Source organism: Eubalaena glacialis, chromosome 15 (assembly GCF_028564815.1).
Source record: "Eubalaena glacialis isolate mEubGla1 chromosome 15, mEubGla1.1.hap2.+ XY, whole genome shotgun sequence".
NCBI classification, from domain to species: domain Eukaryota; kingdom Metazoa; phylum Chordata; class Mammalia; order Artiodactyla; family Balaenidae; genus Eubalaena; species Eubalaena glacialis.
The window spans coordinates 46,124,720-46,185,453 of NC_083730.1; the positions used below are offsets into that span (position 1 = coordinate 46,124,720).

Here is a 60,734-nt window from a genome sequence, read left to right on the forward strand (position 1 = left end):
ACAATGTGAGAGTGGCATGGACATATATACACTACCAAATGTAAAATAGATAGCTAGTGGGAAGCAGCCACATAGCACGGGGAGATCAGCTCGGTGCTTTGTGACCACCTAGAGCGGTGGGATAGGGATGGTGGGAGGGAGGGAGATGCAAGAGAGAAGAGACATGGAGATATATGTATATGTATAACTGATTCACTTTGTTATACAGCAGAAACTAACACACCGTTGTAAAGCAATTATACTCCAATGAAGATGTTTAAAAAAAAAAAAAAAACAGGCAGAGGATCTGAATATATATTTTTTCAAAGAAGACATCCAGACGGCCAAGGGGCACATTAAAAGATGCTCAACATCACTATCAGGGAAATGAAAATAAAAAGACATATGAATTATCACCTCAAAACTGTTAGAATGGCTATGATTAAAAAGACAAGAAATAACAAGTGTTGGAGAGGATGTGGAGAAAAGGAAATACTTGTTCACTGTTGGTGGGAATGTTAAATTGGTGCAGCCAATCTGGAAGACATTATGGAGGTTCCTCAAAAAAGTAAGAATAACACTGCCAGACTTCCCTGGTGGCGCAATGGTTAAGAATCCGCATGCCAATGCAGGGGACATGGGTTCGAGCCCTGGTCCGGGAAGATTTCACATGCCGCGGAGCAACTAAGCCCGTGCACCACAACTACTGAACCTGCGCTTCTAGAGCCCGTGAGCCACAACTACTGAGCCCGCGTGCCACAAGTACTGAAGCCCACGTGCCTGGAACCCGTGCTCTGCAACAAGAGAACCCACCGCAATGAGAAGCCCATGCACCGCAATGAAGAGTAGCCCCCAGTCGCTGCAACTAGAGAAAGCTCCCACGCAGTAACGAAGACCCAATGCAGCCAAAAAGAAAGAGAGAGAGAGGGGGATGAGGGAGAGGGAGAGGGAGAGGGAGAGGGAGGGAGAGGGAGAGGGGGCGAGAGAGAGAGAGAGAGGAAAGAAAGAGAGAGAGAGAAGGAAAGAAAGAAAGAAAAAGAAAGAAAGAAAGGAAGGAAGGAAGAAAGAAAGACACTGCCGTATGATCCAGCTATTCAACTTCTGGGTATTTATCTGAAGAATATGAAAACAAATTTAAAAGATATATGCAATCCTAGCTGCAAATTCTCTTTCTCGGAATTATATTAGCAGTTTGTTTCACCATCATGATATTCATTTGTGTTATAGCTATTTAAATACATATTTTATTTTCCTTAAGAGGTTCTAGTTCCTTAAATAAAGTGACATGCCTTATTCAAAAAAAAAAGATATATGCACCTCTATGTTCATTTCAGTAAATAATATTCAGCATTATTTACTATAGCCAAGATATCGAAACAACCTAAGTGTCCATCAATAAGTGAACGGATAAAGAAGATGTGTTACATATATGCAATGGAATACTGGCCATAAAAGACATGGCATCTAAGACATGGATGGACCTTGATGGTATTTTGTTAAGTGAAAGACAAATACCATGTGTTTTCACTTATACGTGGAATCTAAAAAAAAACAAGCAAAACAAAACAAAAACTCATGGATACAGAGAACAGATTGGTGCTTACCAGAAGACAACGGGATTGGTGGGGGAGGGCAAAATGGGTGAAGGGGATCAACTGTATGGTGATGAATGGTAATTAGACTTATGGTGGTGATTACTTTTGTAGCATATACAAATATCAGTTTACAACGTTGTACACCTGAGATTTATATGGTGTTATATACCAATCTTACCTCAATAAATAAAAAAGTACCATACTTTTTGCAGAACCTGATGAGTAGATCCTAAAATCTACATGGAAATGCAAAAGACCTATAACAACCAAAACAGTTTTCACAAAGAACAAAGTTGAAGGACTTTCTTATGGACTCCAATACTCACCATAAAGTTACAATTATCAAGACAGTGTAGTACTGGCATAAGGACAGATATAGATGAATAGAACAGAATTCAGAGTCCTAAAATAAATCCTTTTACTATGGTCAACAGATTGTTATCAAAGGTGCCAATGCAATTCTTTGGGGAAAGGCAAGCCAGGTGCTGGATATCTACATGCAAGCACTATACTTCATACCATACACAAATTAACCTTAAACAGATCATAGACTTAAATGGAAGAGAAAAAATGATAAAACTTAAAATATAGAAAATATGACACCTTTGGTTAGGCAAAGATTTCTTAGATAAGACACCAAAAGCACAGTCCCATGAAAGGAAAAAAAAAAAAAGATAAAATGGACCTCATCAAAATTCAAAACTTTCGTACTTTACACGACACCATTAAGAAAATGCAAAGAATGTGCTAAAACAAAACATATTCTCTACCAAAAGGGTGGTATATGAACCCTGGGGAAGGGGAAATGGTTTCTGAACATGAACACCTCCAAGGGTCTGTGAGGTCAACAATATTTTCATAAAAATACTAAGACATTTTTACTTACCTTACCATGTTATTTGCAGTGTTGGTGTCTTAGCATGAATCAAGGCAGTGGCACCAAACATACCAGTATTTATATCATGCACCCAACTGCCAGAGGGGAGAAAACAGCTTTACCCGTTGATCAGTGAAATCTTTAATTGTACTAAAATTTAATCCTTAAGTACAAGTCTTTTTGATATTCTGTATAATGATACGGAAATAACGCACAAAGCACTTATAAGGTGCAATGATTGTCTCAAGGAAATGTACTTGTGCAACTGTAAGTTTTGAGCTCAATCGGCTGTTTGCTTTTTATCGCACTGCCATTTTTGCTTGAAAGAACAACTGATGAACCATGTTTATTCAGACTTACTTCAAGGAAACAACCAACTACTTGTTGCAATGATAAAATCTGAGGTCTTAAGCAAAAATAAGAATTTTGAAAAAGCTGTGATCTTCTCAATGGTCATATTAACAGATATGATTGATATATTTTTAAAATGTGTCAACATCTGGAACATCTACATAACTCATGCTACCATTTTCCAACTGACCATTAAACAATGTTACAAAATCATGCAAGGGTAAAAGATCCATTCAAAGTGGAAGATAGACAAATGGGATTTTACTGTGACAGTGCACAAAAAGTCTGACATGGTTTCAGATTGCAGATTACCATTTGCCGAGTTTGGTGTATTATCAAAGAATATCCACAAATATTTTTTTTTTGAGGTTACTAATATTCCCTTTTCCAACTACACTATCTATGTGAAACTAGATTGCCTTCATATCCTTTAACCAAAACAACCTATCACAACAGATTGAATGCAGATGCAGGTATAAGAACCCAGCTATCATCCATTAAGCCAGATATTAAAGAGATCTGTAAAGATGCCAAACAGTGCCACTAACCTCGCTGAAACATTTATTTTCCACTAAAAATATTATTAATGTAATGAGTTTAATATTCTATCTGGAAACATAAAAAGTTGGTATAGAGTAATACTAAACAAACATTCATGAACTTTTCAAAAAGGTCAGAAAAACGATTTAAAACCTTAAAGGTCTTAAAGACTACCGAATAACCTAGGTAATCATATACAAGTTATTCAAGCGATTTGCTAATATTACAAATATTGTAAGTTTTCTTCTAAACAGAAGGATGATCATCAGCTGATTATTCTTTATAAGGATTATTTTTAAAGGTATTTTTTATTTAGAATTTCTCATTGTCTGTAGTATTTGTACTTCTTGGAGACAGTGTCTCAGATGTTCCTACAAAAGTTGAGGCTAGCGAACACTTAATAACCCTTTAGGTTCTATATTCTAAAAGGAGGGGAAAAAATTATTCCAGATTTTCCCGACAAAATTTTATAGAGACTGAAGAGACCTGCCAGATGTAAACATAATTGGTAAGTTTGTACTGAATACACAGTAATAGTAAAGGTAACAGGCTCTGTCCCAAGCACTTTGTGTATTAACGCTTAATCTTCACAATCCATAGATGAGAGGCTACATAATTTGTCTAAAACCATGTATCAACCTGCAGAATCATCAAAACTAGGCTATCTAGCCCAAGAAACTAGGCTTGGTTGTTTTAAATGCTTTTAGTATCCTAGGAAAGATGCATTTACCCCTTCTTCTGTATCTACTGCAGCAGCCCTTTAAGTTTCTACTGGTAGCATTACACAATATTGCCAGAAAATATAGTCCTTACATACTTATTAAAATCTTGTTCCTACAAAATGCCCTGAAAACAGAACATCCTATACCTAGTTTATTAGAAAGGTCAGGTTCTTACCTGGTTTCAGTGGAAAACCATTTGGTTACACTCTTCACCTGTTTTTCCTCAGTTATTACGAGGGGAAGACCAGTCAGTTTTCAGGTTTTATCTAGACATGGAACCACTAGGTGTCAACACACATGGAGAAAGAACCACTTGCAATACACTTAACTTCCACACACAAATATTTAAAAGTAGCTTTAGAAGCTACTTTTTAGCTTTTCTGTTCTGGACAGAAAAGACAATTTACTGTAGGTAGCTATAGACTAAAAACTGACCTAGATATTTCAAAACAATACTGAGCAAAAGTAGCCAGATATAATTTTTACTGAGTGCTTCCATTTTTAAGAGTATAAAAAGACAAAACAATCTGTGGTATTAGAAGTTGGTGGTGGGACTTCCCTGGTGGTCCAGTGGTTAAGACTTTGTACTTCCAACGCAGGCGGCACGGGTTCAATCCCTGGTAGGGGAACTAAGATCCCATATGCTGTGTGGCAGGGCCAGGAAAAAAAAAAAAGTTGGTAGTAGTGGCAAGTAGGAACAAGGGGACTTATGGGATTCTAGCAACTTTTCTTGATCTGTGCTCTGATTACTTAGGCTATTGTTCACAATTTGTGTCATATACCATTATTTTGCCCATTTAGACAGACATGCAATTTCCTCCCTCACATCTTGCGTATTTTCTTCCTCTCCATAACCTCCTTAGAATGGCTATAATTCATTAATGTCTCCTCCGTATTCACTCCCCTGCCCGTTCATCTTATATTCTGCAATGGTATACCCTTCACCAATCTATTAAGAATTCTTATTACACAGGAAATTGCATGGTATAGTGTAATGCAAGTTTGCCAGTCAAGTACCTAATAAAATACACACATTTATCTTCCTCATTTCGGGGTGAGCGACAGTGCAGTCACTCCCATTTCTCAGCCTCAGGATTGGACAATCGCTGTTGGGGTGATGCAGGCTGTAACACACATTTTCAGGTCTCTGTATCTTCTTTTAACCTCTTGATATAACTCACTTCCATTCCCCATCTTTTTTCAGAACTGTACTGCCTAATTAGAAAATTATATTGCATATTAAGTGGTATCGTGGAATGAGTACTTTATTCATATTTCTATTACGTTTTATAGTACATGTATTTACATGTATTCTGGGCCACACCTTTTCTACAAATATCACAACCTCCAGAGAGGGTTTATTCTTTGAGTAGCAGCCCTAAAGGGTTCCTATAAAGTTATAATTCACTGAAGATTGTAATTAATACTTGCTAAGCATGCAACAGGTATGTGACGTTATTTGGCAACATATTCTTAGAACCCTGATACCTTATTTAATTAAGGGTAACTTTTCCATTTAAAAATGTCTGTTAACCAGTTAACTAGCTTTTTGTCTGGTTGCTAGCACGGTGTGAAAATCCTGCTGTGTGAATACTTGATAAAATAGCTTTATAAGTTGATTAACATTTGAAATAAAGATAAAACAGGTTTGTAAAGTTAAATCCAACATATAGCATCACCATGTGGTATCTTTCTCCTATCCACTTTTTTAAGTGCAAAATAATGGGTTATCTCCTACATGTCTTCCAGGGTGTTATGAGAGTTAAATGTTATCATGTTTGCCTCTCGACAAAATTTTAATTAGACACACAAGTAGGAGAAAACCACGTTTAATTGAAAAATAAAGCAATACATCTCAAATAAGACTGTTTAACAACATAAACTGTAATTTGTTGACGCCTGTACGTGGTATTCTGAAATTTAGGTAGAGCATCAATACAGTTTCCTCCCTTATCCTGACTCAACTATATGCATATTAAAAACAAGGACTGTCTCATGAATTTAAACTGTGTATTTGTAAAGCCAATCCCTATTCCTAATCCACTGACAAAAGGATGGGAGGTTTTAAACAAACATTTCCATACTGAGGAGCTCCCAGATAAAAGCAAATAAAGTCAATATTTTCCTTATGAAAAAAACTTATATGAAAGACACACCAGACTATAAATGATATTTAACTAACCCACAAACTTCAAAACACAATTTCAAGATGATCTCTACAATTTTCCTTTAAAGAAGTTCTCAAATCTCAGAATGGTTTAACTTGACATACTGGAAGTACTAAATTTTGAAAGAAAGTACTAAAGTTATTGCTTAAACTGGAAAAACCTATGGTCAAAAGTCTTTTTAAAAGAGTTCGTTAAACAGCTATTCTTACAATTACACTCATGTAACCGCAGAGAAATGTTCAAGCACATAGTAAACATCACTCTTTCAAATGACACAACCAAGGCATATGTTAAGATGTATGGCTTTTTTGGTGATTGTTATTACTACCCATAAATTACTGCTTGACTGAAAAAGGTTTTTACAAAACTCCACTTCCAAAATTAACATTTTTATTAAATCAAGTTAAAAAAATGTTCACTGTAGAAAAGTCAACAAGGATTTTAACAAAACCAAAATATACCTTTTTATACAATATATGTATATATTAGCAGCAAACTACTTCTGAGATTTTCTTTTATGTTCTTTTAAGTTATTTATTTTAAAGAAAGCATCAAAAATGTATTAGTATGGAATGTCAGCTAATCCACTCTTCATCTTTTATTCTGTGATTTGGGCCTTCTAGTACAAGTTATTTTATGATTCTCATTAATGAATACTAAGAACAAACCCAGTTTTTGACTAAAATGTAATGAAACAGAGTGGCTGGTAGAATCCATCTCACTACCATAGTCCCACATTACCTTTAAGATAACAAATGAGCACCATATAAACAGGTAATTGTGTAGGTGTGTAAACTCATTTTTAAGGTGTAATAGTAGCCAAGTAGATGACTTAGCATTTGACTGTTACTTTAAAAATTTGGTGACATACAAAATTTTAATCAAATCAGATAAATACTTCGATCCCATATTGCTTGTGCATTTTTAAAATCTTAATAGAAATTCTGTATATAACCTGACAAACTGCATGCATATATGTGTATATACACATACAAAAGTGTATGTATATATGCATATACATTTTTAGATTTGAACAAATTTCTAAATTGAGATGAAGTCAAACCTCTCATTTAAATATATATATAGAATGTAATATCACCAACTGAAAGTTTCTAATAAAAGTTTCGTCTTAGCTAATCATCAATTCTGCTATTGAAAATTCTGAGGCCAAAGAGCTGTAATTCAGCTTACTGTACTTTAGGCTTACAAATTAGTCAGCCAAACAAACAAGATTTGAAATTATCAACTGCCCACCAAAGAAATAAATTTTTCTCTTGATATTTCCTTCTAACAGCAAAAAGGAAGTATCTATAAATGAGCTTTCACTTTTTAAAGAGTCAAAATTAGTAAAGAAATCTCACTAGTCTTCAAAAATACTAAACGTCATATAAATACAATTTTCTTATAATAGTTGAATTCTTCTGCTAGAATCTGTATTTAAAAAAGTTTCCTTTGGATTGTTTCATTTAGCACTTCAAGTCTCCATTCTGCAACTCAAATAACTGGCTCAGATTTGTTAGGTTTATATCAATCATATCTTTCACAATTTGGTACTGTGTTACCTGTGTACAATAATGTCAATGGGAGGAACTGCACCAAATTTCAAAAGCAAGGAAAAACTCAATATGTAATATAAAAAGATAAGTACAACAGGGATTCCCTTTTCACCATTACATTAATGAAATAATCCTTTTAATGCTTTTAAAGATAATGTCCTAACTTTTATCTTTTAACTTATCAAGAGAATGAAGTTTTTAGATGGCCCACCTTTATTTTTCAATTAAAAACTAAAACAATAGACTGTATTACTTTTATTAATATACACATCAAGTTACTGAAACGGCGAGTTCATGTAGTTTTCTCCTTAAAGATGGCACTTGCAGGTACAAAGATGCAGAGACGTCTACAGCCTTCAGATGTTTACCTGAAAAGATTCTTCAACAGCAGTTTGATACTGGGTTTCCTCATCTAGCTGAAGATTCTAAAAACAGTAACATTAACATGTCAATAGGAAAAACAGACTCAATTACTCAATACTTAGTCCAATACATTACACATCTTGATACACATACTTGAAACAGTTTATGTTACACCATATACTTCGTTAAAATATAAGCACTAAATACCTGAACTTTTAATTTAAAAAATTCAGTTATAATTATTTAGGAATAACTGACAAACAACAGAGGATCAGCAGAGAATGAAATTTGAGAGTTACAGTGCTTTATGATAAGTTATTAATTGAAAGTAGTATAGTTAAGGGTAACCCACAATCATAAATTTTCTGTCATCTCTAGAAAAGAATGCCAATGTCGGAAGGTATATTCATTTTAAAGAAAATAAGCACTTATTACATTAAGAGAGTTGAATTAACATCATCTTAATCATAACATAAAGGTAAAAACTACAGTTCACTCAATCTGATTATACTACTACTCCTTAACTTGAAAAATTCTATTTCCTTTCAATTATGGTCCATGGATTTGCTTTAAAATAGGCCTCCATTTGACAATCTCAAATTATTCAAATTACATGTTCTTCTTCTGTGGTAAGGTAAAACAATCTGACAATTAGATCAAAAGCGGTTCACAAAATAAATTTTTGTTTTTCCAAACACATAGTTCTCCAGATGCAGTAACCTTTCTTACATTGAGAATTTAATAACCTATAATTACTCCATAAAACTGCTAAAATTATCAGAGTACACTTGAATTTTACATATATTTGAAATACTATTACATATATTTTTATACAGCATGACTAAAAAATGCAAATTACACAAAGTAAAAAAATATATATATCAAGAATGACATAATTTCAGCACTGGAGGGCAGAAGAAATGGAAATTCTGTTCATGCCATTCTCAGAATTGCACATGTCTGTGTTTATTACATAAACTGGAAAACAAGTATGAACCATTCTTTGTCAGGCTGAATCTTGAATTAGATAAGGTTTTAATTCACTGAAGATGAATAAAATGCACTTTCACAATTAATAAAACGAAAGTCATATAATTTTTTTTTTGTAACTATCAAGACACATTTGGGAAGTAGAAATTAACCTCATGCTTTGCTCTAGGGATCCATTTTTATATTATATAACTTCCCTCATGCACTCTGTTAAAGCAGTGAACTAAAGCAGGCCAGAATCTACCATTCAACCTGGCTTTACATAAATAAGCTCCCTCATTTTTAAAAAGAATGTGTCTCACGTGCAGATATAAGAAATCTATTATGAGTTTAACAAGCTACTTACACTACACGAGAAATACACCCTCCACCTGTCATACCAATTTTACTTTTCTAGCAGGTATAATTTTCCTTAAATCTAGACAGTTTACATATATATCATCCTATTGTTAATCTGGGGGTTTGCTCTTCCTCTATTAATTATCTCTCTAATATAGAAGGTGGACAGTAAATTCAACTTTCACCACTTCTACAAACCAAAGTTCACCTATATTATCATAAAAACAACAGAACTTGCTCTATAACCGTCCAGTATGATACATCTTGCCTCAAAACTCAAGTCTAGATTGAAAAAGTTAATTTAACTTCAATATTTAAATGGTGTTTTCTTAATCTTGAAAAACTCACTTACCACAAATTCTCCATAATCAAACTGATGTCTTTGATTTAGATGACTAACGAAATTTCTAGTAATCTGGCTAGGATCTCCCCAAGGAAGAGACACACAAATAGGACATGTCTATAAGAAACACAGTATTTCAAATAAAAAATAATGAAAATAACCAAACATCATTATTGAAAGTATTAAAACATGTTACAAAAAAATCTACATGAAAAGCATTTCTAAGGGCCAAATTTCATGAATAGATTATTTCTAGACCAAATTACCTTAGATAAATTACATTAATCTAACACAACACAATAAAAAGAGAGATCTTACATATTCTATTACTTAAATCTGATTATTCTACTGTTTTAACAGAAACACCATATCCAGCCTTAACCAACTGTAATAATAATTACCAGTAACCAGTATGTAATCTCATTAGAGCCACACAATAACTGTGATATAATTATTATTATTAGCTTAATTTCATTTATAAGTAAGATGAAAGTAAAGGAAGCTTTAAATTGTATCCTTAAGGTTTCAAATGAAGTAAGTACATCTTAAAAAGTGAATGGATTACAGACTGAAATGAAACAAAACAGAACTTTAGTAACTGGACTATAGCCAAAGTTTGTGCTATATTGAATATAATGCAGAAACAAAAATTCACTAATGCAATATAAAACAAATGAAATCTCTTAAATATGAGATTCTTCCCTGGAGATGTCTTTGGCACTGTATCTGTTGACTTAACAGTAACAGACCCTCTCCTAATGAGCAAAGTAGGTAGGGTATCTCCCTTGGCGCTACACGAGACTTTAAGGGCATACTGGGGCATACTCTACCACAACTTTTTGTAAAATTGCTAAGATGTACCCACAATCCTTATTTTATCTACTGATACATTTTCCTTCTAATTTCTGAAGAAAATATTTACATATCAAAATGGGAAGTATCTCTTCCAGCTCAGTTTCTCCTGTTCGGCATACAGTTGAAATTGAAACTCATGTTCCAAATGTGGAGTTGTAGAACCATTAACACTATGTTGGAATCCTGCACTCTGCTCTATCTCCTTCAGTCATCAAAAAAAGTCTCACCACTTTCATACACACCCTCAAAATGGCATCAAAAAGATATGTATGCATCAAAAAGAAAGTATGATTCTTTTCCTTCCTTGCTTTATGCACTCATATACTACATTCTGCAAGGATACAATTTACAATGCTACTCCTTGGTAGTGAGTCCTCAGTTCACCTTTCCTTACTCCGCTCTTTTCCAGGCTATTCTCGTACTTTACGCTCACAATTAAGCATACACCTTTTTATAAGTTAGTTACTGGGATTTTAAATATCTCATTTCGCTTCACAGTCATCAATCCTTTGTTGACAAAATATACCTTACTGATAATGCCCCACCAAATTTAAAGTAACCACTTTCTCTTGTACACATGAAGTGAAATAAATGGGACAGCATACCTTAAACAGAAGATTGTCTTAAACATACATACTTACCACAGGAACTATCTGAAATAGGTGATTACTATTACAGTGATCCAGTAAACGCTGTCTGGTAAAATTTGATTCTTGACACAAGGGACATTTAAAGGTGGGATGCCCAGAAGAACTATAAAACAATTTTAAATGCAGCATACTGAATTTGAAATCATAACGTAAAATTGATGAGCTATTTTTTGACCAATAATTATTTCTTTCTTTAAAAGTTATAGACTAATCAAAGGTTCTCTCATTTTTAAAAAACTATGTTTTCAAAAAATAATCTACAATAGATATTCCTAAACAATCTCAGTTTACAGTACCCTTAGTGTCTAGGAAATTTTTTCATGGTGCCTCTACAAGAGGCCTAAACAAAAATAACAACAAACTTAGCTGTCCCATTTATGAAGTAGTTAGATTCAAACAACTTAATTTAGTCATTCCTGTAACCAGTAGATGTCACTGTATGTCCCTTGTAAATTCTAAATATCCCATGGTGTCCCAGCATGGAAACACCATATCTAGGAAATTAAAACTTTTAAAAGACTTACATCCATATGGTGTATCTTTAATTTATCCTAGTTCTAAGACTCTAACATACAAAATTCATAGGAAAAGTGAAAAACAAAAGCATCAGCCATCAGAATGATCAACATTTCAAAATATTTTGAGGATCATGCATCACTGGGTTTTAATATCTCAGTTTCAGCAAGGGACAGTTCAATATTGACAACTCTGACTAAATTATGCATGGAAGAAACCTGACCACAGTGAAAGAGGAGAGCTACACGCTTCTAATTTAACGTGACCTGTAAAAGCAACTGCATCATTTATTTCTAAACTGCTAACTTATGCATTATGTCTGATGATTTAACTGAATTTAAATTTTTTAATTTAAAAATCCACTATTACAAAGTGATAGGTATGATTTACTAAAATAATAGAAATTCAAAAGCTTACCTTGTATTCTCTTGATAAGTTTCTGTGTTATCAGATGTGGATGTTTCACTCCTATTACTTAAGAGGCATGGGGGGAGGGGGAAAAGTTAATACTTCAAGTAATAAAGCACAACACAGATTCATTAACTGCTAATGAAGACAACCAGTCTGAATTTGTTTGAAAAGCCTGAACTTCACATAGTTCTGAACTATGATATAATTATGGCATTAATTACTTTTCAAATAAATTCTGATAAGAAGACTGCCTATGAGGTCCTTTAAAAATTAATTTAGGCATAGTTACAAAAGTATAGAGAATATAGTATTTTGCAGAATTGTCTTAAATCCATAGCATGAACATTTCCCCAGGTCCTTTAGACTTTCAAATTAAGAGACTCCTCTACCTCTACCTGGACTAGTAAGTTTCTGAATGCTGGGGTAGAATCAAGAATTTGTGAACTTCTTGACTTGTAACTAGGATATAGTTTAAGGTTGTAGCATCCAAAATGGAGTAGGTTAAGAAAAAATATTTGAATGTTCATTATGTTTATATTTTCCAAAAAGGAACTAGGCTTTCTAACATTTAATATACAGAATAACTTGATGTCCTCACTGGGACCCCATGCCAGAGTCATGTGTCATATGCAGCATCAGAGAAATCCTGAGAGAAAAGTGGGCATTCCATATGAGGATTGTCAGTCATGCATTATAGAATTTCATCAATGTAGTCAATTTTATAAAAACAAGGCCTTTCAATAGCAGAAACATTAAAATAAAAATGAGATAGGCAGTGGACAAAAAAACTGTTGTGAAACTTAGAAAACTGACTTTTCATTTTTCTTTTACAAAAGGACAAGCAATACTATATCATCTACCTAACAGATGTTCTCCAAAGACAATCATTTCCCTTCTGTGAAAATACTGTTGTGTCTCCACACATATTCTCTGCAAGAAAGCTTCCCTGCCCAAATAGGAGACTATTAAACCACTATTTTGCATCTTTTTAGCAGTTACTAATCTGTCTCTGCAGGTAAAGGTGGTATTTTAACAATGTGGAGACTAAAAACTGCTTTTCAAAATAAATTCAAACTACGGAGAATGCATTTGTTAAAGGGACGTTATGACTTTACCAAAAACAGTATGTCACCTATTTTTTTAAAAATCTCATATCTATATATTTAAACTTGGTAACAGATTTTTTCTAAACTGTTTTAAAATCTTCCAAATAAATATAATCATTGGGTTTTGAACATGCCCTAATAAAATATAAAAACTTCCGATTAGTTTGTAAGACCAACTATAACATCATCAGAGACTATGGAAAATTTCAACAAAAGCCCTTTTAATATTTACCAAATGCGACTGAAAAATATAGGAATCTCAACCTATGACATACTCTTCCATTTGGATCTGTATTGCGTGTTGTAGGTATCTTTTCAGCCATGATAGTCATCAAGACCAAGTATCAAAGTAAAGTGAATTTAGATTCAAATCTTTAAATTACTGTCACTGTATTAAACCAAGATTTTAAGAAATTTTAGAAATCATAGTCAACCATACTGTTTTCAATAAAAACAGTAATAAAATTTTAAGAATGAAAATATTTTATACCATTAAATAAAGCAAACTTATTTTTAAAGTAACTTTTTCATCTTTATCTCACTTAAATTTTGCATGTGTTATGCGTAAAGTATCAGTACTATAAAACACATGCATAGTTTTAAAATAAACACACACATACTGGGAGTACATGCTCAATTATTTTCACTGGTGGGGTATGCAATCACAAAACTCCTGATTTAAAGCATTTTAATATCAAAGTTAATGCCCTTTTTAAATGCTTTCTCCCTTCCACCTATTTTTACAATTCTCTATTTTCCATTATTATTATCGTTATCATCATTCTAGTCCTTCCTGATCAACCTGTATCATGCCCTGGGCTATTACTGGGAGCCTACTCATTTATTCTAGAAATACATGAATGAGTTCAACAATAGAAAATCTATTACTGACAACCATACTATCAATTTAAAAAACATATGATCATTTATTTCATCTGATGTAGAAACCATTCAATAAAATTCAACCTCCATGATGGAAACAAAAACAAAAAAGCCTCTGACCACCCACAATGCTTTCAAAAGTACAAATCCCTAAACTCTAGATAGCAGCGTATCTGGGAATGAAGCCAGATGTATACTTTTTTTTAATTGCATACAAGATTCTGATTTGAGTAAGAACCATTCAATGGAGAAATCTTAACTTCAGGATGATAGCATCATAGAACAGATAAAGAATATGTTAAAAAAACTGTAGTGAACACCATCCGTAACAATAAAATTTTAGATGCATTCCCACTAAAATCAAGAAAACAAACGTGCCTTCTATTTAATACTGGATAGAGGCCCTAGTTAATGCAATAAATCAAGTACAAAATGAAGCAGTAAGAGACAAAACTGCACTGACAAACCAAATGATTTTCTATGTAATAAATCCAAAAGAATCTACAGGTAAATTATTTAGAACTATTAGAACTAATAAATTAGCAAAGTTGTTAAATGAAAGATTAACATAAAAATCCTTAATATTCCTACTCACTAGTAATAACCACTCAGATTATAAAACAGGAAAAAAGATCCATTTGTACAGCAACAGAAACTATAAGGTTTACTGGGAAAAGATATACTAGAACATATTTATGTGTGCTCTAAATGGACTTCTTTTACTGCATTTTTTTTTTTAATGGAAGAGATAAACAGGTGGGAAACTGGGTGGGAAAAATGAGTATCATATGATGTCAATTCTCTCCAAATTAATCTATGATTTCAATAAATTCAACCTTTATAATGCTTCCGATCAAAATCTCTACAGGAATTTTTGGGAAACTCAAAAGTCTGATCCTAAAATTAATATGGAATAGCAAAGGGCCAAGAATAACAGAAACAATTTTCTAGGTAAAACAAGAGGGAGTACTTTCCCTACATGATATTAAGACGTATTGTTAAAGCCACAGTAATTAAGATAACATGGTATTAGAGGAATAAACGAAGCAACAGAACAGAATAGAGATGTGTAGGACCAAAATGGCGTTATAAATCAGTGGGGAAAGAATGGACTCCTCAATGAATGGTACTGGGACAAATGGTTATCACTTGGGGAAAATATTTCCTACCTCATGTTATACATCCAAAATAAATGTGAAAAGCACAGCTTTAAAATGTTAAAGAAGAAAATACCTTCTATAATTTTATGATGTGGGAAAGATTTCTCAAGCATGACACAAAAAGCAAAAAACATAAAGAAAATAAATATATATAAAAATATAAATATAATACTTATGTATGTCAAAAGACACGATAAGACTAGCCAAAGACTGATCAAAAATATTTGCAATCAGGCAACGAAAGCCAAAACAGACAAGTGGGACTGCATTAAACTGAAAAGCTTCTGCATAGCAAAGGAAACAATAGAGTGAAAGGCAACATATGTAATGGGAGAAAGTATCTGGAAACCATGTTTCTGACAAAGGGTTAATCTCCAAAATACATAAGGAACTCCTACAACTCAACAGCAAAGAAACTAATGACCCAATTACAGAATGGGCTAAAAATATGAATAGACATTTCTCCAAAGATGACATACAAATGGCCAACAGGTATATGAAAAGATTCTCAACGCCACTAATCATCAGGGAAATACAAATCAAAACCACAATGAAATATCACCTCATAGCCGTTATGATAGCTATTATCAAAAAACAAAAGACAACAAGTGTTGGTGAGGATGTGGAGAAACTGGAACCTTTGTACACTGTTAGTGAGAATGCAAAATGGTGCAGCTGCTATGGAAAACAGTTATAGTGAAGTTCCTCAAAAAAATAAAAAGTAGAACTACCATATGATCCAGCAATCCCACTTCTGGGTATTTATCAAAAAGAACTGAAATCAGAATCTTGAAGAAACAGCACTCCCAAGTTCACTGCAGCGCTATTCACAATAGCCAAGATATAGAAACAATCTTGTGAATTGATAAAGAAAAAAAAGATATGAATGGATAAAGAAAATGCGGCATATACATGCAACGGAATATTATTCAATTTTAAAAGAAAAGAAAGTCCTGCAACTGTGACAACATAAATAAACCTTGAGGCCATTATGCTAAGTTAAACAAGCCAGTCACAGGACAAATACTGCATGATTCCACTTATATGAGGTATCTAAAATAGTCAAACTCGAAGAAGCCAAGAATAGAATGGTGGCTAACAGGAGCTACAGGATGGGGAAATGAGAGTTTCTAATCAACATGCACAAATTTCAGTTATGCAAGGTAAGTTCTAGAGATCTGCTGTACAACACTGTGCCTATACTGTATATAACAATACTATACTGTACACTTAAAAATCTGTTAAGAGAGTAGACATCATGATAAATATTCTTACCACAATAAAAAAAGGGGTGAGAAAAAAACCCAAAAAACTTATGCATGACTATGCCATTTTATGCTAAATTAAATTATGATATTACCTAAGGCAGTTTTCAAAATACTAGAGTACCTCATTTCCAGTCTTTAAAATGCGAAGAAAAATCTCAAGTTCTATGTTTACACGTTTCAGAAAACAGCAAAAAAAAATTTTTTAATTCTTTGGAAAAACTGTAAATATATTTCTATTGCATGTAATAAAGAATTATTATCCAGAATATATCATGAATGCCTATAAATAAGGAAAAGGACATTTTATCTAATACTTGTACCAGATTCCTTAATAGTTACTTAGCCACTGAAAATGTTCAACACCTTGGAGAGAAATCTGTTAGAAACATAAGATTGTTTGCAAATTTCATTCTTTCAGTCTTTGTTAAGAGTTGTATTTGGACTAAACTGTTATAGGTTTACTGACATCCAGTTATTAATGTTTACAAAGAGTTAAGATGAGTTGGAAAAGCCTGCAAGCAGACCAAATAATTTCCAAGGAAAATAAAACAGAAATGTGTGCTGGTATCTAATGATTTCATGCATCCTCCCTCTCTCCTTTCTAGTAGCTAAAGAAAACAGAAAGATACAGTCCTACATGTTAAAATCAGAATTTTATGTTATGAACTAGAAATGGCGTTAGTAAAATAACTAGCACTGCTACATAATTATTATAAGAAACTACCCCATACGAATGCAATAATTTTGTTAAACATTCACCAACATTTGTTTATGGTAAATAGTTTTACCCTGACTGATCTGACTGAAACTACTGTTGGTTTATTTTGGATGACTCGACTGAAGTTACACTGCTTACACAGATGGAAAGGGGGATTATGTCTGTTTTACCCATCCCTGCATATTCAATAACATGTAGTGTGCCCAGTAGTTCAGAAGGTACAATAAATGTATGCTGAATTGATTAAATGATCTAAGGGTTTATTTTGAAATTTTTTTTTAACTATGTTAGTTTCTTCTTTTGAGGACCTATGGGCAAAGCACTTCAGTATAATCTCTTTTATTATCAGGAAAAGCTGTCTTTCTCATTAAGAACTATTTGGTTTACAATATCATAGACTCATTTTTTTTTTAATAAAACCTTAATTTTTTTATTTATTTCTTATACAGCAGGTTCTTATTAGTCATCCATTTTATACACATCAGTGTATGCATGTCAATCCCAATCTCCCAATTCATCACACCACCACCACCACCCCCCCCAGCTTTCCCCCCTTGGTGTCCAAACTTTTGTTCTCTACATCTCTGTCTCAATTTCTGTGATATCAGTGATGTTGGTCTGTAATTTTCTTTTGTTGTAGTATCATTGTCTGGTTTTGATATCAGGGTGATGGTGGCCTCATACAATGAGTTTGCGAGTGTTCCTTCCTTTGCAATTTTTTAGAAGAGTTTGAGAAGGATGGGTGTCAGCTCTTCTCTATATGTTTGATAGAATTCAGCTGTGAAACCATCTGGTCCTGGACTTTTGTTTGTTGGAAGATTTTTAATCACAGTTTCAATTTCGTTACTTGTGATTGGTCTGTTCATATTTTCTATTTCTTCCTGGTTCAGTCTTGGAAGGTTATACCTTTCTAAGAATTTATCCATTTCTTCCAGGTTGTCCATTTTATTGGCATAGAGTTGCTTGTTGTAGTCTCTTAGGATGTTTTGTATTTCTGTGGTGTCTGTTGAACTTCTCCTTTTCCATTTCTAATTTTATTGATTTGAGTCCTCTCCCTCTTTTTCTTGGAGTCTGGCTAATGGCTTATCAATTTCGTTTATCTTCTCAAAGAACCAGCTTTTAGTTTTATTGATCTTTGCTATTGTTTTCTTTGTTTCTATTTCATTTATTTCTGCTCTGATCTTTATGATTTCTTTCCTTCTGCTAACTTTGGGTTCTGTTTGTTCTTCTCTAGTTCCTTTAGGTGTAAGGTTAGATTGTTTATTTGAGATTTTTCTTGTTTCTTGAGGTAGGCTTGTATAGCTATAAACTTCCCTCTTAGAACTGCTTTTGCTGCATCCCATAGGATTTGGATGGTCATTTCTAAGTATTTTTTGATTTCCTCTTTGATTTCTTCAGGGATCTCTTGGTTATTTAGTAACGTATTGTTTAACCTCCACGTGTTTGTGTTTTTTACATTTTTTTCCCTGTAACTGATTTCTAATCTCATAGCGCTGTTGTCAGAAAAGATGCTTCATATGATTTCAATTTTCTTAAATTTACTGAGGCTTGATTTGTGACCCAAGATGTGATCTATCCTGGAGAATGTTCTGTGCGCACTTGAGAAGAAAGTGTAATCTTGCTGTTTTTGGATGGAATGTCCTATCAATATCAATTAAATCTATCTGGTCTATTGTGTCCTTTAAAGCTTGTGTTTCCTTATTAATTTTCTGTTTGGATGATCTGTCCATTGGTGTAAGTGAGGTGTTAAAGTCCCCCACTATTATTGTCTTACTGTCGATTTCCTCTTTTAGAGCTGTTAGCAGTTGCCTTATGTATTGAGGTGCTCCTATGTTGGGTGCACATATATTTATTATTGTTATACCTTCTTCATGGATTGATCCCTTGATCATTATGTAGTGTCCTTCCTTGTCTCTTGTAACATTCTTTATTTTAAAGTCTATTTTATCTGATATGAGTATTGCTACTCCAGCTTTCTTTTGATTTCCCTTTGCATGGAATATCTTTTTCCATCCCCTCACTCTCAGTCTGTATGTGTCCCTAGGTCTGAAGTGGGTCTCTTGTAGACAGCATATATATATATATGGGTCTTGTTTTTGTATCCATTCAGCAAGCCTGTGTCTTTTGGTTGGAGCATTTAATCCATTCACGTTTAAGGTAATTATCGATATGCATGTTCCTATGACCATTTTCTTAATTGTTTTGGGTTTGTTTTTGTAGGTCCTTTTCTTCTCTTGTGTTTCCCACTTAGAGAAGTTCCTTTAGCATTTGTTGTAGAGCTGCTTTGGTGGTGCTGAATTCTCTTAGCTTTTGCTTGTCTGTAAAGCTTTTAATTTCTCCATCGAATCTGAATGAGATCCTTGCCGGGTAATCTTGGTTGTAGGTTCTTCCCTTTCATCACTTTAAGTATATCATGCCACTCCCTTCTGGCTTGTAGAGTTTCTGCTGAGAAATCAGCTGTTAACCTTATGGGAGTTCCCTTGTATGTTGTCGTTTTTCCCTTGCTGCTTTCAATAATTTTTCTTTGTCTTTAATTTTTGGCAACTTGATTACTATGTGTCTCGGCGTGTTTCTCCTTGGGTTTATCCTGTATGGGACTCTCTGCGCTTCCTGGACTTGGGTGGCTATTTCCTTTCCTATGTTAGGGAATTTTTTGACTATAGTCTCTTCAAATATTTTCTCTGGTCCTTTCTCTCTGTCTTCTCCTTCTGGGACCCCTATAATGCAAATGTTGTTGCGTTTAATGTTGTCCCAGAGGTCTCTTAGGCTGTCTTCATTTCTTTTCATTCTTTTTTCTTTATTCTGTTCTGCAGAAGTGAATTCCACCATTCTGTCTTCCAGGTCACTTATCCGTTCTTCTGCCTGTTATTCGGCTGTTGATTCCTTCTAGTGTAGTTTTCATTTCAGTTATTGTACTGTTCATCTCTGTTTGTTCTTTAATTCTTCTAGATCTTTGTTAAACGTTTCTTGCATCTTCTCGATCTTTGCCTCCATTCTTTTTCCGAGGTCCTGGATCATCTTCACTATCATTATTCTGAATTCTTTTTCTGGAAGGTTGCCTATCTCCACTTCATTTAGTTGTTTTTCTGGGGTTTTATCTTGTTCCTTCATCTGGTACATAGCCCTCTGCCTTTTCATCTTGTCGATCTTTCTGTGAATGTCTACAGTATCAAAGATACTATTAATAACATAGTGGATGTTTTCTTCTTTGTACTACTTGGAAGCTGTGAAGCACAGTGTACACAGTATTACAATATATTCGGCTACTAACTGAAATCCTATGTGCTGGGTATATTTTTTGCCCCTCTAGATCTTCTCTCCTCTATTTTTCACCATGCTCTTTGTATTGAGAAACTAACCTGCATTAACAGGTTCCCTTCTCTGCTTCCCAAATGGGTTCAGCCCAGCAGGAGATTTGGAGGAAGAAACAAGAGGAAGGTTAGGATACCTATTTCTCAGACTCCTTCCCAGCAAAACTGCCTTGACTGGCTGCATCCCTCTCCAACTGCCCTCTCCACATAGCTTTCTTTCTCCAATTCTGTCCACTTTCTCCCCTCCCCTGCTTTCAGTAGACCCAGAGTACATGACTATTCCTTGTGACTTCCTATACCCTGCTTACATAGTGCACCCAATACTCTACTCCTTAAAAATAGTCCCTTCACACAAAAAAATAAAAAAATAAAAAATAAAAAAATAGTCCTTCACTAAATTCCCCTCAAATTGTCTGATTTGAGTATAATTATCTGTTTCCTCCCAGGACCCTGACTATACACTCCGGCTTCTTATATTTCCTACCATTTTTTAAAAAATCTTTTCCTTCCTTCAACAATTTCCTTACTAGAAATTCATATACAAACTGAATTTTTCCATTGCAACTAGAATTTTGCATAGGATATAAACATGAATAAGACTAGGAAGCCCATTCTACTAGATAAAAAAAAACAGACAAGTAAACAGGAAAGACTTCAGAGTATCTAACACTTGGTCTAAGTCTTCAAAGAGAAGAAAAAGTCCACTGGCTGGCAAAGTGTGGGTTAGAATGGTGGGGAAAGTATGGAGGTGAGGGAGTGATGGTGATGATGATGATAATTAAAAACATTTAGGAAATTCCCTGGCGGTCCAGCGGTTAGGACTCCGTGCTTCCACTGCCGAGGGCACGGGCTCAGTCCCTGGTCAGGCAACTAAGATTCCATTCCGCAAGCTGCGCTGCACAGCCGAAAAAATAAAAACCAAAAAAACAAACAAAAAACCCCCGAACATTCACCAAGTAAGGTACTATTCAATATGTTTTACTTGTATTAACCTACTTATTGACTCCCACCAATGAGGTGTTTAATAGTATCATCACTACCTTTTTAAACAGATGAGAAAACTGAGGTACAGTTTCTTGCCAAAGTCATACAATTAGTAAATGACAGAGTCTGGTACCCAGGCAGTCTGGCTCCAAGCCTTCATGTTTAATGACTAAGTTATATTGCTTCTCAAGGATGGCAAGGATACAGTGGGAATAATTCTACATGGCTAAGGCATATTATGCAATATGGGTAGCCAAGAAAGACAAAGGCTAAACGGAAAGGTAAGTGCCAGATCAGAAACGGCTTTAGAATAAGGGATTTTGTCTTATTAAGCTAGTTGTTGAATTAGATCATGGAACCCCTTGAGAATCTTGACATTCTCTCTCCAGAAAAATGCACACATAGTACACAAAAAAAACTGGAAGTTTAAGCAGTTCACAGAGCCCTTTCTGGCCCGTGGAACCCAGGAGGAGAAACACAGCTATGGGGCCACAGGAAGTCACTGACAAGGACAGAAGGGAAGGTACAAGGACAAGGAGAAAGAGGTCAGAGTTGCACTTCTGAAATATCACTTTGGCAATCGTATACAGGACAGATTAAAGGAGGATCACCAACTAAAAGAATACTGCAACAGTTCAAGTGAGAGATAATGGGGACTTGAGCTAGGGAAGTGACAACAGGGGCAGAAGAAAAGCACAGATGAGGAATACTGCTATTAGAAATCAATAGTACCTATGACCAATTAGATATGGGGGGTAAGAGGGAAGAAGGCATGTCTCATGAGAAAAAAACTGAGTCATTTAACAAGCAGTGACTGCCCAAATCATATATACTAGGAACTCTCCTAAGAACTAGAGACATTGTTGAACAAGATAAACACCATCCCTGCACTTAAGAATAATCTACTGGGTTAATAACAAATTGTTGAGTAATTTCAAAACAGCAGAAGTACAGAAATAAAAAACCGAAAGGGATGAACCTAAGGGGATTTTTTAAAAATCACAAAATAAGAGTGACCAATTTCGGGGCTTCCCTGGTGGCGCAGTGGTTGAGAGTCTGCCTGCCAATGCAGGGGACACGGGTTCGAGCCCTGGTCTGGGAAGATCCCACATGCCACGGAGCAACTAGACCCGTGAGCCACAATTACTGAGCCTGCGCGTCTGGAGCTTGTGCTCCGCAACAAGAGAGGCCGCCATAGTGAGAGGCCGGCGCACCGCGATGAAGAGTGGCCCCCACTTGCCGTAACTAGAGAAAGCCCTCGCACAGAAACGAAGACCCAACACAGCCATAAATAAATAAATACATACATACATAAATAAATAAATAAATAAATGGATCATCACATTTAAAAAAAAAAAAAAAAAGAGTGACCAATTTCATCCAATGACACTGAGTCAAGTAAAACGAGAACCTAAAAAAGCAGGCAATCAGAAAATCACTAAAGACCTTTACCACAACAGTTTCAACTAAGGAGTTGAGAAGAAGCCTTACTACAGTATGAGTGCTTCTAAGAGTGGTTAAATTACTGCAAATTAGCAACCTGTGAAATGAAATGCTACTAAAATAAAATCTTAAAGACTCTGCTTAACATATCGCCTCCTGGGAGCCTTTCTATAATGTCAATACTGCCTTTCTTTACACAATTGTGTGTGTTTGCTACTGAGTTTTTAAAAATTAAGCACTTCATTGTTTAGAGATACATACGTGGGTGGTAATACTATAAAGAAAAGCAAAAGAATGAACAACCCAAAAAAGAGGATAGTGGTTACCTCTGGGAGTATGGGATTCAAATGGGCCTGGGCTCACAAGGAGATCTAAGGTCCTGAAAGGGGCTTCCCTGGTGGCACAGTGGTTGAGAATCCGCTTGACAATGCAGGGGACATGGGTTTGATCCCTGGTCTGGGAAGATCCCACAGGCCGCAGAGCAACTAAGCCTGTGCGCCACAACTACTGAGCCTGCGCTCTAGAGCCTGTGAGCCACAACTACTGAGCCCGCGTGCCACAACTACTGAAGCCCACGCACCTAGAGCCCATGCTCCACAATGAGAGAAGCCACCGCAATGAGAACCCTGCGCACTGCAACGAAGAGTAGCCCCTGCTCACCGCAACTAGAGAAAGCCCGCATGCAGCAACGAAGACCCAACACAGCCAAAAATAAATAAATAAATAAAATAAATTTATTAAAAAAAAATAAGGTGCTAAAAAATGTTATAATTTTTGATCCGGCTTAGTGGGCAACTGGGTATTTGTTTTGTCACTATTTTTTAAGCCACACATGTGCATTCTGGCCATTATTATGCATAAAATACATTTCATAAAAATGTTTAATGTACATAAACCTGAGACAATAAGATACAAATCAAGCCAAAACCTAGCTTTAAAAGAATTGAGACTAAAATAGAACTACAAATTTAATCGTACCAAATCTCACTTTTGCATGACATTTTATCAAAATAAAAATTTCAAACAATTCTATTCTTAGAGAGTAAAAGGATTCTAGTTTGCAAATACATTACTGAAAGGGATTTTCTCTAGCTTTCAAGTAATTTCAGTTGCAAAAGAAAATACGTTCAATTCACAGATCTACTTTTTATTCAGACATGTAAAGTTTCTTAGAATGATTTTCACATAAGCTTAAGTCTAGCATAAAGTCAATCTCCCAGATGTCATTTTACATGCATCAAACAAACTTATGAGGACAAAGGCAATTTACTTTAAAAACACAAACACCCACACACAAACAAAACAGAAAACACTTTAGTCTCTGAAAAATTTCCATTTTAACTATAAAAATAAAAACTATAAGAATAAATATTGCTTACCTGTTCCCTACTGAATCTTGAGAGATCTGAAAGTTTGGAATGACAGAAGAAACACCATATTCATCTTGGTACTTCTTACAAGATTTGTAATGATGTCTCATGCGATAGAATTTAATCTGTAAATTATTGATTAAATGTAATGTGACTTTCAAAAGAACAAATATAACATGATTCCATTTACATGAGGTAGAACAGAATTCAGAGATAAAGTAGAATACAGGTTACTAGAGGGGTCGGGCCGGTGTTGGGGGGGGAACGGCAAGTTACAATTTAACAGGTACAGGGTTTCTGTTTGGGATGATGAAAATATTCTGGAAATAGACAGTGGTGATTGTTATACAATGATATGAATGTACTTAATACCACTGTATTGTACACTTAAAAATGGTACGTTTTCTACCTTACCATTCATAATACTGCACTCTAATTGTTCATTTGATGCCTCATACAGATTGTGTGTGTGTATATATATTATATATATGATATATATATCATATACATGTTTTCTTACCAAATGGACATTTATTGTATAAAAAAAGTTTACCACAATCTTTCACTTATAAAAAAAAATAAAATAAAACTAAAAAAAAAGGTACGTTTTATGTTATATTTTACCATAATAAAAAATAAATTTAAAAAAAATTTTAATGTAATGTGACTTTTAATATAAAAATGAACTCATAAGACTTGAGATATTGCCAACAAGAAGGAAAAAAACAAGGCAGAAATAGATAACTAAATATTCCATTTAAACAAGAGGCCTTTGGTTTTTTTTTTAAGTAAATGATTTAATTCTAAAGTAGGAGTTGAAAATAAGCAGTAAGTTTCTGTCCATTAGATGCAGGACAATGGAGATGAGTCCAACTGTCCGTAAACTCACCATAAAAATTAACAAATAATTTTACACCTGAAAAAAAAATACCACTAATAGACAAAAAATAATTTCAAAAGTATTAAGAGGTTGCATCATAGCACTGGGCATCTTTTTATTTCTTTAACTACTGCAACTTGGCAGAGTTAGAAAGTGCTTTAAAAAACTAAGTTCCCAAGTTAACACTTGGAACATTTTTCAGTTTCTCTCTGGGGAGCAGAGCCAGAAATCTCTCAAGTGTATTTTCCAGCTTCACTTCATTGCCCTGTCAGTTAACACCTCCCTCAAAGAGATGGAAAAGCAGATATGTCTTGTGTGAATGCATGAAACAGCAACGGGTTTTTTTGCTCACTGACTTTATTAGCTGTTTGAAAAAGTGGCTGTGATAAATCCATAATAAACGAATATACTCAAAGCCTAACCACCTCTCACAATTTCATTCCCTCTCCAAACGGTAGAATACAATCCAGATTGGAGAATTAATGCCAGTTATTTGCCAATATCTCATTTTTCCCACCTGTTCCTTAAAAAGCAAAGTCTTCTGCCAAGTATTTTGTGATTTCTTAGATAAATACATAAACATACAAGTACAGCGGGCAGCTAGAGAGCTCCCCCTTGACTACATAAATCCACTTGGCCCATTTCTACCTGCAAAATTGCAATAATGATACTACCACCAGAAAAACTATTCAAGGGCTGAGTCTGTACCAGAATGGGGCTTCAATGAGTTAAATGCCAGTTTGTTCATTCAGTTCATTTAGCAGGTAATCGACGAGTGATTATTTTGAAAAAAATGCCACGCTAAAAATTATGGCAAATTCAGACTGTATCTATCTTTTGGTCTCTGTTCTCAGTAAGTTTATAATCTAGTAAGATCTATAGCCACAGCTTTTCTGGCCTTTTCTACCCAATTCCCAACCTAAATAATTTCTCTTCAAAACAGTTCCCACCAAGACAAGTCAAACAGAAGTTTCAGAGTAGAAACGTGACTTTCAAAGAACTATGTCACATTTACTCTACCTGTTTTGCACAGCATCTGCAGCTACCAGAAAACCTCCTCATGATATTTTCAAGGTCTAAGGCCCGTTCAGGACATGCTCTCTCTCTTCTAGTCACATTTCCACGACACAGGGGACAATGTGTTCCGCTTTCTCTCATTGCAGTCAGGAAACATTTTCTACAGAAACTAAACCAAACATTTGTGACACGTTAACTACAGAAAAAAGTACTCTTTTCATTTCGATGATTAAACACAGCAGTTATGGGTATGTAATCATGCTAGGCTATTTGTATGTACATAAATCTAGAATTTTAAAAAACTGTACATGAATTTCTCAGAGTAAGATTAATGTCTGGACTAGATGGGAATACAAAAGAAACTACTTTTAACATAATACAGGAAAAATAAATATTATATAACATTATCAGGGGAAGCATGGTACAAAGGAATGACTGGATCCTATCCTGTGTTGTTTAGCAGCTGTGTGATTTTCAGGCAACACACTTAACCACAATGGATCTCCATTTCCTCCCCTTACAAAATGAGAGAATGGACCACACATCAGCTTTGTCTCAAACTGATGTACTTCAAGATGTTGTTCTACAAGATATGAATAGGCCTCCTACAGAAACTGATTTCGGAAATTCAAGGATTATTCAAAGTTATTAAGGTTTCTCTGCTAAGGAAACCAAGTGTTGCCCAAACTTCTGTGGTCGGGATATATGCAAATTCCCACAACAGTGTGCAATGGAACATAATTTGAGAAATACTTAAGAATCCTTCCAGCTCTAAATATCTATCATCGACATTCTTATTGCAACCAAACTCACCAAAATCTTCTCCCCTAACCCAAACAAGTGTGAAACTTGATCATCTTGCTTTTAGAAAAACCAGATTAAAAATCACAGCCATCCGTACCTGGGCTCTAGAATAATTATACATTTAATTCAACCCACTATAAATACAAATATACTAATCTTACACATCTATACTAACAAAAAGTTGCGAGGCAATAGTGTGATAAAGGATCACACTGAATTTACTAACCATGTAGCACTGAACAAGTCACTCTTCTTTAAAATCAGTTTCCTCACACATACAAAAAGCATCTACACTTGATAGGGTTGTTCAGAGGATTAAGATAGGTAATGTAATAAAATGCTCATTACAGTTATTTTTCAGTCAGGAAAGTGTTTGATAAATAGTAGCTAATATCACTAAGGTAGCATTAGAAGTGATCACCAATACTTTAAAACATGGAAAATATTCATCATAACCAGGAGTCAAAGAAATGCAAAGTAAACAAGACAGAAATACTTTTTTTCAGTTGTCAAAAAACTAGTTTTAAAAAATAATAATAATATCCAGTGTTAAAGGAGACATAAAGAAATAAGTGCTCTACATTTCTGCATAACAATTTGTCAATACTTAACAAAATCCTTAGCGAGGGTATCCCAAAACTCTGAATGCCATTTTGAGCTTTAATAACCTCACAAGTATAAATACTACAAAGTTACAAAAACCATCATTTTTAAGTTTAATTGTTTAAATTAAAAACTGAAATTCTGTTTATACGTTTTGTAAATTTTGAGTAATACATTTTTAATTTAAATTCTTTGTTTCTTTACTCAGAGGGACTGTGAAAAGGAAAAAAAAAAAGACAGGGAGAGTCAGACAAAAAACCCCACAAGACTAACTGGAACAACAGTCTAGATCATGATACGGTCTACATTAAGGCAGGAGTAGGAAGGAGGGACAGAGGATCTCTATTTTAGAGACATAGTTCTCAATGTCTATGATTGTGTATGAAGGGGGCATCCTAGGTTAAAAAATAAAATATAATTTTTTGACAATTACTTGTGAGAGAATGAGAAAGAAAAGCATTTCTAATTTAGAAGACTGAGTAAAAGGTGACTGTATTAACCAAATTGAGAAATATTGGAAGAGTTGGTTTGACAGAAAAACGCAAGTTTTAAGTACCTACAGGGCTTCCCTGGTGGCACAGTGGTTAAGGATCCGCCTGCCAATGCAGGGGACACAGGTTCGAGCCCTGGTCCGGGAGGATCCCACATGCCGAGGAGCAGCTAGGCCCATGTGCCACAACTACTGAAGCCCGCGCACCTAGAGCCTGTGCTCCGCAACGGGGCCACAATGAGAAGCCCGCGCACCGCAACAAGGAGTGGCCCCCACTCGCCGCAACTAGGGAAAGCCCAAGCGCAGCAACGAAGACCCAACACAGCCATCAGTCAATCAATCAATAAATGTATTAAAAAAATAAAGTACCTATAAACAGCTCAATGCGTGTTATCCAGTAAACAAGTGGAAAAATGGATCTGAAAATTGGGGGGAAGAATATGGAGAGCAGATAAAGTAAGAAGAACACTAAGGGGCTTCCCTGGTGGCACAGTGGTTAAGAATCCGCCTGACAGTGTAGGGGACACGGGTTTGAGCCCTGGTCCGGGAAGATCTCACAGCCACAGAGCAACTAAGCCCATGTGCCACAACTACTGAGCCTGTGCTCTAGAGCCCTCGAGCCACAACTACTGAGCCCACGTGCCACAAATACTGAAGTCCGCAAGCCTAGAGCCCGTGCTCCGCAACAAGAGAAGCCACTGCAATGAGAAGCCTGCGCACCGCAATGAAGAGTAGCCCCCGCTCACCGCAACTCAAGGAAAGCCCACGCGCAGCAATGAAGACCCAACACAGCCAAAAATAAATAAAACAAATTTTTAAAAAATTAAAAAAAAAAAAACACTAAAGAAACAATCTAGAGAGATATAAACATTAAAGGAAGGTTCAAAGAAACAGAAGAACCAAGAGTAAGTAATGTTATAGAAGCCAGGTCTAATAAACTACCAAAGAGAAAACAGTAATTAAAGAGATAAAGGTAAAACTATCACCAAACCATTAAGCTAAACCTTCCTCTTTAAATAAAAATTGAAACTGTCAACAAAGTGCACACCAACAAAATTCATTATACAGAGATAACCATGCATAAAATTGATGGAGCTTGAGTGAACGAAATGAAGCAGGTTAGTAACTATTAGCAAGTAAATTAGTCAATATGCTGGCTAATTTAACAATTACAAGTAAAATATAAACAGAGAATATTAAAAGATTTTTTGAAACCTGGGTGTACAAACATAAGCTGTATTTAGGGGGAGTGGATAAACCAAAATTTCAAAGCCCACTTATTCAATACCTAAAATAGTATATGATAACACTACATACCTATCAGAATGACCAAAATGAACAAGGTGGAAAATACCAAGTGTTGAGGAGGATGTGAGACCAACCTAAACTTGCATTCAATGCTATAAAAGTGTAAACTGATACAACCATTTTGAAAATTAATACAACCATTTGGCAGTAGCTAATACAGCCCAGTAATTCCACTCCAAAGTATACCCAACTGACTTGCATACCTCATCAGAAGAAATTTCCCAGAAAGTTCATTGCCACACTATTTGTAATAGCCAAAAGCTGAAAACCATACAAATGTCCATCAACAGAAAAATGCATAAACAATTACAGCATATCCACAAAATTAAAACTATAGTATACCGTAGTAAGAATGAATTTGGATGTATAATGTTGAGCTTTGGAAGCCAAATGCAAAAGACTACAAGCTGCATGATTCTATTTTTATAAAGATCAAAGAGCAAGTAAAACTATACTGTTAAAAGTCAAAATAGTGGTGTCCTGGAAGAAGTGGGATACACTCCTCGGAGAAGTGAGGAGTTTCTGAAATGCTGGTAATGGAGTTCTGGAGTTCTGTTGCTTGATATGGGTGTTGAACACACAGGTGTGCTCAGTTTGAAAAAAATTCACTGAGCTGACTTTTATGATGGGGCACTTTTCTTTTATGAATACTACACTTAAATTTTTTCAATTAGGAGTAAAAACAAGGGTAAATATGTTTAAACTGTTATAAAAATAGCTAAATTAATCTTCTAACTGGGCTTAAAAACAAACCAAAAAAAAAAAAAAAATCGCTAGAAAATTTCCAGAGCTAAAAAAATACATCTGCAAAATAAGAGACAACCAAATGACAGGTACAATGAATTTCTGAAAGATCTTCATCCGGATCACTAGAAAATCTTAAATAATTATTTTTTTCAACTTCTAATAGTTTCCAGAGAGGGAATAAAAAACAGATCGTGTACTAAGGAAAGAGAATCAGATTAGCATCCAACTCATCAGCAATAACAAACAGATGACAAAACAACAGAATGATGTGTTCAAAGTTCTGAGGGAAAGTGACTTATAACCTAGAATTTCATCTTCTGGATACTAAACTATTTGCTTTTTGAACCCTAGGCATTTCTTTTTTTTTTTTTTTTTTTTTATGGCTGTGTTGGTCTTCGTTTCTGTGCAAGGGCTTTCCGCAGTTGCGGCAAGTGGGGGCCACCCTTCATCGCGGTGCGCGGGCCTCCCACCACCGCGGCCTCTCCCGTTGCGGAGCACAGGCTCCAGACGCGCAGGCTCAGCAATTGTGGCTCACGGGCCCAGCCGCTCCGCGGCATGTGGGATCCTCCCAGACCAGGGCCCGAACCCGTGTCCCCCGCATTAGCAGGCAGACTCTCAACCACTGCGCCACCAGGGAAGCCCCCCCTAGGCATTTCTGATAATGCAATAAATACAATACTGAGAAACGACAAATTCTGCAAAACTGCACACTAAAACTTACAGGGCTTGTGGGGAAAAAAAGGTTGGGGTAGACTAACTACCCGTAGAACACTGTGACCAGAGGACTAACAAAAACCCAAACAATCCTAATAAAAATACTAACACATTTTAAAAGACATTTAAGTTCTTAATAAACACTTTACTCTAAAGCTTAAAAAGAAGAGGTGAGGGGTTAGAAAGGAGTGATTAAAGCTGATAAATTCCAGAGAGCTCTCATGGCCAAACCGAACCAAGGAAAAAATGTAGGTTGTGCATTTCGTACAGTAGTGTACAATTCTGTGGCTTGTTATATTCAACTGAGTTTTAGTGTACTTCTCTTCAGCTAATGTAACCATTTGCTAATGGCTCAAAACATCAATGTGCAGGAGAAAAAACCACGTATAAACCAATCCGTTCTGATATAATCTTGTATAACAACAGAATGTTATCACTGTTGAGTCTGTTATCACTTGTCTCTAACCTTGTTTGTGGTCTTTTGATATGGAAAATTTTTAATTTTTAATATAGTCTAAATTCATCACCTTTTCCTAAAATTACGGTTTGTGCACATAGTCTTAAGCCTTCCCCTTCTCAAGATCAGGGATATTTCCCTACGTTGCCTTCTAAGAAGTTTAAATTTTGCTCATCACATTTAAGTTTTTAATTCACCTAAAAAATACCTTTATGTATAGTAAACAATAGAGATTTCATATGCAAAGCCGTTATCCAAATACCATTCTACTGGATAAGCCATCTTCTCCCCATTGATTTGCCATGTCATATCTATCAAAGTTCTAATACATGTATGGAACTATTTCTGGGCTCTCTAGTATATGTCCTACTGATCATTTATCTACTGCTGAATTAATACCATACCATTTTAATTCCTATAACTTCATAATACTACATCATAGTATCTAGCAGGGTTGGTTCTATCTCTATGTTCTACTTTTTCCAAATTTTCTCAGTTATTCATGGTCATTAACACATCATTATGACTTTTTAATCAGTTTTTCAAGTTCTACCAAAACAATAATGTTGAGACTTTATTGGAATTGCATTAGCTTTTTTAGAATCATCTGAGGGAGAACTGGCATCTTAATTTTATTGAATGGTTCTACCCATAAACATGTCATGTCTCTCCACCTATTCAGATTTCTTATGCTTTTCAGTAGTTTTTCAACTTTCCCTACAGAAGTCTTGACATTTTTACTAGATTATAATAAATAGTCTAATTATAAACTATTTATAGTTTTTGTTGCATTATAAATAGGATTTTTTCTATTAATTTTTTATCTGATTACTGTTGGTATAAAAAAATGTTACTGATTTTTGTCTGTTGTTCTCATATCCAGAAACCTCTCTGTACATTCTTATTGGTTCTAATCATTTGTTAGTTGTTTCTCTTAGGTTTTAGATGTAGTTTTATCACCTACAAATTATGACAATTTTATCTCTTCTTTTTCTATCTTTGTATATCTTATTTCTTCTTTTCTCATTGAATTGCCTAAAGCCTGAAATACAATGTTAAATGGTAGGGGGGATACAAATATCCTTGTCTAGTTCTTGACTAGAAAAGCACATAGGGTCTACTATTCAGTACATTTACTATAGATTTTAGGGACGCTACCCTTAATTAGAATAAAAGTAAGTTCCATCCTATTCCTAATTTCATTTTATAATGAAATGCTGAACTCTATTAAATGCTTTTAGCATCTATTGAAATGATCATATGCTTTCAACATCCAAATTCTCTTCCTATTTTGAAGGTGTTCTTCATTATGTGATTTTCAGTGAAAATTAGTTCCTTCTGAAAGGACAAAAAACTGTGGGTCAATTCCTCCCAACAATTCTGTCAGTTTTCATCTAAAGTTATGTTGGTAGCTGCAAAAAAGTTCATGATTATTCCTTTTATCCACATGAAATGACTTTCTTTCTTGTAATGCTATCTGAATTAAATGGTCTGATATTAATATTTCTATACCAGCTTTCTTTTAGCTGACATAGAAATATAAGGACTCAGAAAAGCTCTCTGAAAGACTCAGTTTTGCTGTAAAGTGTCACACACATTCCTAGAAGTCACTGCACTATGCAAAATCATCCAATAAAAACCACAGAGCTCATGGGAAAAACAGGGTTGGGCACAACACTCAAATGTACACATCCAAAAGAATACTCTATATAGGTTACAGATACATTCACGTTTAAAAGTTTTAACTTAGCCTGAAGAAAATACACACTACTCATTACAATAACTGTTAAAGAATATTTTAGCTTTATTTATGTTTTATATTCCCTAAGCAATACTGTAAGCAATACTGTAAGCAAATACTGTAAGCAGTATCATATCTGCGTATGTATACATAAAATGTCTGAAAGGATACCAAAGAAATCAATAGCGATATATATACCGGGGAATTATGGGGCAGAGGACGATGCAAGGAGTGACAACAGGAATAAGGAAATTTGAGGGAGTTCCCTGGTGGCCTAGTGGTTAGGATTCCAGGCTTTGACTACTGTGGCCTGCGTTCAATCCCTGGTCAGGGAACTGAGATCCCGCAAACCATGTGGCGCGGTCAAAAAAAGAAAAAAAAATCCTAAGTCAAATCTTAGCAACTAAGCACAGCTATCCTTTAAATAGATACTAAAACTACTTCTTGAAAACTGGCAAAAATATATCTTAGAAAGCAAAAATGATTTACAAAGGTGCAAAAGCAATTTAATGGAGGAAGGATAGACTTTTTTTAATAAATGATGCTGGAGCAACTGGAAATCCATAGGCAAAAAAAATGAACCCCATTGAAGTCTGCCCCTTTATATAAAAATTAACTCAAAACAGATCATAGACTATAGTAAACTGGGTAATGGCCATCCAAAGATACATTCACTTCCTAATTCCCAGAACAAGTTAATATCACCTTACATTGTAACAGATCTGATTATTGTTAAAGATTTGGGGATGAGGAAATTAGCTGGGATTATCCAGGTGGGTCCTAAATATCACCACAAGTGTCTTTATAAGAGAGGCAAAGGGAGATCTGACACAAACACACAGGAGAAGCCATATTGAGATGGAGGCAAAGACTGGAGTGATGTGCCCCCAGCTCCTCCAGGCCCTGCCAACACTTTGATTTTGGCCCACTGAAACTGATTTCAAACTTCTAGCCTCTATAACTGTGAAAAAATTAATTTATGTTGTTTTAAGCCACCAAGTCTGTGGTAATGTTACAGTGGCCCTAGGAAACCAATATGCAGAGTTAAATGTGAAACATTAAACTATAAAACTTTGAGAAAAAAATAGAAAATATTCACAATACAGAGCTACACAGAGTTCTTAGACTTAATGTTAAAAACACATTCCATAAAAGGAAAAACTGACACAGTGGACTTCATAAAAATTTAAAATGTATGCTGGGTAAAAGATTGTTAAGTAGATAAAAAGACAATCCAAAGACTGGAAAAAAATATTTGTAAATCATATATCTAACAAAGGAGTAGTATCTGGAATACATAAAGAAGTCTCAAAGCTCAAAAGTTAGAAAGCAAATGACCCAATTAAAACATAGGCAAAAGACACTGAAGAGACATGATTTTAACCTAAGATATACAGGTAGTAAACACGCACATGAAAAGATGTTCAACATCATTAGCCATTAGTAAAATACAAATTAAAATCATGAGGTATCACTACACAGATTGAAATGGCTTAAAATTTAAAACAATGACAGGGACTTCCATGGTGGGGCAGTGGTTAAGAATCTGCCTGCCAATGCAGGGGACATGGGTTTGAGCCCTGGTCTGGGAAGATCCCACACGCTGTGGAGCAACTAAGCCCGCGTGCCACAACTACTGAGCTGTGCTCTAGAGCCCGTGAGCCACAACTACTGAGCCCACACGTCACAATTACTGAAGTCCATGTGCCTAGAGCCCATGCTCCACAACAAGAGAAGCCACAGCAATGAGAACCCCATGCACCCCAACGAAAAGTAGCTCCCGCTCGCCGCAACTAGGGAAAGCCCACGCACAGCAATGAAAACCCAAAGCAGCCAAAAATAAATAAATAAATTTATAAAAAAAAATAATAAAAAATAAAACAATGACAACATGAAACACTGGCGAGGATGCAAAGAAACTGGATCACTCATACACTGCTGGTGGGAATACAAAATGGTATACTGTGGAAAATAGCTTGGCATTTTCTTAAAAGACAAAACATGCAACCACCATATGACCCAATAATTGCATTCTTGGGCATTTATCCTAGAGGAATGAAGGCTTACGTTCACACAAAAACCTGTACATGAATATTTATAGCAGCTCTATCTGTGATAGTCAAAAACTGGCTATTCCAGATTTCCTTCAGTGAATGAATGTTTAACCAAAATGTGGTACATCCATACCACGTATGGATGCATATTCACCAATAAAAGGAACTAATGATAACACACAACAACCTGAATCTCCAGAGAATTATGCTGAGTGAAAAAAGAAATTCCAAAAAGTTACATATTGTTTGATTCCATTTATATAACATTACTTAACATTCTTTTTTTGCTAACAGCTCTACTGAGATATAATTCACATACCATACCCCATTCACCCATTTAAAGTGTACATTTCAGCAGGTTTTTTACTGTTATTCACAGAATTGTGCAATATTTAAGATTCTTGAAATGTCAAAATTATGGAAATAGAGAACATGGGACTTCCTCGGCAATCCAGTGGTAACAAATCCGCCTTCCAATGCAGGGGACACAGGTTTGATCCCTGGTCGGGGAACTAAGATCCCACTTGCTGTGGGGCAACTAAGCCCGTGCGACACAACTACTGAGTCCACGCACCTCAACTAGAGAGCCTTCGTGTCGCAAACTACAGAGCCCACGTCCCACAAGAGAGAAAACCCACATGCCGCAATGAGAGATCCTGCGTGCCGCAACGAAAACCCAACGCAGCCAAAAATAAAAAATTAAAAAAACTAAATTAAAATTAAAAAAAAAAAAAGAAATACAGAACATGTGATCATTAGTGCTTGCCAAGGGTTAAGGAGGCACAGGGTGGGATCAAGAGGAAAGTGGGTGTGGCTATAAATGAGCTATGTGAAGGATTTTTGTGGTGATGGAAACGTTCTTTATCTTTATTAAGAAGGACGATATCCTGGTTTTATTTACAAAACATTGCCATTAGAGGAAACTGGGCCAGGGTACACAATTTCTGTATTATTTTACAACTACATGTTAATCTACAATGGCCTCAAAATAAATAGTTTAACTTATCCATATAGTCATATGGATATTCATGCATATTCACTTAATAAATACATATTAAATACTTACTACATAACAGAACTCGGGACATATCAGGGAACAAAAGTGATGAAAATCCCTACCCTGATGGGACTTACAGCATTGTATGCATGCAGGTACTTGTGGCAAGTTTGTGTATATATACTATATCCAAAAACATTTAACAAGTCATATTATACTGTGCTAAAAATAGTAAAAGTAATTAATGAAAGTGAAGAATCCCAAAGAATCAAATTATTTTAAGAATTCAAATATACTAAAAAGATTTTTAAAAGAATGGAAAAGGAATGCCCTCTAAGAAATACTGAGGTCAACTAAATAAGATAGGCAAATTAATAAAGATTCAAAAGCACACATAATATATCTTAGTAGATTCCAGGTAAGTCCAAAAATGGACAATTTTTTTAAAAGATTCAAGAAACAGAAAAAATGGAATAGCATTATAACTTTAGATAAAGAGAAACAAGTATCTCGAATCTGAATGTATAAGAAAATGTAATAATATACCAAAAACAAAGCAACTGATAGAAAAATAATGTAAAATAAGTAATAAATTACAATAGATTATTATTAAATCATAGTCATAGAAATGATCACAAATGTACCTACACACTCTGAACAGTAAAATTATAAATTAGTATATAAAAATTTAATATGGAAAAATGCACATAGGCCATATGTTGCTAGCAACTAAAGAAACAAATTTTAAAGCGACTTCTAGACGCCATTATGAACTGTATTAAACTAACAAAATATTGCTTAAAAAAAATGCTCAACGTAGCGAATATCCTGCTCGGGCTGCGCGCTGGGCCACGGCGCGAGCACCGGAAGATGGGGCCGCCCGCCCGTCCGCCCGGCGCCCCGGGTCCCCGCCCGCCGGCCACCCCGGCGTCCCCCGCGAGGCCCCGGAGCCGAGGGCCAAGCGGCCGCGGACGGCGTAGAAGGCGCGAGGTAGAGATGATCTTCAAAATGAAGTCTCTGGAAAATGTTCGGTTCTCTTCAGGAACTACAAAAATGGAAGGAAAGAACATTTTCAAAACGAAATTGTTGCCACCGCAAGAGTAGCCCCCGCTCGCCGCAACTAGAGAAAGCCCGTGTGCAGCAACGAAGACCCAACGCAGCCAAAATAAATAAATAAAATAAATTTATTTTAAAAAAAAGCTCTTTCTAAAAAAAAACGAAATTGTTGTGAAAGTGGGTTTACAACTGATACTATTGACAGTTTTTTTTTTCTTTTTAGCTAATAAAACACTTTTAAGAAGACTGTATTTATGGTCAAAGGAAACTGGACTAACCATGCGGCCGAAGACTTTTCCCGCCACGACCTACTCTGGGAACACCCCGCGGCGGCTGCAGGAGATCCGCGAGGGGCTGAAGCAGCCGCCCAAGACCCCCGCCCCGGGCCGCCAGCGGGCCGAGCAGTGCCGCTGCCCTGGACGCCAAGGCCCTGGGGGGCCAGGCAGCAGCAGCAGCAGCAGCAGCAGCAGCAGCAGACGAGGACAGCCCCGAGTTCGGGCCTTACCAGAAAGCCCTGAGAGAAATCATATACTCCTTGCTGCCCTTTGCTAATGAATTGGGCCCTTCAGCCGCCGCAGAAGTAAACCAACAAATGCTGCAGTAACTGGTGGACGTGGGCTGTGACCAGATGGGTGGACGCTCCCAGGAGGCTGCCCATCTGGGGTGCAAGGGAGACCAGCAGAGGTCCCTGGAGAGGGGTTTCTAGGCTACAAACCCAAGGCCCTTTCTGTGTCCCACTGCACTGTTTTCCACCTCCTCTCCAAAACCATCTTGTTAGCTGCTTTCCTTTTCAGGCAAGATCCAGAGATTTCTCAGCTCTCCTGAAATTGTGTCAGGTGCACTTTCTGTCCTGTCCCTGTGATGATGGGAAGGCTTTCCCACGTGGCCCTTTCCTTGGGGTTTATTTGCCTTATTCTGAGCTGTCTTGGGGAAGAGACTGGCTTCCTTGAACTTGTGTTTGGTTTGTGCATTTTTTAACTCAGCTAAGGGTAAGGTTGGTTAACATGAGTTGGCTCTTTGCCTCTGTTTTCTCCTGTTTTAAAAGATAGCATCTATGCTGTTAGAGGAGACGTAACTATATTAAGGGAATGAGAAAGACTAGAAAATAAAAAGCTTGAGAAATTTAAAAAAAAAATGCTGGCAAAGATGATGGACTACAGATATACTTTAACAGTCTTAATGGCACTGTGTAAATTAGCCCAATTTTGTGGAAAGCAACATGACATCTACACAAACAGCAGTAACTATTTATTGAGTACTTAGGCAGGGTTCCAGAAACTTTACATAATCTTGAATTCTTAAGAATAAATAAATGTTTCAAAAGTTCCTTTATTTTACAAACAAGGAAACTAAGACTTTCAAAATAAATAAACCTATATGAGACTGAAGGCAAGATGCTACTTCATTGAAAACAAGGCCCTGCACGTTCCTTCTACCTCAGGGTCTTTGCCCAGAATGTTCCCTCACCCCAAAACACTCTATACACAAACACAGCCCTCCACAAATTAACACCTACACATCACAAATCTCAGCAACAATTTCACTTCCTCAAGAAAGGTCTTTGAGTACGTACCCATCCACCCACCAACACACCTAGATCTGGTCCCCTTCTTATACTCTCTCTTTAAACCTATGAGTTTGTAACTGCACATTTATCTGAGTGTTTATTTGAATTAAAATGCATCTCACCAATGCCAGTTCTGAAGGCAGGGATCATATCTAACCATATACCACTGTAGGTATAACACAGAGCTGGGCACCTAGGAGGCATTCATTAATATTTGTTAAAGCAATGAATGCTAATTTACCTTAATCTAATCCAAAAATTTACTTAACCCAAGATATAATCCACAGTCCTCAAATCAAAACCGTAAGCACCGTCCATGTACAAAACACTTCAACAGAGCTATAATCATCCTTGTGTGACACAGCTGACAAATTCCCTTGTATTTACCCTCTGACCCAGCAATTCCACTTGTGAAAATTTATCTTACAGGAAAAACTCTCACATGTGAAATGGTATTCATACAAGTTTAATCAATGTGCCATTATTTGTAACAGCAAAAGATTGGAAACAACCTAAGTATCCATAGATAAGACATTAGATAAATAAATAAATAAATTTAATAATTTAAAAAAATAATCAAACAATGGAACACTAGAACACTAAATATGTTCCATGGGGTCAGGAATTTTTGTCTGGTTTGTTGAACCCCAGAATCTACATTAGTATTGTTGGCACATAATGGACACTCAGTGTTGGCTTACTGAATGAATGAAAACTCGACAACCTCCCCCCCTCAACCAAAAAAAAAAAAAGAGTAAGAAGGCCCTTTATGTACTGATATAGAATGACCTCCAATACAGTAACATGAAAATAGCAAGATACAAAAGAATGCATACAGTATGCTATTCTCTGGAAGAATAGATAAGGTAACACTGATTGTGAGAGACAATCATATTATTTCCTTTTGTACCTTTAAAGCTGTGAATTACAATATTCTCCATTCACAATAATACCTTCAATATTAAATATGTGGACCAAAAAACTTGAAACAGCCTCCTTTCTGTTTACAATAATACTCTAGCTTTTTGTGTTAGATGCTGTAGTTATTAAACTAAACATAATTTTATATTTTTATGGGTTTTGAAAACTATAAAACACACATACAAGATTATCATCATTCACAAACATTATCTCCTTTGGCCCTTGCAACAACCCTGTGAAACAGGTTGTTTCTACCCCCGTTTTATGGAGAAGAAAACAGGCTGAAAGGAGTTAAATGACTTGACCAAGTGATACAGCTAGTAAGCTGTGGTCTCCCAACACAAACCCATTCATACATTTATTCAATACCAAATACATACAGTAGGCTCAGGTAAGTACAAGTAGACCTGGGTTGCTGCCTTTTAAGAGCTTACAGTCTAGGGGCTTCCCTGGTGGTCCAGTGGTTAGGAGTCTGCTTCAACGCAGGGGACGTGGGTTCGACCCCTGATCGGGGAACTAAGATCCCACATGCCGCAGGGCAACTAAGCCTGTGCGCCGCAACTACTAAGCCCGCGCCACAACTAGAGAGAAGCCCACGTGCCGCAATGAAGAACCCACGCGCCGCAACGAAAGATCCCATGTGCCGCAGCTAAGACCCGATGTAGCCAAAAATAAATAGATAAATAAATATTTTTAAAAATTGTTAAAAAGAGCTTCCAGTCTAACTGGTGAGAATGGCATCAGTCAAATCATCTGATCCCAAAAATATTATGATTATGAACTGTGATAAGAAGTACAAAGAGGGATTTCCCTGGTGGCGCAGAGGTTAAGAATCCGCCTGCCAATGTAGGGAACATGGGTTCGAGCCCTGGTCCGGGAAGATCTCACATGCCTCGGAGCAACTAAGCCCATGCGCCACAACTACTGAGCCTGCACTCTAGAGCCCACGAGCCACAACTACTGAGCCTGTGTGCCACGACTACTGAAGCCCGCAAGCCTCGAGTCTGTGCTCCGCAACAAGAAAAGCCACCGCAATGAGAAGCCCGAGCACCTCAATGAAGAGTAGCCCCCGCTCGCCACAACTAGAGAAAGACCACGTGCAGCAATGAAGACCCAACACAGCCAAAAATAAATAAATAAATTTATTAAAAAAAAAAAGAAAAAAAAAGATGGTCTAGAGCAGCAATTATTGTATCGGCAATATACCACATAAGCCTCGCTTTCAGATTTATAACAAGTACGTAGGAAAGAAGATATTTTGAAAATATGTATTTAGAGCATGACTGCCCAAACAGAATACCAATAAAGTTGTTCAAATTGTAAGAAATATTAAGTGAAAATTCAGGGACTGGATAATCCAAAGCAGGTCAATAAAGAATCATACAAATCTGTGCTTAATAAGAAGTGGAGGCCGATTTATATTAGCTCATTTTAAAAGATGCTTCCTGGGACTTCCCTGGTGGTCCAGTGGTTAAGACCCTGCGCTCCCAATGCAGGGAGCACGGGTTCCATCCCTGGTTGGGGAACTAAGATCCCGCACGCTACCTGGTGTGGCCAAAAATAAAATAAAAATAAAAAATAAAAGATACTCCCTTACATATAGGCCCCGAAGCAAACAGATTAGATTTCCATTTTTAAGAATGTGGCAAGGCATCAACTTGTCATTATATGTAATTTTCATTGTGATAGAGCTTACTTCTAATTGTACAGAGTTATTTCTTGAACCATTCAAAATAGAGAAGGGAGATTTGGTTCAAAGAGTCTTTGAAGATTACAAAGGGAAAAAAAAACGAGATAAATACCTTACCACTATGCCAGTCTGCACCTTCTGAAACATACCTGCTCAACTTTAATATTCTTAATTCATCTTTACATGTTTTTCAAAACATCTGACCACTCTAAGGCATCTGACACTGCTGACTACCTTTCCTTAAAATTCTTCTCAGTTTCCTGTCACACTCTATCCTGGTTTTCTTCCTATTCTTTTTTTTTTTTTTTTTTTTTTTTTTATTTTTTGGCTGTGTTGGGTCTCCGTTTCTGTGCGAGGGCTTTCTCTAGTTGTGACGAGCGGGGGCCACTCTTCATCGCGGTGCGCGGGCCTCTCACTATCGTGGCTTCTCTTGCTGCGGAGCACAGGCTCCAGACATGCAGGCTCAGTAGTTGTGGCTCACGGGCCCAGTTGCTCCGCGGCATGTGGGATCCTCCCAGACCAGGGCTTGAACCCGTGTCCCCTGCATTGGCAGGCAGACTCCCAACCACTGCGCCACCAGGGAAGCCCCTCTTCCTATTCTTGTCCATTCCTTCTCAGGCTGTTCTTTTCTCCACTCCACATTTAAATATATATTCTTCAGCACTTTGTTCTATCTAGATCTCTGTTATCTTTCAATTTATACACCTCCTCCAGGGGCTATATCCATACTCACAGCTTTAGTTCCATGTATTCCAGATCTACATATAAACACTTAACTATTGGACGTACAATCATCAAATCTTACACAATCTCCTTAAAATGTCAGGAATCTCTTCTCTCCATTCCCTCTATCATTACCTTGGTTCAGGTTCTAATCATTTCTCTCTGACAGAGCAATGAATGACTTCTTCACTAGTCTCACCAGTACCAAGCTAGACAAGGCTAGTAATTAGCAAGCATTCTAAAATTTAAATGTGACCATGCTGCTCCCCTGCCAAAATTATTCAGTAGGTCTCCATGGCTTTCAGGAAGAAGTTCAAATTGGCTTACACAGTAAATTCCTGCCAACGTCGCTAAGCTCCATCTCTACCACACTCATCTTTTGGCCAAACTTTGTAATCCGGATACAGTCATCCTCTGTAACCCCTCCTCACCTCTGCATATGCTGTAAACCTAATCAGGGTATTCCCCAACAATCCTTGAATACCAATTCTGACCTAAAGTATTACTTCATCCAGGAAATCTCTCCTATACTCATAGGCTAATTTAGATACCTGCTCTCAAGGCTCACATAAATTTTCCTCCTCAATTCCTTCCATACCAATCACATTCATGTATAGGTCTTCTCCATTAGACTATTAACATTCTCCAGAGAAAGAGCACTTTGTTTTGTTTTGGCCTCACGACATGTGCGACCTTAGTTCCCCGACCAGGGATCGAACCAGTGCCCCCTGCAGTAGGGGCACGGAGTCCTAACCACTGGACCGCCAGGGAAGTCCCAGAGAAACAGCACTTTGTATTCCCTGCACCTGACACACAGAAGGCATCTGACAATTGCTGTTTGAAGGAATGAATGAGGATTAAATGGGAATTTATATTTTGGTAAAGTTATTCTAGTGATAATGAACCTGCTCCTTTTACTAGAATGGGCAAATCCTTCACTGCAGTTGAAATGGCACAGGGGCTGAAAGCTCTTATCACCTCATCTCTCACTACTCATGAACAAAAAATTAATTTTGTAGCTAAATATAAATTTGTTTAAAGGCACAGGTTTGTCCCCTGTGAAAAGGAAAAAGCGAATGACATTCTAAACTAGATTATTTAAAACAGAATTCTACTTCCCCACCAAAGTCCTCCCAATCAATACCCTGTTCCACCATTACCACCCTTTCCAAAGAAAACTTTTTCTCCCTCTACCTTAATTTACTGTTTAGCCAGAACCTTAGAGCAATTGTGTGTGCATTTGAGAGGGGACAATGCTGGTAAAGGAGGGGATGGAGGAGGGTGAGTAGTAAGTGTCCAGTTCTCTTAACAAAACTTACTCCATATTTTCTTTCCACATCCCAGCCCAGGGAGGTGATTTAAGAAAAGCCCTCAACAATCATCTTCACTCTCTTTTCCATAGCCTTGAGGTCAAGCCAAAACTACAGTTTGATTTAATAAAATGTCTCACAAGGGAAGTGAACTAGAGCAAACTGCATGGAATTCTGAGGCGAACTAGAGATTACAATGAGTATGAGATCAATCACCCAACAGGTAATTGAAATTATTCTGTCCAGAAAAGACCTACTTCCTCACTGCGCCCTCCTTCCCTCCCTTTCTTCCACCCACTGCCAGCCCAAGCACAGAAAAGGCATCAAGTTATAATAAACACTAACAGATTAAAGACTAGAAAGTATACACTGCGCCCTAAACATCTCAAGATATATTTCTAACAATCTGCATTTGTTGCACCAAATGATAAAGGAATAACAGATTGTCATTCATCTCCCATGAGCGGCAAAAATATAACTGGCGTACCTTCTATGGTGAAAAGTCACATACTCTTGGGCTCACACAACCACTAGGAATAAGGTAGACAACAGTGCAGGTAAGACTGGGGATCGGAGTGAGAAGAGTGGGTCTCAAGAAACAACTGTAAGGAAGTCTGTGATTAAGAAACCCAAATTCAACAACCCATTCTTTAGAAAAATATAGAACCGCCCCCCCCCAAAAAAAAAAAAAAAAAAAAGGTGGAAGGAGAAATCGATTTAGAAACTTGTTCGACTCTTTTCAGCTATTTGTAAGCACACAGAACTTTCAAGCCTGGGTGTACTTTTTCAAATACAGATTTCCAAGCCTCACCTGCCAGAAATTCTTTATAAGTTTGTAATGGAGCCTGGGAATTGGTATGTTTACTTAAAAAGCTCCCCAGCGACTCTGATTAGCAGCCAGGTGTGTCAGAAATGCTATACACCTTTACAAGAAGGGCTCCTTCTAGCCCTTACGGACACCCTACGAGTCTATATTAATCATCGAAGTTCTTCCTAACAGCACCAGGCCACCTCACCGAATACCTCTGTGTTCTCCATCACCCCTAGGATTACTGCCTTAATTTCAGTTCACTCCTCACAACAGCGTTCTATCTTTCTCATCTCCACCCTTGCAGTAATCAAGTAATAAGCAGAAGGGTAAAACAAAGGGAAACTATCACTTCAATACCCGGAAATCCTGTCAGTTCTAACATATGAGGGAAGCAAACCCATTCTAGGTCATTCCAACCTGCACTGAATTCTGAAGGCATCGAAACACTTTCAAGGGTGGTCTGTGAAGCGGGTCTGAAAGGTTAAGTTAGATGAGAGCTCCTCGATCTGGAAAGGATGGGCCAAGGTCCTGAAAGGAAAAGGGAGACTTGAAAGCGGGGCGGGGTCGCGGAGCCGGGCGAGCGGGCCGTGCGGGCACCTCCGGCCGGTTCTGACACTCGACACCCCAGCCTTCACTCAGGTTGCTAGGAAACAAAAAGGCTCCACGTTCCCTGCAATTCTTCCCGGGCCTGCAGGAGAAGACAGGGGCCTCGGGGCCCGAGGACGCCACGGGGACGGGCCTGGGCACTGCCCCGGGGGCGCGGCAACGAGGCAGCTCCGGGGCCCGGGAGCCCCGGCTGAGGGGCCAGGCGCAGGGAGCGGGCCGGGAGTTCGGGGGGAGGGCGGCCTGGCCTCCGACCGGCCGCGAACGGGCCCTCGGCGCCGAGCGGCGCCCGGGGAGGCCGTGGCGGGCTCGTCTCCCGCCAGGCCGCAGCCCAGGGTCCGGGGCGGGGTGCGGGGCCTAAACGACCACCCGGCTCCGCGCGGGGGAGGGGGCGTCTACTCACACGTGCTGACAAGCCGCGGTCCGTACGGGCGTTTTGAGCACCTCCTGACAGACGGGGCAGTAAAAATCATCTTCGGTGTAGGACGTGGCCGCGGAGAGCTCCTCGGCCATGGCGGGAGATGGGGGAATCGAGGTTATGGCGGCGGCAGCGGCCCAGGTGGCGGCGTCGGCTCGGGGCCCGACTCCCTGCGTGAACCAGGAGGGGGCGGGGAATCGCGTCAGGAAGCAGCTCGCGCCAGGAAGGGGGCGGGGCCCGGCCGTGCCCGGCGGGACGGGGCGGGGCGGGGCGGGACAGAACGCCGAGGAGCTACGGCCGCACGCGCCGGGCGAGGGTAGATCCCCGGGCTGCTGCTCTTGCCGGGGCAGGACGGGGAGGCGGCGCTGGGCGGGAGGCGGCGGCCGACAGCCCGGCGATTGGCCTCACGGACGTTTCCACGAGCGCCCGCGAAGGGCGACCCCGCCCGAGGCCACTCCCTCACCTGGCTGCGCGAGGCAGCCGCGACTCAGCCGTCTTCTGCGCCGCCTCCGGCGTCCTTTTCCCCGGCCTTTCGGCTCCTTTCCCCCACCCCCTCCCCGAGCCCCCGACCCGCGCAGCCGGCTTTCGGCCGCAACCTACACTTTTCCGCTGCTCCCCGCCCCGCCCCGCCCCTACACTCCGCTTGCGTAGACGCTCACTTAGGTGAGCCAGCTTCCCGGGCTAGCGTTGGCCTCCATAGCAAACGGTGTGTGGCGTATGCAGCAGCTTGTGACGTCAAAGCTGGGTGCTCACTGTACCCCCAGCTTCCCTACAGCAGGGGTCCTCTTTCGAGCCACTCCTATCAAATATATTGGGGTTTTCAGGAATTTTTGCTCAAAAAATAACATTACCTGATATTAAATATTTGGTCCTTACTGTTGCCCTTGTCAGAATGTTTGGTTCATGTCAGGGTGTGTTATGTAATAATCCGTTATGGGATTTTAATCCTTCGGAGAGGAAAAATTAAAGATAAGCCCCCTTGAGAGGGTTTCACCTTTAGACCTTAACACAGTGTGAGTGACGAGTTACAGTCGCAGATGGGGTTTTCCACCAACACCTTTGTTTTGTTGATAGCTTTAAAGAAAAATGAGGTGGAAGCGTGAACCTAGGCATTTCACCGTTATTCAATAATTTAAATGTTTTTTTGTTTGTTTGTTTTGTTTTGTTTTTGGCCATGGTGCATGTGGGAATCTTAGTTCCGGACCAGGGATTGAACCTGTGCCCCCTGCAGTGGAAGGGCGGAGTCTTAACCACTGGACTGCCAGCGAAGTCCCAAATGTTTCTTTTTCTTTTTCTTTTTTTTTTTTAAAATGGGCCCTTAATTCCGAGATATAGCCACACAGTTGATAGATCTATAAGGTGAGGTCACAACCACATGAATGGACCTAAAGAAATCTAGAACATCATAAAGCATCCCCAATTTGCTTCAAAAAGAAAAAGGTTTCATTACCATGCTTTGTTAAAGCTTTCCACTATGAACAAAATGAATCATAAATAGAAGCCATTGAAAGGCCTAGTTAATTCAATTCTGTCATTTATTGTCTATGGTGTCCTTGGCACTGTGTTAGATGTTATGCAGGTGTCATGAGCTTTGCTCTCAATTCATTTACACTCTTGGATATCTATCAAAATGAAAGGACAAAAAATGGTATTTGCCAAATTATTAAATTTTTCATTAACTGACTATAATGAGGATAGGAAGAAGAACGATTGGATTTGTATGGACTTAGAGAAAACCTCATGGAGGAAATGGGTCTTAATGTTCATCTTTAAATGCCAATTCCTAGAGTAATACTCACTGAATTATTGGTCCAATGAACAGCGAATTCCCTCCACCACCAACCTACATTTTGTATTTTTTTTCTCCCTTTCCTTCATAACAAAGCGGAGCAAGAAGGCTAATTTTAGCTTCAGATTTCTTGGGAGGAAGAAGAGTGCTTGATGGGGGTGGGGTACTTAATAGCAGTAGTCCAGGTGCTTTTCAAATTCTCTTATAAAATGGTTCTTGGATCCCAAATTTCACATTTTCAATAATATATTCCCAATCATATTTTACTTATTGTGACCACTTTAGGAAGTGGTATTTTCTGCTTACTAGAATGCTTCCCTTTACTCATTAAGAATCCTTAACCAGAACATTAATTTTGTGACTTATAACTTTACTTGCTTCATTCTTTCTCTGTCATGGCAGCCTTACTCATGCCCTAATCCAAACATGTTTGTATTACTTATATACTCTGAGACTCAAATAAGCAATTGACATACATGTAAGCATATAGTTGGCCATATGTGGAAATACATCAAAAATGTGGGTATAAGGAAAATGTAGTTACCCACTGAGCGTTAAGCTTAGAAAAATAAACCATAAATGCCAAAAGACACAATCTTCTGTCTTGGCAGCATTTCATACAAAAAACTACTTGATATTTTTATGGCAGCATCACAGATTTACTCCAAATACGTTCAGCTGTGTAAATAAAACGTCCTCAGTTTTGGGGCATAGGGGGAAAACCCTAAATGTTAGACCAGCTTTATAAACTTAGTCTGTTGAAATAATTTAAACATTTCCTTTAAGGTTAGGTTAAAACACTCAATCTGTTAATAGTCCATCTCTCTCAGTCGGCTCCCCTCAAAATGGCATCTGGAATAAGAAGGACAAAGGGTAGCTGACATGAATTTGAGACACTACTGGGGAATCTTGGTCCTGCAGGTCTCCTTTGAATTCTTGCTGGACTTTTCTGCAGAGAGGATAATTTTGGCTGCTCTCTAAAATGCAATGAGTCCTGGGCATTCTACTGCTGGTACCTGCTGGTGAGGGCTACGCTGACCTGTCTTGCCTGGGTCAAGGCCTTGTCCCCAGCGCTCATCTCTCCTCTCAACCTAACACACCTTTCTTCAACTCTCTGTTCCAACCATAATCCTGTTGATGAAAATCAGTCGATCTAAGAAAGAAATGGAAAATTTTATTCGAGCCAAATTTGACGATTACGACCTGGGAAGAGTATCTCAGAAAGCTCTGAGAACTGTTCTGCCTATTAGAAGTCAAGGCACAGTTTTATAAGTTTTTTGAGACAGAGGACAGTACATCAAATGACATATTACTGACAGTTCACATAATCCAGATCTAAGTGTCGTCATCATGGTGGGTCACGTGACTCCCTTACAAGCTCAAGGAGGAACGTTATCTTTTAAGGAGTTGTCTTGATGCTAAGGAGAACGTTACTCTTTATGGTTCGACAGGTATTCCTGCTGATGGGGGAGGTTTGGTCGATGCATAATGCAGATAGATGATGAACAGTAGTGGGAGAGAGGAAGCCAAAGGGCAGAGAAGAATTTTTTATGTTTACATTTTTGTCTTGCCATAAAATATGAATTTTATTTCACAATCCCTTGGACTGGAAAGAATGGACCTTTCCCCTTGCTGTTTATGGCTGACTGGGCTGATTGGGTGCTCCCATATGTAAAACTCTTCAGTCAGGTCTAGGAAGCCAGGTAATTAACATACTAAAGGGGGAGATAAGTGAATTTAGAAAATTAATTACTTTCGTGACAAAGCCTGGCTTTGTCTTGTTACAAAACCTTCAAAGTTTTGCTGGTAAAAGTGACTGCCTTTGAAGAAGTGAACGGGGAAGCCGGGAGATGGAAGAGAGGCTCATCTTTCACTGTCTACCCTTCTGTATCTTTTTAAATTAATACCATGTGCGGTGCTAACCTTCAGCTGCTTGGCAGCCGTGCAGCTCTACTAGTCCTTTTCAGCCTGGCCCCTGATTGGTCAATAGTCTGTTCTGAATGGCCAGTGCCCATTTGGTTCCAGCTGTTAAATATTTTCTTTTTCTTAATTTTTTTTTTAATTTTATTTATTTATTTTTGGCTGTGTTGGGTCTTCATTGCTGCGCGTGGGCTTTCTCTAGTTGCGGCGCGCGGGGGCTACTCTTCGTTGCGGTGCACGGGCTTCTCACTGTAGTGGCTTCTCTTGTGGAGCACGGGCTCTAGACGCGCAGGATTCAGTAGTTGTGGCACACGGACTTCAGTAGTTGTGGCTCACAGGCTCTAGAGTGCAGGCTCAGTAGTTGTGGCTCGTGGGCTCAGTAGTTGTGGCGCACAGGCTTAGTTGCTCCGCGGCATGTGGGATCTTCCTGGACCAGGGCTCAAACCCGTGTCCCCTGCACTGGCAGGCAGATTCTTAACCACTGCGCCACCAGGGAAGTCCAAATATTTTCAATATTACTCCTGATCATGTACATAAATAACCTATTCACTGAAGGCATATAATTTAATTGTTTAAGCTTGTTTTGGAAATGTTCTTTTTTTCCAAAATAAAAAAGCAAAGTTCTTTACATTCCTGTTAAATTAATACTAATTTCTTCCTTTCCCCTCTTCACCCCAGCGCGCGCGCGCGCGCGCACACACACACGCAGACAGATGGATGCCTCAGGCTAAGTAAGAAGGAGTTCAAGTGAATAAAAATGTGAAAGGGAAACCGCAATAGGCACCATGTTCCTATCAACAAGCATTCTTTTTTTTTGGCCGCACTGCACAGCTTGCAGGATCTTAGTTCCCCGACCAGGGATTGAACCCACACCCTCAACAGTGAAAGCACGGAGTCCCAACCACTGGACCACCAGGGAATTCCCAACAAGCATTCATAAATCCTACTTCCATCCCCCACTCTAACAAATCATGATTTTTGTTTAGGTAGCTTCTATTTTTCTCCCAGCTCTATCTTTTAGGAGGTAACCCTTATTCTCAGCTCAACGGGGGAAACCCATGATTGAGATGAGCCAATCTGGATGGGTTATTTCTTCTTACACATTTAGGCCTGGGCCTGTGACTCAATTATGATCAAGGAGGTGTGACAGGAATTCTTCTGAGGGGCTTCAGCAAGTGCTTTTCTTTGCTGATCAAAAAACAGGAATAAACAATTCCATGCTACTTCTGGATGTATTTCTGTCTATCTATGCTGCCTGAAACTCTGCAACCATCATGAAACCATGAAAAGAACAAGCCAGAGGATAAGCCAAAGGACTGAAGATGTCAGAGCTGAAAGATTGAAGAATGGAGGCCCTTGATGTAATTGAGCATTAATCTCATCAACCCTGAAACCGCCCTACAGTGAAGTCCTAACCATTGGACTGCCTGCCGGGGAATTCCCTACCCTACCTCCTGTTAAACCTTTCTAATAGTTTAAGCCATTCTCAGTTGGCTCTTTTGTTATTCATAGCTCAGAGTATCTGAGCTAGATATTTGCTTAATGACTACCAGATCTGTTCCTCCTGCCCTGCCCCACCATTCCTCTATTCTGCTCTGTATTGCTGGAGTTAACCCTTGCAAACTGTATCCCATTTTCCCTTACCAACTGACTTCTTGCTATATTCAGCCAGTGGGAGGCATTGAAGAGAAACTGGAAGGAAGAAGGAAGGAAGAAGTCAAGGTATTTCTCCCTCTGTGATATTGTGATTTATAATAAGAAATATATATTTGTTCTTTGTCCCTGTTTTGGGCACAGAGCTCTCCTAAAAACCTTTTGAATTTCCTAATTGATAAGAACAGCAAAGGTATCTTTTTTTTATGTTACTAAGGTGACTTTGGGAAAGCCCCAGAGGTTGGAGGCTGGTCTCCAGAGGAACCAACCAAGTGCTTAAAGGGTTGGAACTTTTAGTACCACACCCAGACCTCCAGGGAGGGAGGGGCTGGAGTTTGAGTTCCCTCACCAATGGTTAATGATTTACTCAATGATGCCTCTGTAATGAAGCCTACATAACAACCCCAAAGGACAGGGTTTAGAGAGCTTCTGACTTGGTGAACACATGGAAACTGAGGAAAGTGGCCTGGTTAGAGAGCATGGAAGCTCCGCATCCTTTCCCCCATCCTTTGCCCTACACATCCCTTCATCTGGTTGTTCCTGAGTTGTATATATCCTTTTATAATAAACCAGTAATCTAGTGAGTAAACTGCTTTCCTGAGTTCTGTAAGCCACTCTAGCAAATTAATCAAACCCAAGTAAGGAGTAGTGGGAACCTCTGATTTATAGCTAATGGGTCAGAAGCACAGGTGACAACCTGGACTTTTGATTTGGTGTCTGAAGTGGGCAGGGGGATGGGCAGTCTTGCAGGACTGAGCCCTTAACCTGTGGGATCTGGCACTATATTCAGGTAGGTATCAGAATTGAGTTGATTTGTAGGACTCTCAGCTGATATCTGAGAATTGTTTAGCATATGGGAAACATCCCCCTACACACACACACATTGCAATTGGGTGACAGAATTTTACCCTCTCTTTGCTTCTGGCAGTGGCCTCGTTTCTTCCATGTTTCTGAAACTGTGGACCTCGGATTGGGACTTGAACCCACCATCTTTTAATTGAGATCACACACCTGGTCTCAGGACTTAATGAAGTTCAGGTTCTTTTTAGTTTTAAATTCATTAATTTATTATTTATTTATTTATTTATTTATTTAGGCTGCTCTGCGTCTTAGTTGCAGCGTGCAGGGTCTTCGTTGCAGCATGGGGACTTCTTAGTTGCAGCATGCAGGCTTCTTAGTTGCGGCATGCATGCGGGGATCTAGTTCCCCGACCAGGGATGGATCTGGACCCCCTGCATTGGGAGTGAGCAGTCTTAACCACTGGACTGCTAGGGAGTCCAAAGCTCAGGTTCTTGATGTCTCATCACAGAAAGAATTCAGTGAGAGACAAAGTGATAGGTAAGAAGTAGATTTATTTAGAGAGAAACCCGCTCCACAGACAGAGTGTAGGCCATCTCAGAAGGCGAGAGGCACAGAAATATGGCATGGTTAGTTTTTATGGGCTGGATAATTTCATAGGCTAATGAGGGGGAGGATTATTCCAACTATTTTGGGGAAGGGGTAGAGATTTCCAGGAATTGGGCCACCTCCTACTTTTTGATCTTTGATGGTTGGCCTCAGAACTGTCATGGTGCTGGTGGGTGTGTCACTTAGCTTATGCTAATGTATTACAATGAGCGTATAATGAGGCTCAAAGTCCAATGGAAGTCAAATCTTCTGCCATCTTGGATCTAGTTAGTTCTAACCAGTTTTTGTCATGTCCTATGGCTATATCATTCTTTTAAAGGTTGTGCCCTGCCTCCTCCCCTCCTGTTTCAGTTCCAGCTTCTGGAAGACCACCCTTCCCTCTATGGTCCCAGTTCCTGCTGGACAGTCCCTGCCTTTTCTCAGTGGCTTCTGTGTTTGCCTTGCTATCACACTTGGTCTTTCAGCAATTTTGACATCTTTGTAATTAATTTTCCGTATTAAACATTTTCTTTTGAACTACTTATTGAGAGCTTTCTTTCCTGATTGAACCCTGACCCATTTTCCTAACTGAATCAACACTTTAGAAGGACAAGGGGAAGGTAAAGGAGAAAAAAACACTGCAAAAGTGGTTCTGCTTCCCAGAAGAGAAGGAACTGAGTTACTTTCCATTGCAAGTTTAAATTCCCTCCTCACATCTCTGCAAACTAGCACAAATGGAAACTCAAAAGTGAGATATAATTAAACATAGAAAATAAAGGAATTCACCTTTTTAGTCTACCCCGGTTTGGGACAGTTAAATTTCAACTCCTTCATAAATGTCATTATAAATATGCATTTTCATGCTATTTACCTTACATTTAATTCCATATCAGCAGCATTTTTATATACTATTATACAGCTGTCGTTTTAAATAATATTCCTATTAGTAACCCCATTGGGCCTATGTATCCTGTGAAGTAAAACCTCCATGTTACAAATCGATTAGCATAGGGGTGTGTATCGTCCCAACTTGAGACTGTCACAGTTTCAAGAATATGGAATTGAGATCCCTATATTCTAGTCGGTCTCCATTAAGTGCATTAATGTTGCCCGAAAACTGGGTTCGCCTCTTGGTGGGTATCTAGCCAATAGACACAACCAAGCCAAAGGTTGGGAGAAGGAAGGACTTATTACTTGCAACAAGTGAGGAGAACACCAGGGATCTCTCCTAAAGCACTGTCTACCTGAACAGCAAAATTGGACAAGTTTTAAGCTAAGGGTACATGCATATTCGTGAAGGGGCTTGAGCAGAGGAGAATTCAGCATAGAATTGGGGCAAAGATTGACAGAGTCCACGATTTAGTTGATTGAAGTCAGGAGGGTCAACAACACATTTCTTCCATTCTGCACCTGGTCAGGGTAGGGCGGGGGCAGGCGGGGGGGGGGGGGGGGGGGCTTAGTTCCTGCAGCACTGAAAGATATATTATTATGTATATCCCTTGAGGAGGAACTAAGACTCTGCTTTATCCCTGCGCTTTTCTCTCTTCCTGAATTCCTTTGTTCCCTTATGATCATTAATACTGAGACCTGTTCAAGGGCAAGCATTGTGGCCAGGCTCAGATCACAAAATGTCTGAGACCAAAATGGCTTCTCTTATGTCAAGAAAGCCGTTCCCGGTTCTCTTTCTCCGGGGACCCCCTCATTTATCTGCTTACATTAACTTGGAAGGTATGTTAACAGGAGCTGTGGGGCAGCCACCTCCTTCCTTCCCCAAGCAGAGAAAGCCAATCTGCAGAGAGCAAACCAGCAGAGAAAAAGATATTCTGAATGCAGCTAAAGTTGTTTCGCTGGATAAACTATGCTGTCCTCAGAGGCAGAGCTATAGATTAGACCAGAAATGGCAAGAGATTTCAACAAATCAACTCACATTCCAAATTTTCTTTGATGATGTTTGAGAGAAAGTTATAGAAGAAAAAGATCCCTCTCCCCGTCCTTTGTCCTACCCACCTTCTCTCTTCCTCCTCCTCCCTTTTTCTTTTTCCTTTTTTTCTTTCATTTACTTCAAACATTTATTGACATCTTCTGGGCATTGTTCCGTCCTGGGCTCACAGCGAGGACAAAGGCAACTATTACAAGATTAGTTCCAGTATAACAGTGGAGGCAAAAGCTTAACACCAGTTTTTAAAAGCAAACAAAGCCTAATTTTTAGGGAAATAGAAGAACAGTCCAGAACATAAACACTCTTCTTTCTGTTCTTAAAGTTAATTATTCCAGCCATTTCCCCCTCAATACATATGCATTTGTACTTCCTCAAAAGGAGACAATCCAAAGCCCCTTCCAGCTGTGCTTCTAGAGGCAATGTCACAAGACTACTATTTTTCCAGTGCAATATCTCTTACTTCTTCCTTTAGTTGAGTCTTAATCTAGTCCAGTTTTGTTTGTTTGCTTTTGTTTGTTTGTTATGGCCGTGCCCCACGGCTTGTGGGATTTTAGTTCCTCCACCAGGGATTGAACTCGTGCCCTTGGCAGTGAAAGCGAGGAGTCCCAACCACTGGATGGCCACGGAATTCCCCTGGTCCAGTTTTAATATCTCATCATCCTGCAGTGTTTTCTTTTTAATTAATATTTTGCCACATTTGCTTTCTCACTCTCTGCATATGGTAATGATTTTTTAAAAATATTTAGTTATTTATTTATTTAGGTCGTGCCAGGTCTTAGTTGCGGCATGTGAACTCTTAGTTGAGGCACGCACGTGGTATCTAGTTCCCCAACCAGGGATCGAACCTGGGTCCCCTGCATTGGGAGTTTGGAGTCTTACCCACTGGATCACCAGGGAAGTCCCATCCTGCAGTCTTAGGCTAAATCATAAATGTAATCCCTATCAACCACCTCTCATGTGCCACAATGCAAAACAAATACAACTACAATAAGAATTTCCATTTAGAACATGGAGAAAGGAGAAGGAACCATAGAGTATGTACTGTCTGCTGTTGGACAGAGTTAATGAAGCAAAGCAGAGAACCACTGAGTCTCATGGTTGACTTGAGAGTTGTGAGAATCCCGTTGTCAATGGATCTGGCTCTCTGATATTACCTGCTGGGATCATTACTGTTGCCAGGGGAACACCTAAAAGGACATTAGCATAGACTAGCCTGTCTAAGGAGAAGGAAGGGGTCTATCTCATTTGCAATTCATTTTTTGTTAAAGTTATTGGGGTACCAAAATGAGACTCTTCTTGAGACTCTAAGGAATTAGGACATTCTGCCCTATTGATTTTATTTTTACTTTTTATTTATTTTTAAAAATCAACTTTATTGAAGTATTATTTATGTATGATAAAATGCACCTACTTTGATCATCTAGTTTGATGAATTTTGGTAAATTCTGCCCCGTTGATTTTAATGAATCACAGGCCTGTCACAGGTTGGATTTCTGCTGGTGCTACATTTCTGATAAAACTGTAGTCATCTGTTTATCAGTTTCATTTTAGGGGAACTTCCTCACAGCAAACACCAAAAAATGTGTCAGGTCATGGGGCTGCTAGATTGAAGAGACAAGACTGGGAGACCCTCAGATTTTCTGCTTGTTAGCAGCAACTCTGGGGATAACACATATCCAGGGCGCTCTGTTTGACAAACTTTGTCTCAGGACAGTGTAGATGAAGAAACTGGCTGGGGTGGCAGAGAACTCTTGCTCTCTATCTTCTAGAATATCACTCTACCCCCCAGACTGAATTCCAGTCCAATATACTTTGCCATGACATTGCCATCCTATTTGTCAGGAGGGGAGCCAGTGTGTGGCACTGTGGTACAGCTCAGCGAGGCAGGGTACCCCAAATCCTCCATTCATTCCTCCCCAGTGGCCAGGATCTCACCCTTTCTCAGTCAACGCTGTAATCTTACACACAGAAAGGGAAGTGAATCAGGGAACTTGAGCTCTTCACTTCGGTCCAGCAGATGATTACTTTCTTGATTTGGACCTCAGCATTCTCACTTTCCAATTCTTCTTTTTCTCTACCTGCATCCAGGAAAATCTCAATGAGAGCATGCAAATTTCTTGTTGTACTTCATTGAAGGTACTCAGGAAAATTTAACAGTATCTGATTTTCAGTCTGGGTCCAATCAGGAAAGAGATTTGAACTGACAATTATTTGAACAGAGAAAGTTTAATATGAAGAATTTTTTTTTTTTTAAGAATTTTTAACTCTACTAGGGGATTAACGTGAGAAGTAAAGAGGGAGGGGATAAATTGGGAGATCGGGATTGACATATACACACTACTATAGGTAAAATAGAAAACTAATAAGGACCTACTGTATAGCACAGGGAACTCTACTCAGTACTCTGTAATGGTCTATATGGGAAAAGAAGCTGAAAAAGAGTGGATATATGTATATGTATAACTGATTCACTTTACTGTACACCTGAAACTAACACCACATGCTAAATCAACTATACTCCAACAAAAATTAAAGTAAAAAAAGAGAACTCTAAAGAATATAGAGTTGAGTGCTTGCTTCAGCAGCACATGTACTAAAATCAGAACAATACAGAGAAGATTAGCATGGCACATGTGCAAGGATGACACTCAAATTCATGATGCATTCCATATTTAAAAGAAAAATAATAATAATACAGGGTTGAGATAGAACACCCAAAGAAGGACTCTACCTCCACCTCCAGACCTTTGTCCAGACAGTGCTGGAGAGGGCCCAGCTGTGGCTCACAGGATGGCAGAGAAGTCACTGTGGTGCCATGCTGTTGGAACTTGCTGGAAGTCTGTCCCCTAGTTTGCTTCAGGCAAACTCTTCCCTCCTGGTGGTCCGCAAATGTGAAATTATTTAAGCTCAGGACATTTAGTGTGAAAAACAACAACAGTGTTGTCGAACCCAAATTCCTGTGCCTGGTACACAGTGAGACCAAACAAGCAAAAACATCAGAGTTTGGAGCAGAGGAAGGTTTATTGCAGAGCCAAGCAAGGAGGCGGACAGCTCATGCTCAAAAAGCCCAAACTCCCTTATGGTTTTTGGGGAAGAGTTTTTATTGGCAAAATTTGGGGGGAGGGCTGCAGGGTGTGTGACTTTCTTCTGATTGGTTGGTGGTAAGGTAACAGGGTGGCGTTCCAGGAATTCCAATTATCAGCCTTCTGGCTCCAATCATTCTGGTGTCCACATGCTTGTGCCCCGCCTGAAGTTACCATCCTCCGCACTGAATGGGGGCCTTAGTTTCTGTAGAAGAACTCAGAGATATATACCAGACTGCTATGCATATCTCCCCCTAGGAGGAACCAGAACCCTGCCCCATCACTGCACTATTGTTTCTTGACTGCCTTTCCTTTGTTTCTGCATTCTCTCATTTCCCTGATTAGTAACAGTTTGAATCAGCCCTTTGGAACTCAAAGAAGGTCTAAGAGGCTGAAGTCTTTTTCCTAAAAACAAGGAATGGGGAGAAGGCTATTGTACCTGGGAGGGTCCCACAGGATCCTGCTCGGTTTCAACAGTACCCATAACAAAAAGAAGAACTGCCTTCTCGTCCTAAGAGTTCCATCAAAAATCCTATAAAGAAGTGATGCTAACTCAGACTGGCAACTCAAATCAGTAAATATCTAAGAGACTGTACAACTGCAAATGGGGGAAGAAACAAGCAAACAAAGCTGTGTGCTCTAAGTTTCATCAGACGTCTGGAGAGAGACCTGGGGGTGGGGAAAAAAAAGCAACAGGGAGAAGCATTGTTCAGTCTCTATATTTAAATACTTTATTTTTGAAACCTCAAGGGCTTCACCAGTGACATGATACTTCTTTCCTAAATTTCACCAACAATTGTAATTTCCCAAACTGAGTGGCATGAAACTATATATTCGGTATATAAATTGGTATTTGGTTTACCCACATAGCAATTTTGTTTGTTTGTTTGTTTATTGTGGTTAAAAAAAAAAGCATAAAATTTCCCATTTTGGGCTTCCCTGGTGGCGCAATGGTTAAGAATCTGCCTGCCAATGCAGGGAACACGGGTTTGAGACCTGCTCCGGGAAGATCCCACATGTCATGGAGCAACTAAGCCCGTGCGCCACAGCTACTGAGCCCGTGTGCTACAACTACTGAAACCCACGTGCCTAGAACCCATGCTCCGCAACAAGAGAAGCCACCGCAATGAGAAGACTGTGCAATGCAATGAAGAGTAGCCCCCACTTGCCGCAACTAGAGAAAGTCCGTGTGCAGCAATGAAGACCCTATGCAGCCAAAAATAAATAAAATAATTTTAAAAATAAATAAATTTTAAAAAATTTCCATTTTAACCATTTTTAACTGTATGGTTCAGTAGTGTTAACTATATGTACCTTGTTATGCAACAGGTCTCCAGAACTTTTTCATCTTGCAAAACTGAAACTCTATATCCATTGAATAACTACTCCTCTTTTCACCCTCCCTCTGCCCCCTGGCAACAACCATTCTATTTTCTGTTTCTAAGAATTTGTCTACTTTAGGAAAAAAAATTTCATTACAAATTTTTGGCCGTGCCACGTGGCTTGCAGTTTCTTAGTTCCCCAACCAGGAATTGAACCCGTGCCCCCTGCAATGGAAGTGCAGAGTCTTAACCACTGAACCACTAGGGAATCCCCCTAAGGTAGTTTTAAAATCAAAAAGCCTCGAGACTGAAATTTCTGGAGAACACACTCTTGAAATGCTGTCAAAGCATAGTATGATTTTATATATAAGACTTTGACCTTCTTGCATGTATTAAGGATGTGTCAAGGGGACAAGGTGAAATACATTTAGAGGCATATCAAAATATAGTAGATATAAGAACTAAACATTTCCTTCATTTTATCTGATTACCTGGGTTTTATTTAGTTGTCTACAGTAACTCTGCAGCAAATTACTACACTGTATAATCTGGAGCAAGTTAAACTCAGCAACTGTAAAATACAATGTACAGTTGTCCTTCAAAATTAGTGCAATACCTCTAATATCACCGAATGAAGGTGAAATAATACTGCTTGTCCTGTAGGAGCTATGTTACTGGACTGCTCACTGCTTTAAAACTCTGTCTAGGAGAGAAGCTACCTAGTAGTTTGGCTCACTTGACAAGTGTATCTCTAAAAAGAAGAGCTGCATCTGGCTTGAAGACTTTATTCATTAAGAACATCTTGCCTATGCTTCTCAAACTACAATTTATTCACTAATTTATTCATCAGATATTTATTGAGTGCCCATAGATGCACTGTGCTAAGTTCTGGGGAAATAGTAATGAGCAAATTCAGACATAAAGTTGCTCTTTTTACTGTAATTTTGCTCCCCATATAGACTGTATTAGTGAGGAAAGGATATACTGAGGATCTAACATGAGTATTCTGATCTACTTGTCAACCACTCATTTTTCCATTCAACAAACATATTGTTATGGCCTGATTTTCTGTCCCCCTCAAATGCTTATGTTGAAACCCTAATCCCCAATGTAATGGCATTTGTAGACAGGACATTTGGGAAGTAATGAGGGTTAGATGAGGTCATGAGGGTGGTGCTCTCATGACGGGATTAGTGCCTTTATAAGAAGAGACACTAGAATGCTTGATCTCTTGCTCACTCTCTCTGCCATGTGAGGACACAGTGAGAATGTGACTGTCTGTAAGCCAGGAAGAGAGCCCTCACCAGAAACTGAACCCAGAAGGTCCTTGATGGCAGACTTTCCAGCCTCCAGAACTGTGAGAAAATAAATTTCTGTTTAAGCCACTCAGTGTATGGTGTTATGTTATGACAGCCCTAGCAAACTAAGACACATGTATTGAGTTTCTATTAAGGTCCTGTGAATGTAACCCTCGCCCTTAAAGAATGCCCAATCTCATGAGTATCAGTCATATAAACAAAGAAATATAATATGGTATCTATAGCAATGGAGGTGTGGTCCAGAGATAGTGTGGTCTAGTGATATAAAGGATGGTGTGATTGACTCTGCTTGGATGGCTCAAAGAAGTCTTCTCAGAGAAATTATGAAATTTATTATAAGGAGAGGTAAGATGCCACTACCAAATTGCTTTGTAATGTGTAAATTCTACCACTAACACCACCCCAGTGTGCCATTTCCTCCACATCTTCTTTGCATGGGGGACCATCAGTTGAGAAATTTGCTAATAGACTGATTCAAAAAATATTTACTGAGAGCTTACACTATGCCAAACATTGTGTTAAGATAGAAAATAATTAATATTTCACTATAGAGTTCAAATTAATATCTTTAATTACTGTATTTGCATGTTTTGTATGTGTTTTACTAGCTATTTCTCTCTATTCTTATTTATATTTATATTATTGCATACTTATTGTTATGGGCTGAATGTTTGTGTCCCCCAAAATTCATGTTGAAGCCCTAACTCCTTATGTGATGGTATTTGGAGGTGGATCTTTGAGGGTAATTAGGTTTACATGGGGTCCTGAGCAGATTAGTACTCTTATAAGAAGATGAAGAGACCAGAGCTCACTGTCTCTGCCATGTGAGGATTCAGCAAGAAGGTGGCCATCAACAAGCCAGAAAGAGGGCCCTCACCAATAACCAAATCTGCTGACACCTAGATCTTGGACTTC

The 60,734-nt window shown here is 38.3% G+C and overlaps 1 protein-coding gene and 1 non-coding gene across 2 annotated transcripts; one reads left to right on the plus strand and one right to left on the minus strand.

Moving 5' to 3' along the window:
• Nucleotides 1-7,827: 7,827 nt before the first annotated feature.
• On the minus strand, nucleotides 7,828-45,656 carry RNF138 (ring finger protein 138). Its single transcript, XM_061169920.1, has 7 exons — nucleotides 45,394-45,656; nucleotides 26,398-26,563; nucleotides 24,507-24,622; nucleotides 12,262-12,318; nucleotides 11,320-11,431; nucleotides 9,833-9,940; nucleotides 7,828-8,213 (listed from the first exon to the last, which is right to left on the minus strand). Exons 1-7 carry the CDS (start codon nucleotides 45,501-45,503, stop codon nucleotides 8,145-8,147), a joined length of 738 nt encoding a protein of 245 aa, XP_061025903.1. The 5' UTR covers nucleotides 45,504-45,656; the 3' UTR covers nucleotides 7,828-8,144.
• An 11,008-nt stretch (nucleotides 45,657-56,664) lies between these two features.
• Nucleotides 56,665-56,771, plus strand: LOC133076048 (U6 spliceosomal RNA). Its single transcript, XR_009697467.1, has one exon. It is a non-coding gene; the product is annotated as a U6 spliceosomal RNA (small nuclear RNA).
• The last annotated feature ends 3,963 nt before the right edge of the window (nucleotides 56,772-60,734 follow it).

Coding starts and splice junctions, on each gene's coding strand:
- RNF138 (XM_061169920.1), bottom strand. CDS start 45,503: ATGGCCGAGGAGCTCTCCGCGGCCACGTCCTACACCGAAGATGATTTT. Junction 11,432..12,261: donor ACTTATCAAGAGAATACAAG/GTAAGCTTTTGA, acceptor ATTGTTTTATAG/TTCTTCTGGGCATCCCACCT. Junction 9,941..11,319: donor TATTTCAGATAGTTCCTGTG/GTAAGTATGTAT, acceptor TGTTTCTTATAG/ACATGTCCTATTTGTGTGTC.